Raw genomic sequence first — 70,256 nt, forward strand, 5'->3', positions numbered from 1 at the left:
TTATCCCCTAAATTAATTGGGAGGAGTTGCCATCTTTCCAGAACGTCTCTCTGAAGTTGGTGTCATTATCCTCATTTTACAAAAGAGGAAACGAAGGCTGAGAGAAGGCCCCGGCCTCCCGGAAGTCCCCTCCAAGTTGGTCTGAGATGCAGGTCCACCGCCCCGTTCTGGCGACTCAAATGCTTCTCCCAGCAGCACGCTGAGTGCATTTAAAAATAAGGCATTTGGGGATTTCTTACATTTAGCAAACATTTATGCCGCACCTGCTCCGAGGGTGCCACATGTTGGGGATAAAGATGAATGGGACACAATCTCTGCTCTGAAGGTGCTCCTCGTCTTGGGGGAAGGAGGAGAAATATACAAATAGTTACCATAGGGATTAATTAATTCAAAACCATAGGTTCTGGTGTTGTGTGCTCATCACGGGCCGGGCATGGTTCTAAGCTCTTGGCCTACACCTTCCCATTTTACACTCCAAAGGTTGAGTCACATGCGCGTCCACCCGGGCGACGATGCTGAGGCACAGAGAGGGTAAGGGACTTGCCCAAGAGGCGGAGCTGGGGTGGGAGCCTGACCGCTGGGCCGGGCATGGCCCCTGACGGGGCACCACAGGGATGAGCATGGGCACCTCACAGCCTGGCAGGCTTCCTGGCGGAGGCGAGGTTGACCTCGGTCTTGGAGGATCCCCAGCATGAAGAGGCAGCACCGAGGGGGAGAATGGACTTCCAGGCACAAAGAGCAGCACCTGCAAAGCCTGGGCCACAGGACAGGGGTGCAGGGGGGCCATGAGATCAAAGTCATCCTAAGGGCTCGTCCATGTTGGTTCAGTGAGCACCTACTAGACCGGGTGCTCCCCTCAGCTCGCCCCACGCAGCAGCGGGTTCCATCCTCACCACAAGCCTCTGGCACACGGGTTATCAGCCCCTTTACGGGCAGGGGCCTGAGCCCTGACCACACAGCTGGTGGGCAGCAGGCTGCAGGCAGATGGTGAAACATCTGGAGACCCAAACGGTCTGGACTTAACGCTGTAAAGCTGGAGCGTCATGAAAGGGCTCTGAGCAAGAGTCGTGGTCAGATGTACAACGAACTGAACATGGAGACCATATTCCCCCCATCTCAGCCCTTCGCCGCTGCCATGATCTCACTTAAACACCTTCCCCAACCCGCCGAAGTGGGTGCCATTCTTCCCATTTTACAGGCGAGAAAACTGAGGCTCTGTGGGCACAAGTGACTCTGCCATCACTCGCGGGTGGTGGAGAGAGAATGCAAACTCCAGCGCATCTGCGTGGAAGGCCATCTCCCCGCACCCACACCGCGGGCCGGGCAGGGCCAGGCAGCAGAGACGTGGAGCAGTGGGAGCAGGAGCGTCCCCGGGGTCAGGACACTCACCCACAGGGAGGGCGAAGGTTCCCAGCGAGCCTGTAGGTCACCTCCTGACAATAATTAGAACGGAGAGCTGCAGGGAGATAAAACTTCACAAAGCATTCCTGGCATTCCTGCCCGTGGCGGGAGCAATATTAACTTTCGTTGGGGGGCGTCGCTGGGCAGTTGCATCAGGGTTCCAGGAACCCCTTCCGTCTTCCTTTGGCCCTGGAAAGCCTCTCCCTTCCCGCCCGGGACACTGTGCCGAGAGGCGGCCGGAGCCGGAGCCACGGTGCGTGCGCGGCGCCCATCTGGAACGCATTTGGGCACCAAAGGGCCGTCGTCATCTGTGATCCTGAGAACACGCACCAGAGACGGCTCGCGGGGAACTTTAAAGGGAAACCAGAAAAGACAGGCAGCGCCAACTATGTAAACACGTCCAGTCGCCACGGGGCGGGGCGGGGAGAGCCACTGGCAGAGAAGCTGAAGAGACGACTGGGAAAGAAAGCCAGCCCCGCGGGGGGACACCGTTGACTCCATTTTGCAGATAAGAAGACTGAGGCTCGGGAATGTTGAGGAACTTGCTGGAGACCGCGGGGCGGTTGAGTTTGGATTTGAATCCGTATCTGTTTCACTTCAAACCATGTGCTATTATTACTCCCTAAACGACTCCAAATCTGGAATAACGTGAGGAAGAGATTTGAAAAGTTTTGTTTTTAATTGTAATAAATGTTAGAAAACATCAATACCTATTTGGATATAGAAAGTGCATTCAACTCGATGAGAAAAAGAAAAATCAGACCCTAATACACAGGGTGTCCCCCAAAAATGTATATATACTTTAACAGCTGGTAGCTCGATCTTGGAAATGAAAAAGTATTTTAATAAGCACTGCCTTTATCATTATTCAAAGTGTGTGTACCGGTTCTAGGGACACCCTATCTGAGTGAGCTACAAAACTGCTCCCGTGTGCAATTTAGGGACGATGTGAAAGGCTCAGCGACCGCTGAGAACACTCAAAACACCCCGGGTTTGCTGTTGACTGAAATAAATCCGAGGGACACGTGACGGCATCCAATGCGGGCGTGAGGAGGAACCGGAACGCGCCAGCCCCGCCGGCGGGGCTCTCAGTGGTCGGCCTTGTTGAAAACCCATTTGGCAGCGCCTTCTAAACACCACGCACACTTTCACGGGATGGGCCAAGGAAGGCCAGGCTCGGAGCCAGTATCCCCAGTAAATACTCCACCGTGAAGGCCGCTGTCCTGCCCCGCAGCCACCGTCATGAGAAACTGGAGACCATCAAAACGCTCCACGGTGGAGCCAGTGCTGCTGGTTATGGGATGTCCATTCAAAAGACGTTGACATTGTCTCTTTAAAAAACGTTTTGGAAAACGCTTTTGCTAGGATGTCCATTGAAAAGAGAGTTTACAAAATGGCCTGTAAGCTGTAACTGAGCTGATAAAAAACAGTCTCCTCGTGCAGGACAGACGGGAGAGGGGCTGGGGAGGTGGTGGGACGGGGGCTCATGCTTGAAGTCACTGCAGAGGCAATATTTGTGCAAGGAAGGCCCTTCACGCTCCGAAAAACGACAGCCCTGTGAGTGCCACAGGCACATTCCTCCGGGGCTAAATATAGGCTGGAACTCCTGGAAAACGACATTCACTCTTGAAATCGCCACTGTGGGACCAGTGAATGCTAGAATAATAAGAACAGAAGCGCAAAAACAGAGGCCAGTACGTCACCGCTGCGTCCCAGTTAACTGCCAGGGCACAGCTCAGGCATGGAGACGGCTCGTCCCACAAGCCAAACAGACGCGTCCAGATGCCACGATGGCCACGGCCACGTCTGACGACCACAGAACACCACGTGCAGGTCAGCCGCTCTGCGTTCCACTCTCACCAGGTCTCCCACAGCCAAGCCTGCCCTCCGACGAGGGCACCCCACCTTCTCACATCTGTGGCTGAGGTTCCGCAGCGAACCCTAAAACTTCTAGCTTCGATGCCATGCCTCCGCACTGTTCTCACCGTGCACATCCAGCATGCCATTTCCACGTTGATGAGTGCCCTGGGAGGGGCGGGACACGGCGGGCGGGTTCTGAGAAGAGGTCCTGGGGCCTGACCTCACCGAGGGGGTCAGGAGGGCGTCCCCGGAGGGCTGCCTGGAGGCGAGGATGGGGAGCGTGGGTTCCAGGGAGAATCCCCCGCGCGAAAGCTCTACAGCAGGGAAAGCAGAGCAGAGGGGTCCCCTGATTCTCAGTCCCTGGCGGTAGGAAGGGTAACATCTAAGCACAGCGTTTTCATTGTTAAGTTCTCCAAGAAATGGACTTCTCTTCAGAGCTGAGGCTGCGGCAGGCGCTGGGCCCGGGAGCCCACCAGAGATGCTGACGGGCGAGGCCCTGCACCCTCACACCTTCATTCAGGAAATAGTCGCGTCCTGCATGCCCTGCTTGCCCTTGACCTCCCAGAGGCCCCGAGGGCCCCGGGTGCACCCAGGCCTGGCCGACATCTGGTTTTGCCTCTTCAGACCTTTCAGGGAACCTGGCCAGCAGGTGGGCCGGGCTTGCCTCCTTGGACCAAGGGCTGGAGTTGGGGGATCTGAGCTGCTGCCTCACGGGGGATCCCGGTGATTGAACAACTGGGAGAGGGTGAGGCTGTCACCCCCAGGCAGGCCCTCACCAGGCACCCCCATCAAATTGACCGTCTCCTAGAAATCTATGGGGTGAGCGCTCTTTCTAGTGTTTTTAATTTCCCCATTTTAAACATGCAATTATGTATGTGTCTTATAGGAAAACTAGGAAGTATAGGTTAAACTAAAAGAAATAGAGGGAGGGAGGGAAGGAGGGAGGGAAAGAGGGAAGAAGGAAAGAGGGAAAGAAGAAAGGGAGGGAGAGAAGGAGGGAGGAAGGGAGGGAGGGAGGGAGGGAGGGAGGGAGGGAGGGAGGGAGGGAGGGAGGGAAGAAGGGAAAAAGGGAAGAAAGGAGGGAGGGAGGGAGGGAGGGAAGGAGGGAGGGAGAGGAGAGGGAGGGAGGGGGAGGGAGGGAAAGAAGAAGGGAGGAAGGGAGGGAAGGAGGGAGGGAAGGAAGGAGGGAGGAAGGGAGGGAGAGAGGGAGGAAGGGAGAAAGGGAGGGAAGGAGAGAAGGAAGGAAGGAGGGAGGAAGGGAGGGAAGGAGGGAGGGAGGGCGGACGGGAGGGAGGGAGACACCCTTCGAATTCCCCACCAGCTATCACACTGGCAGGTGTGACCAGGCCTTTCTAAGTGAATGTTGTACACGGGCAGACTGCTGCCTCCCTGAACAGCCACCATGAACAGGCCTCTGAGCAAATGAACACGTGTGTAAATACTGTGTGCGCTGCCTGCAGGGAATGCACCATGACCCGCTGAAGGGCCCCTGCCTAGAGCTGTGGGGCTCCGGCTGAGCTCCCCTACAGCTCACTGCCGCCTGGGGGGGTGGGCGAGAACAACAGTGATGCGTTAGGACGTGGCTCCTGTGAGCCAGTGAACGCTCCTCCTCCCCCTCAGGCTCACGCTCCCCTCCTCAGGGGTGGGCATCGCCCCAGGGGGTGAAGACGGGCTCTTGGAGGCGGGAGATTGAAAAACCTTCCTCTTTGAGTGAATAAAGCCCAAATACACATACAGCACAGAAAACAGACCCAGAGTATGTCTGTGACATTCAAATTGCATGAGGGTGCTGAGGAGGGTTGGAGATCAGAGAGAAAAATATCTAGCCCTAGCTGGTTTGGCTCAGTGGATAGAGCGTTGGCCTGCGGACTGAAGAGCCCTGGGTTCAATTCTGGTCAGGGCACATGCCCGGGTTGCAGGCTCGATCCCCAGTAAGGGGCGTGCAGGAGGCAGCTGGTCAGTGATTCTCTCTCATCATAGATGTTGCTCTCTCTCTCTCTCTCCCTTTCCTTCTCCCTTCCTCTCTGAAATCAATAAATAATACATATATATATATATATATATATATATATATATATATATCTTTAAATAGTTATAAAGAAAAAGGAAAAGTATCTAAATGTCTCCTTAGGGGATGAGAATGAATGGAAGGCTATGTCTGTGGGGTGTGAACTTCACCCCACCAGACCCCGACCCCTGAGTGGCCCTCAGATTTCGGGGGGCCAATGAGTCCCAGCCTCCACGTGCCATGGGGGTGGCGGCACATTCCTGACGAAGGGAAGCGGCGCGTCACTTCTGCCATCACTTAACACGGAAGGACGGAGTGAGGCTACAGACATCACAGTCGAACCCCTTCCCTGAGCAAACCCTGGGGTGCAGGGCCCCGCTCCGGAGCAGCCCTCCCGGCCAGCGCAGGGCTGTGAGCGAGGCCCAGGCACCGGCACCACCCGACACGGCTCCGTGAACACGGACACGGCCTCCTCGGACACGGCTCCGTGAACAAGCCACGGAGGCGGCGTCTACACACGTCACGTCCTCACTCGCCTCTGAGGGATGACGGCGTTGTCCTGTTGGGGGCCCCACAGGTGACCGAAGTCTCAGCGCGCCAGCGGCCGCCTCCGGAGAGACTTCACAAACGGAGCTCAGGAAGCCCGCGACGCCATGGCCCGTCCTGCTACCCCATCGGACAGAAGAGAGACCGAGACGAGCGATGACAGGCTGCGGAGGGCGAGTGACCTTGTCCCTGACCTTGTCCAGCTCACTGACCCTGCCAGGGAGAGGGAGGGGACTGAAATGTGTGAGGCACCTACTACGTGCCGGGCGCTGGCTCGCAGGCACCAAGGCTTCATCTTTTCTCAGCCCAGTTTGGCCTCACAAAACCCTGCGAGTGGCACAAGCGATTCGCCCTGAGTGCCCCCCCCCCGCCTCCCCGCCGAGAGCGGGACTCAGCCCCGGCCTGTCCCCAGGGGCCAGTGGCTCCGTCGCAAGCTGGTGTTTGGAACACACAGTGCCAACTCTCTTTCCCCAAAAGAGGTGGCATGTACTGCCTGTGTCCACGTGGGGCGGGCCACGCGGGGAGGGAGGCAGACGTCCCATCGGCAAGGAGGCTGCCCACTGTGGCTCCGGAAGTGAAGGAGCATCTGTCATCGGGTCTCAGGGAGCTCCGGGAGGGGCAGCAGGAGGAAACCTCCAGCGTCGAGGCGCCGTGTGCCCCTGCTCAGGTGGCAGCGATGCCAGCCCCTTCCTGGGAAGGACTCGCGGTGTTACTTCATCACCGTGAGAGGAGGGTAATGATGACGGTGCTTCTGCGTGACTGTCACTGCTCCCTGCTCCCTGCTCCCTGCGAAAGGCCTCCCCCACCTGCTCACGGGGAAGGGGGGGTCTCACCAGCTGCCCCCGGTGAGCGTGAGCAGCTCCCAGCGCAGGCCGTGCCTCGAGCGCCCATATACACCGATCACCCGCCTCCCCTCGGTTTCCATCCATAGGGTTTTCTATTATGTCTGACTAATTTCACACAAAGTCATTATTGAAAGCAATTTGTCTCCGTGTGAGAGGCAACACCTCCCCTTCCCGAGAGGTGGGCGGGGAGCATGTCATAATCCAGCCGCTTCGGTGTGAGTGATTAAGCGGTCACAGGAGTTCAAAGGAGAGAAATAATGAACAGGTAAGTCATCACATGTAAAAATTCCTCCTCTGTATTATCAAAATACAAATTAATTATAGATAAGATCAAACGAGTTCTCTGTAATGGCTGGCTTTCCCAGAGGAGCTATGGGAGCGCCTGCCTGTGGGAGGGGCGCCGAGGGACAGGGAGAGGGATCTTCAATGAACCACGGTGTGTTTCACCGGAGACACGGGGCCTGTGCGGCCACAGGGCAGGGGCCTCTGGGGGGCTCTGGGACAGGCACGCACACCCACTTTATTGCAGAAGGTGCGACTCCGTGTGAGCTCATCCCCAGAGGGTCCCCCTCGGGGTGACAGCAAAACCACCCGCACGATGACCCCACCTGCCTGTGCCATGACGGGCTGAGAAGGGGCGGTCAACAGTCTCCCGGTTGAGTTCAGCCCAGGCCACAGATCTGCGTTCATGGCCGTCCCAGGGTCCTCATTCTTTGTTTGTGTGGGGTTTTTTTTTAATATATTTGTATTGATTTCAGAGAGGAAGAGAGAGAAACATCAATGATGAGAGTCATTGAGTGGCCGCCTCCTGCACGCCCCCTACTGGGGATCGAGCCCACATCCTAGGCATATGCCCTGACCGGGAAATCGAACCGTGACCTCCTGGTTCATAGGTCGAAACTGAACCACTGAGCCACGCCGGCCGGTCAGCTTGCATTCTTGATCTTCCAAGCAAGGACCAGAGGCGAGGCAAGCCCCTGACCCCTGCCTTGGGCGGAGGGGAAGAGAAGAGAAAAGCAGAGGGGACCTCCTCCCCTCCACCTTCCCGCCCCTCCCAGTTGTATGTAATGCTAATATTCACATGACAGCGAACATTTTCAAAATAATAGTCCTCTAGACTTAAGGTTAATCAGAACGGGCGCCATCCAACTTGCCAAGGTAGCAATTTTCCTTCATTAAAGCCAAATCAAGAAAGAGAACTTCGGGATTCCTTAGGGCTAATTACAAGGTGTTAATAATAACAATATAATGGCAGCAATTTTCCAGCTTTGCTCAGACCCATAATCTGCTTGAGTGCCTTATAGGATTGTCTGTGAGTTTATATAAAGCCGAGTGGTAATCCAAAAATGTTTTCAGTAATTTCATTTTTACATCATGTCTCTCCGAGTGTTTATGATGATGTGGTAATTGTTGGTGAAGACGGTTCTCTTCGGGCGAAGGACGAGTCGTAACTTGACACCTCCCGACCCTCCTTTTGTTTCCAGGGCAGTGCACCCTGGGAGAGGATGCGTCAGCAGCGAGGAACCCTCCCCCCACACCCAGAAACTCCAGGACGCGTGGATGCTGACGTGGCCCTCAGGGTCACCCAGACGGCTCCCCCGCACCATGACCCCGAGAAAGACAAAAGGGCCAACACGACCACTGGAGATGAGTGAGCAGGAGAGATGGGGGGGGGGGGCAGCAGTGGGTGGGCAGGGGACATGCCACGGGGTTTCAAGGTGATGGCGTTTCCTCAGAGCCTGGCTGCCCTGGGAGGGGAAGGGCTGCTCCAGAAAAGATAAGAAATTCTCACCTTTGCTCAGCATAACCACATGCCCCTTTCTTCTCGGGGTCTCAACTCTGCAGACGTGGGACCATTGATCTGAACATTGAGAGAGAGAGAGAGAGAGAGAGAGAGAGAGAGATGAGGAGAGAGAGAGAGAGAGAGGTAATGCTTCCAGACCAACACCAGGAGGTTGCCATGGCAGCCACCCCTCTGGTGGCCAGGTAAGATACAGGACGTGTTAAATCTAAACCTCAGATAAACACTGAGTACTTCTTTACTTGCCCCTCTCAGTACCCTGGGCATGACCGCATCCTCATTTAGAAGCAAAAGGCCTTTCAAGGCCCAGAGACACACATCTCGCTCTTTCTCTCTCTCTTCAGCCGCCCGGGGGGGGTCTACGTTCTGGGCGGGAAAGCACGGCTTCCCTGCTGCGGCCACGTTGTGCTATGAAGCCAGCTCTTTACAATTTCTAACCCTGACCATAAAAGCTGCTGATGGAAACGCTGAGACCATCCGAAGCCCGTGTGGGTTTTGGTTAACTGTTTGAGAATGCCCAGGAGACACACCAAACCAAAGAAATGATAATTTGTCCTAATTGGGTTAGAACCACAGATGAACAGGCACCATCTGGAGTCCTGCTCGCTGGGGAGTCACGAGCAGGGTCCGTGGGACCTACACTATCTTGGAACGCCTGACTTTCTTCTCTCTGGTCGTCCAGGGTGCAGGGCAGAGGTGACGCGGGGCAGACGGGACGCAGGGACAAAGGGAGACACAGGGTGCCCATGTCCTCCTCCGGGAAATGGAGCCTATTAGATGCTGCAGGGTCCTCTGCAGTGCAGTACCATGTGACCCATGAAACACAATGTCCCTTGCCCAGCCGGCGTGGCTCAGTGGTTGAGTGTTGACCAATGAACCAGGAGGTCACGGTTCGATTCCTGGTCAGGGCACTTGCCTGGGTTGTGGGCTCGGTCCCCACTAGGGGGCGTGCAGGAGGCAGCCGATCCATGATTCTCACTTATCACTGATGTTTCTATCTCCCTCTCCCTTCCTCTCTGAAATCAATAAAAATATACAAAAACAAACACAAAAACCACGCAACACCCAGAAAGACCAGAGAGAGCCCCTTGTCTCGCTCGGTCAGCTTGAGCTGGGGCAGCTGGGAAAGCTACGACCCAGAGAGGGAAAGAGACCACTCAAGGTCACAATTCACACGGAGGAAGGGGACAGCACTGTTCGTCTCCATGACTAGAACAGCCTGGTTTGTTTGCGAGGTGGGCGAGGTGCCTGGGAGGGAAGGGTCGGGGATCTGTAGGCAATGGCAGTCTCGGAGAAAAAGACACAGGCCTTTGGAAACGCGTTGTCCAATCCCTGGCAGACACCCGCGGCTCCCTCCCAACAGCCATCCTCTGCCTTCCTGGTTAACAGAACCCTAGTTTTGTTTGAATGGCAATACGTTTATCTCCAGGGGATGTATCACGTATGGTCTAAGCCAACTAGTGACCACAGGTCAAATCTGGCCCATGGCCTGTATTTGCATAACCTGTGAGCTAAAAATGTGTTGTTTTTAAAAATACTTTGAAATGGCTGGAAAATACCAAAAGAAGAATGGTGAAATAAATGTGAAAATAGATGAAATTCACATTGCAAAAGTAGGGTGACCAACTGTCCCTGTCTGCCGGGGACTAGAGTGCCCCCTGCGCTCTGGACACAGTGCTAAAAGCAGGAATGCTTCCAGACCAACACCAGGAGGTTGCCATGGCAGCCACCCCTCTGGTGGCCAGGTAAGATACAGGACGTGTTAAATCTAAACCTCAGATAAACACTGAGTACTTCTTTTCCTATCAGTGTGTCCCAGATATGGCATCAGACGTACTTACACTAAAACAGCCTGTGTTGTTGGTATGGAGTTTACATTCAATGGAGCGTCTGTGTGCCTGTGTGAGAACCTGAGGCGCCACCTCCCGTGTTTGTGTCCTGTGGGCCGTGGCTGCTTTCCTGCTACGACAGCAGACTCGCGCAGCTGCCACACAGACATGTGGCCCTCGGAGCCTAAATACTTACTCTCCGGCCCTTTACAGAGAGCTTTGCCGGCCTCTGCTCTAAGCCAATCACAGCAAGTTAATTCTCCTTTGCCAGGAGTCACATACCAGGGTGACCCTGGGACCAGAGACAACACAGGAGGAAAGCTCTGACCCGGACGCAGGTAGGAGCGGCCCATGGGAGAGTCCTTTACGTCCTAGAAGTCACCTACCACCCCCCCCACCCCCGCTGTACATCTCTCTCCCAGAGCACTTACTCCTCCCACTGTGGTGTAAGACTGTGTTTGACTTTTCTCCTGGACCATGAACCCTTTGGGGGTAGGAATAATGCTTCTCATTCATTCCACAAATCTGTGTCAAGTTACTACAATGTGTAGGCCCAACGATGTGTCTAAATTTTGGTTAATGCCTCAGAAGTGTCAAAAGATCAGAGTTGCCTGGCCGGCATGGCTCAGCGATTGAGCGTCGACCCATGAACCAAGAGGTCAGGGGTTTGATTCCTGGTCAAGGCACATGCCCAGGCTGCAGGCTCGATTCCCAGTAAGGGGAATGCAGGAGGCAGCTGGTCGATGTTTCTCTCTCAGCGATGTTTCTCTCTATTCCTCTCCTTCTAAAAATCAATTTAAAAAATATATTAATCCTTACCCAAGGATATTTTTCACTGATTTTTAGAGAGAGTGGAAGACAAAGGGAAAACCAGAGAGAAATATCGATGTGAGAGAAACACATCAATTGGTTGCCTCCTTCCTGCACGAGCCCCAACCAGGGCCCGGGACAGAGAGGAGCCTGCAAGTGCCCTTGACTGGAATCGAACCCGGGACCCTTCGGTCTGCAGGCCAATGCTCTATCCAATGAGCCAAACCGGCTAGAGCAATAAAAACATATTTTAAGAAAAAAATGATCAGAGTATATAGTAAAACAAAGGGGTCTTTGAAAAGATTAAGTATGTGACTTATGGATCCCTCAGCCATCACAACAGAAGCCAGGAATAAAGATGGAATTATCCAAGAAGAATCACTGGAGGAGTCCCTTCTCCAATGGAGTGAATTCCCATCGCATACATGGGAGACCCACAAGGTTCTTGAAAATTTTCTATCAGCAGAAACACTGTTGGCTCAGAGTGGCAGTCAAGGTTAAAGAAGGCCGTGGGACTAGTGGTATAGAATGGACTCTATCAGAAAAATAGGAGGCTAGTTGCCATTTTAAACAGTGACATGACTAGATTTGGATTCTAGGAAGATCCCTCTAAGAGTGGTGTGGGGACGGACAGAAAGGGGGAGCTGAAGAGGAGCCCCAAGGCAAGACAAAAAGCTACTGCAGTCGTGTAGCTGATGAAAGCAGAACTCTGATGACGGCACCAGAAATGGACAGAAGAGAACTATTACGAAGCCTATTGAGGAGACAGAATAGAAAGGAGAAGTCGGGGCGGGGGGGGGGGGGGGGGGGGGGCGGGGGCTGGTCATGCTTCTCCTCCTGGGAGGTGAGTCCAGGAGGCTAACTCCCTGCTCAGCCCTGTTCTCTACTGCAGCCCCACCCCCAGAAGCAGGCACTCCGTCGGCATTTGTCAGTTTCACGAATGAGTCTGTCCGGGGGCCAGATGGATGGTGGTGGCAGCCATTGAGATGGGGGATGCGGAGACCGAGATGATGAACTCCCAGCGGGCGATGCCCAGGAAGCAGCGGGAGGAGTTAGGAGAGATCCGAGCTGCACGGACATGCCTTTGAACGCCATGGTTGTGGGTGACACGGCCTTTGTTCCTCGTCTCTCTGGACCTCGGGGGCTGCCGGGCAGACATAGGACGAATGCTCCATCTTCTTCCAGAGCCGGTGGAGACGGTGACGGCCCAAGCACTGCCGATGGCGTCAGGATGGAGCTTCCAGGCCAGGGGTCCAGCACAGCAGCGTCTCCCTGGGACCCGGGGGCCCATACATCCTCTACTCCAGCGCACTGGGCTCAACAGCTCTCGCCACTCCTCACAGAACCAGCTCTGAGGGGACTACGCCTGGCCTTGATTGACATCCCCAAAGCCCAGAACTATGTAAGCACAGGAGGAATTGGGAATTGCCCTCGGATCAATCCGCAAACCTTTAATGATCACCTACAACACGTGACCACGGCAGCCGGCCCCAGCCCCGGCCCCAAAGTGGTGCCGGGCGACCGTCCTCCTGGCCCAGAGGGGAACATGGTCATGTCAATGCCCACCTCCCGCCAGCGGTGCCCAGGGCTGGGCGCTCTGTGGGCTTTCTTTTTTTTTAATCTTCACATGAAGATATGTGTCCAGTGATTTTAGAGAGAGTGGGAGAGCGAGGGAAAGACAGAGAAATATCGATGTGAGAGAAACATCCATTGCCTCCTGCACGCGCTCCGACCAGGGCCCGGGTGAGGGAAAAGCCTGCCACCGAGGTACTGTACGTGCCCCTGACCGGAATCAAACCCAGGACCCTTCAGTGTGCAGGCCAACGCTCTATCCACTGAGCCACACCGGCTAGGGCTCCGCAGACTTTCTTAAAGGACAAGAACCCTGCACAATGCCTACCACTCGTGCTTCTAGACACTCCGAGCCCGGGGGGATGCAGAGACGTCCTGAGGGCACAGAGGGAGGAAGCCGCCAGGGCTGAGTCTGGCTGCTTTCCCCAAACCTCAGCCTTCCACCATGCCACCTTCTCCCCGCCGGTTCTTCCCATAGAGCTTCACTGCCTCTGGGGTCTGTGATCTAAGCCGTCCGTTTCCAGACATCATCCCTCCCTCCGGCCTCCCTCCCCTGTTAGACTTGCTATCTCTTTCCTCCCTGTCAGCACGTGGTCCTGCCATTGGTTGATGCTCCCTCCGTGGGGGCAGCTGGCCCGGGACCTAAAAGCCTTCCTTAAACCGCGCCTCCTCCTCACGGGGCTTTGGGAGAAAACTGCGCAGAGGCGGAGCCCCTACCGTCCCAGGCCTGACTGCGACCTGCCCCATCGCTGACGTCAGCGCCACGAGCCTAGGAAGTTAGGAAGTTCCGCGTTCGCACCAGGCCTGGAAATCAAAGGTAGCTATTTTTGGACCCAACTTCAATCATTTTCCCTTGGAATCCCCTCAAGGCCGAGAGAGCAAATAATTCAACATGATTAGATTGAAACAATCCCAGAAAGCGGTCTGTTTATACACCCTGGCACCATTTTTGACAAGGGCATGAGGGGAATCAAAATCCATGGGCTTGGACCAGGGTTGGGAAGGGTCCAGGGGCTGGAGCCTGGAGGCGGGGCCAGGGCCGGGCCCAGGGTTCCTGCTGAGGGGGAACCTCCATGGCAAAGCCACCCCTCTCCTCACCCGCTGGGACCTGACTTGGGTGCGGAGGCCCAGCATCCAGCCCCGCTGCCTCCGCCATCTGGGCAACATGCGCCTCCCACGTGGGAGTGGGTCCTGGCTTTGTTCGGGGGCCTCTCGGGTCTCTGTTAACCTGCTATCCCTTCCCCCCTACCCCCCGCCTCCCTCCCTCGGTGCTCACGGGGTGCATAGGGCCTTGGAAAGGTCCAGAAGAGACCCCTCTTTCCACTCCTCCTTTCCACTTGACTCCTCCCACTTCCGGAGCCCAAACCACTGCCAGGGCTTCCTCCACGTGGCCTGGGCTCTCTCCCTTCCCTGCTGCCTGGAGGGACCCCGTCCTGGTTGGGGCCACGCTCCTTCCTAAAGGATGTGTCTGCTGAAGCGGGAGAGGGATACGGCCTGGCAGGGGGAGGCCTGGGCGGGGCGGGGGGGGGGGGGGGCCTGGGCAGGGGGAGGCCTGGCAGGGGGAGGCCTGGGCAGGGGGGGGGCCTGGGCAGGGGGAGGCCTAAGGCACTGAAGCCGCATGAAGACCACCTGTCCGGCCCGGGGCCACTGGTTCTCCCCCCCCAACCCCCATCAGAACCTGAATTCACACTGAATTCCCTCCTGCAGGCCCCGCTGTGCCACACCTGTGCTCAGGCGGGCCCTGCTCTGCTGGGGAAAGTGTGTACCATACAGTAAATCATACAGAATCACCTGCAACCTCCCCGGCCCACCCGTCACTGCTGGGCCTGCGGCCAGGCCTTCCCGGACAGGATCAGGCGCCACAGACACAACCCGGCTCCACGCAGCACCCACCACCCGCTCCCCCTTCTCCCCGGAAACAGCAGCCCCTGCCCGCCCGCGTGTAAACCGTCCGCACGGAACCCCTCACGCGTCCACAGACACGGGCAGGATGTGTGCGAGGTGTGCTGCGCTGGTCACAGGCCCGCAGGGCGCCATCATGGGAGGCACACAGGTGAGGAGGGAGGTGCGGGTCCCCGCCCAGGCCCCGGCTCCTGCAGCTGCCCCCCGCCCCCCCCCCCCCATGGCGGCCCTCACTCCCCTCTCCCCGCAGCCCCCACGCCCGGACCCCCGCGCGTGTCTGTGCTCGGAGCGGGCAGCCCCTTCCGGACTTCCTCCCGCCCCTTCCGGGACTTCCGGGCGCGCAGGTGCCTACCTTCCGCCTCCCGGGCTGCTCCGGCCCGGCCCGGCCTCTCCTGGCGCCACTGCTCCGACAGCTTCCCAGCCCCCTTCGCCCAGGGATCCCACTTCCTCCGTGAGGCTCCTGGCGGAGGAAGGAAAATGGCGGCTCCCGCCGTGTGGCTCAGGGGCTGAGCCTCGACCTATGAACCGGGAGGTCAGGGTTCATTTCCGGTCAGGGCACATGCCCGGATTGCGTGCTCCATCCCCAGTGCGGGAGGCAGCCCATCAGTGACTCTCTCATCATTGGTGTTTCCATCTCTCTCTCCCTCTCCCCTTCTCTCTGAAATCAATGAAAATATTTTTTTAATGACATCTCATAAAAGAAAATAAAGAAAATGGGGCAAGCGTCACTCACGCGGCTGCCCCGGCGTCTGACCCTCACTGTTGGCTTCCAGAGGCATCAGCTTTGGGGGTCAGTACAGATCCGCTCCCCACGTGGGCCTTGAGAGAGCCGTGGGGTGAGGGCGGGCAGAGGGGCACCCCGAGGTGTGGGCCTATTGGTGGGAAAGCAGCCCAAGTCCAGGTTTTGCGCGTGTTCGGGTCCCAGGCACACTGCCCAGGGGCCCCGAGCCTCCTACAGAGTCCCCGGAGAGCACCCCAACCTCCCGGCCTCAGAGCCATTTACGAAGCGTGAGCCGCAGGGTCCTCTCCGGCCCTCACCCCAGAAGTTAACTCTGGTCAGGGTGCGGAGTCAGCCTTGGGGCCGTCCCTCGAGGAAGGGCCGGGATCTGAGGGTAGCACACCAAGCGACAGGGGAATGGAGTGATTACCGGTGACTGATTAGGGTGGACGGGGGGCGGGATCCGGGAGGGCGGCACAGCCAGCCTGAAAGGACATCACACCTGGACACCTCCCATGTGTGCGGAGGGCCCAGGCGACTCTGTCCCGAGTATGATTTCCCGGCCCACTCACACCGCTGCCATCACCACTGAAAGCCTCCCGTGGCCCGGCCTGGGCAGGGCAGGCAGCCACGCCATTCTCAGTCCCGCACCAGCCACGCGGGCCAGGAGGGCCCAGGCCGGTCTCGGTGAGGAACCCGAGCTAGTGCCCAGCCGCTGAGAGGCAGGTCTGCGTTTTGGTTTGTTTTACATTGTGCATTTTTTTGGTTTGTGTTTGTGTTTTTTTGTTTTGTTTTGTTTTGTTTTGTTTGGGGGGGGGGGGTTACTTTTTGAAAATCAGACATGGACAAGGGTGTGTGTTTTTTACCATAAAACAGTGCAGCCCCTCTCGCTCCTGACTTTCCTTCCAAACACATTCGATGGCGTTCCAGCATTCACAGGTGCCCCCAAAACACGCACACACTCCTCCCAGCTGATCACTCAATGCTCACCCCTTTTCAGGTTGAACTGACTTGAAATAATGGGTGAAGCCAGACTAAGCTTTGAACAACAACAACAACAAAAGTACCCACTAGACTGTTTTATGGGGATACATAAGGGATAAAGGCTACGGTACGAAACTGGCCACAGCTGATACACCCTGTAACATGGTGTGCGCATCCCCACCTTTTCCACAAATGGCAAAAACTCTGCTATCCCTTGCATTTTCAAAAGCAGGCTCTTCTAGAAACTTGCCAAACCCAGATAAAGGTGGGCAGACTAGGACCAGGGGTCCCCAGGTCCTCCGGCAGCTTCCACAAACATCTCGCCAGGCCGGTCTTGCTCCGTCACCTCCCACCTGCCCCGCCCTGCCCTGGACTGTTTGGAAGCAAATATCAAACATATTTCAACAGTAAACAGTTCAAGTTGTATATCTAAAAGATAAAGCTGCTTTGTAAAGTGTGCACATCATGCAATTATCATGCCTTTAAAGAAACAAGCCCTCGTGAGTCTTGCAGGTAAGGCCTCAGCCCCCACACTTTGCATAGCGCTGGCTCCTTCACGTGGAGGCCGGGGGGACCCGTTTCCTGGGGACCAGCATTTAGGTCGTGACTATTAAGGTGAACCGTATGAAATCGTCCATATGTGACCATTTTTGACCACAAAAGAAACCCAAAGCCATTTCATATGGTTCATCAAATGCAGGCCATACTGCAAGGCGCACCAGCGTACACATCTCCGATGGGAATCTGGCGATAGGAGAGAGGCCTCCGAGCAGGAGGTCCTTGCCAGGACCCCACGTCTCCCAACAAGGACTTGGGGAACCCAGGAACACACAACACAAAACGCTCCGTGTTCTCTGCCTGGGCCCCCTCCACCTTCCTGCTTCCACACGCCCTCTGCCCAGGCCATCTGCCTCAGTGGGACCATCTCCACTAGCACATCTAACTGTGTCACTTTTCCTGCTTGGAACCTTCTGTGGCTCCTCTCTGCCCTCGGGATAAAAAACCAAATCTCCTTCACCTCTGAGCACTTTCCCAACCTCGCCCAACCTGTCTTTCTAGCCTCTTTCCGTCACTTCTCTCTATCTCGGCCATGCCAGTTGACTCACCATTACTCAGGCATTCCATCTGCTTGAAATTCCCTTCCTCTAGTCTCTGGCCAGAGAACTCCTATTCATCCTTCAAGACCCAACTCCACTGTGCCCTCCTCTGTGAAACCGGTTCTGAACCTCCCAGGCAGAGTCAGCAGGCACAGCCGTCTCCATGTGTAACTCTATAGTCAAGAGATGGCTCCCATTAAGTTTTAGGTTTGCTGGTCTGTGATATCCAGCAAAGTATTGCTCTCTCTCCTGACCAGAAACCTATACACCCAGTTTCTGCAAACCGACAGATAAAGAATGGCGTGGCTTGGATTCAAACAGCTCCAAAGTCTGGTTGCTTTGTTCAGCAGCTGCACGTTCAAATTCTAATCAAACCCAGAAATCCAAAGGCAGTTGCACAAGGTAGTTGGTAGTAAACATTATTTCAGATGAACAGAGAGTGATTGAGTCTCAGGGTCCGGGAGCTCCTAAGGGGGGAGGGGGGGCCTCCTGTGCTTTGGGATGTAAAAGGGGATAAAGAGAGCCATGAACGGCAGGGAACAGACTGAGATGCCCTCTGCACTGTAATCTCTGATGAGGACATTTCATCAATTAGCGGTGCTGTTGTCAAAACTTGCTTCCCACCGAGCAGGAAAGCGCCCGGGGCACCGGCTGGTCCTGCCCCCCTCCCCGCCTGGGATTCACCCGGCAAGAAACATCACGTTTCCCTCCCAGGCGATGTTCCTGCAGCCCAGATGCAAAACCAGAGGCCTCTTATCTGGCGTTACTTATCTCTGTGCTAATAAAATGTCAGTCCCCAAGGGAAAACTGAAAAGAACCCTGCCTTCTCCTCTGCCCCCCTCCACCCCTCCAGCCCCCCAACCTCTCCTTCCCCGTCTCCTCTGCTCCCCCTGAGGGTGGGCACCTCCTCTCCTCACTCCACTCTGCTGGCCAGGCAGGGACTTCAGGCGCCTCTGCAGTGGGCAAGGCCAAGCCATCTTTCCCTCTGAGGGGGGCCCTCTGGGGTTCGGAGGGGGAAGGAGCGGGGGTTGGTAGTTCTGCAACAGCTAGGACACTTTCCCCACCGCTGGGGAGCCCCAGTCCTCCTGGGGTCCAGGCAGGGCCTGTCCGCGCACCCATTTCAACGATGAAGAAACTGGGGCCCCAAGACTGGCTGAGCTTCGTGAACTCCTGCTCAGTTAGACAGCGTCCCTCCCATTCATCTCACCCAGGCCCTCGGAGGAAACATGGTCACTGCCCACGGGGAACGGCCGAGCAGGCGACGCCGGCCCCTGTTCTTGGCAACCGTGTCCTCAACGTGTCTAAGCAGAGCCGGAGGAGACACGCTGCATTCTGATGCCCCTTGTTTTGTGATTTAAAAAAAAAAAAAAATCAGATAAAGAAACGAATGTATACATCCTCCAGCGCAGAGGCACAGCAGGGAGAGGTGAAGATCCTGAAGTGATGCCCATTTCAGATCGGCACCTGCCTTGGCGGGGCCAGCAAATAACCATCCTCCTGCGTATCAGGTTCTTTTAAAAATATGTTTTTATTGATATTTAGAGAGAATGAAGGGAGAGGGGAGGAGAGAGAGACAGAGAAACATCCATCTGTTGCCTCCCGGGGACTGAGCCCACAACCCGGGCATGTGCCCTGACCAGGAATCGAACCGGAGACCTTTCAGTGCCTGGGACGACGCTCAACCATTGAGCCACACGGGCCAGGGCCTGCCTCCCCTGCTCTGTGTGACAGTAAGTAGTCCAGGCGGGTAAAATGAAACCATGGTCAGAACAGCTAATTATCATAATAAAAATAAGACAGGGACTCAACACCAGTCCCAAAAATATATACATTATCGTAAGAGATGAAATAATAAACAGTAATAAAATAAAAATAACAAACAGGATGAGGGGAACAAAAACAATCATTAAAAGCAGCCTGAAACCAGCCGTGACTCTGGGCCAGGCTCTCTCCCAAGCACTCTGCCCTCGTTCCTCCCTCACTTCTTACCGCAGCTCCACGAGGCCGAGGTCGGAAGCACTGCAAAGCCCACCGTACGGACAGGGAAACTGAGGCATCAGGACACCAGGGTCAGTCTGTGGGCAGGACACACTGGTTTCTCAGGCCGGAAGAAGTCCTGAGTCCCTGCAGTGTGGCCGGGGCCTGGGGCTGGGGGTGCTCTGGGGGCAACTAGAAAGCACAGGAGGCCCTGACCCCACATCAGCCAGCACCTCCGTGGGCTCTTAGATGCTCATGAGCCAAGTCCAGTCACTGCCCAGGGGGCTGAGACCGTGTCCAGCAGACACGGAGGGACCCATCCGATGGCTGCCCTGGCCCGGGCCCAGCCCGGGGAGCCTGAGGGAGGGGCTGTCCTCCGAGTCCTGGAGGAGCCGCGGCCTCCACGCAGACCCTGCAGAGGCTGGGAGGGGTGTGGAGAAGGGAGAGCCTGCACCCCCCCATCCCCCTCTTCCCGCCCTCTCCTACACCCCCCACCCCCATTTATAAGCTCTGGCCCATCTCCTTTTCCATGGCCTGCTCTGAGCTCGGTGCTGGCCACAGTGCCGGGGCAGGACAGGAGGCAGCCCTGCTCCCTCTGCAGGAATTCCTCCCCTGGAGGGAGGGGCCGTGGTCTTGGAGGCCCTGCCTGGAGCTCTCCACCAGGGTCAGAGTCGTGCCCCCCCGCCAGACCCTCCCCCGCCCCCCGCCCCCGGCACTGCAGGCTGGTTCCCTGGCATCCCACTGAGCTGTGCAGCCACGCGGCCGGCCTCTGCTCACCGGCTCCCTCCAATGACACTGAGAGGAGGGAGGGTCCGTGCACAGGGGGCGGAACGGCCCAGCGCTCCGTGATAACGTGGGAAACGGTGACTGCGGAGGTCACATCCCAAGGGCATGTAACTCACTCAGGTTCGATTCTAACCGGAGAGATTGAAACAGGGTGTGCCTTCCTCTGCCCGGCCTGTTCGCTTAGCATCCTGCGCTCCAGGCCCATCCACGCTGCCTCAGAGGCAAGAGTACCTGCTTTTTTATGGCCGAGTAATACTCCACGGTGTGATGTCCCACCGCCTCTTTACCCACTCGGCTATGGTAAATGACGCTGCAGTGAACACAGGGCGCATATATGCTTCTGAATTTGTGTTTCAGGTTTCTTCGGCTGTATTCCCAGGAGCGGAAATACCACATGATCTCACTCATCTGTGGAATCTACCTTGGTAATGAACAAAATAAAATGACAAACAAAATAGAAACAGACCCATAGATACAGAGAGACGCCTGGCAGCTGTCAGAGGTGGGGGCTGAGGGGGGAGTGGAAAAGGTGAAGGGATTGAGCGAAGAGAAAAACAACAGCTCATGGTCAGACAGCAGTAAGGTGATTGCCAGAGGGAGGGGGGTGGGGGAGGTGGAAGAGGGTAAAGCGGGGACAAATGGTGATGGAAGGAGACATGGCTTGGGGTGGTGGCCCTACTATCTTCGGGGCAGGCTGCAGGGGTGGCCTGGAGGGGGTCAATGGGGGGGGGAGGAGGACATATGTAATACTTTCAACAATAATTACTTTAACCCTTTGCACTCGCTTGCTTTTTTCTCGATTCCTGCTACCGATGCTAACCGTGTCGAGTCACACTCGACATCCAAGTGCAAAAGGTTAAAAATACTATATACAGATGATGTATTATAGAATTGTACCCCTGACACATACATAATTTTGTTAACCAATGTCACCCCAACTGATCCAATCAAAATTTTTAAAAGAACTGCACATGCATCACAGAGTCCCTTGCCATTTGGTGAATCGGACCTGATCCCAATAGATAGCTAACCCACAGGTAAGATAGCCTCCTGGGGCAGGAGCCGGCTTCTGGGGTGCAGGGAGCTGAAGCGCAGCCTCTCACTCCCAGCCACGCCCCCCGATGCCCGCAGCGGCAGGAGACTGACCCTGTGCCGGGCACCCCTGCTTTCATTCAGCCGAGCGAGTTCTCCACGATAAACACACAGGCCCCACGCCCAGGGCTGTGTGCGTGAGCTCAGGGCTTGTCCATGGTCATTGTGACACCACGTGGTTCCACCTTCCTGCTAATGCGTGTGCATGCTGTTACACACACACTCCCCACACGTGTGTTCACGCACACACACATACACACACACACACAGGCATCCAGATTTGCCTTTATGATTGGCATTTGCAGATGAGGTATGACGTGCCCCTTAATTACTTCACAAAATGTACATCAAATAAAAAGCCGTGTACAGCTCCCTATAAACCCAGGAATGCCATCGAGCCGATCCCTGGCTGATGGATTAAAGGTTAGCGTGTTTGCAACCACATGTTGGCCTCGGCGTAGATGCTGGGCTCAGCAGTCATAAAGGAAATAAGATGATTCTCCCATTAGAGGAAGGGCTGTGTTCTCTCTAAAGCGCTCCTCGGGCCCTAATGAGGTCAGCCGGTCACCTCCCTTGGGGCCCAGGACGCCGCCCGGCCTGCACCGGGAGGAAACTGAGTCACGGAGTTGAAGGAACATTGCCGGAGGCTCGCTGAGAGCCCTGTGCGCCATCCCACCATCTCTGCGGAGGTCCCAGGCCTTTGGCCAAACGGAGGAGACAGGCTTCAGAAATTGCTAGAAACACGGAGAAGGATTTTGAGACGAGGATGGAACAAGACGTGTTCCTGGGACCGGATCTTGGCACTTCTCGGAGCCAGGGCTTCTGGACAAACGGCCTCCACGGGAAGGCATGGTCCCGACCTTTATTTCCCCCGGAGCACGAAGCTCCCAGTCCCGGGGCGGCACGCCGCGGGCTTCGGCCTGGAGACAGAAGGAGAAGCCAGAAGAACATGCCTGCGGACTGGCTCCCCGAGGGCCCTCCCCTTTGTGGGTGACTTTGAAAGGGCGGCGAGGGACACTGACTAATGACACGTGACCTCTGGATTCTCCACGAGGCAGCAGGCGTGGGCCCGGGCCCAGCGGGGACCCCCTCGGCCAGTTCGGGGTCACTCTCTCCATTCAATGCTTCATTAGCTGGGCCCGGGCTCAGGGCAGAGCCCCGCTGCTCGCCAGGCTCGGGGCTTTGATGGAGGAGAGCCATTCAGGCCCCGAGAGGCTGTTTGTTTTCAGGACGAAGCCCTGGGAGCTGCCCCTCCCCCCCGAGTCCCCAGAGCGGCTGGAGAGATAAAAGCCACCCCTCCTCTGACCCTCATTGGACAGGAGGCCCTGCTCAGCGGGCAGCAATAAAGGCACATCATGCTGCATACATTACCTGCATACATTACCCGGTGATGAACGAACGCCTTGCTCCCAGCTCCCCGAGGGGGGGGGGGGGGGGGGCGGGGAAGCGTGAGGAGGAGCTCAGCGCTAGTGAAGCACCTACTATGTGCTGGGTGCTGGGGGGACGTGCCCCTGACGCATTTCACTCCTACAAATGGTCCCAGCGGGTCCGTGTTCTTGGTCCCTGGGACGTGAATAATGACCCGCAGGAAGGCACCCTCTTCCTTTGCAGGAATATTTTCACGAAGGCTCAAAAGGCAGCTTTTTAAAAACTGCCCAGTGACAAGTGGTCATCTTCACAGGCCCCTGCTCCAGACTGACCCCGGGGGGGGGGAGGAGGCAGGAGAGGAGCAGGTGCAGGACCAGGAGGGCACAAGGCCGCCCAGCCCAGGCGCCCGGCCCACACCTGTGTATCCGGTGGTGCTCGCCGGAAGCTGTGACGGGCCAGCGGCGTCGGGTGTGAGGGAAGCACTGTGCACCCTGACGTGTGCACGACGCAGGCTGGTGGGAGACGGCAGGAAGCACGTAGGTCGGGACACACATTCTGGATGATGGTAAGACCTTTAAGGCAGAGAAAGCAGGACGGCAAGAGAGAACGTGTTCGGGTAGGGGCAAGGGTGCAGCTCTGGAGGGTGGTCAGGGCACCCGAGGGGGGCCAGGGGACCCTCCCCTCCCAGGAGGTGACATTTCTCCCGAACGCTGAGAATGAGGGGAGCGTGGGGGAGCTGGCGGGGGGGGTGAGGGGCCAGGAGCCCAGCACATTCTCCAAGGCTGGATTTCACCCTTGGAGCAATGAGAAGCTCCTGGACGATGTTCACGGAGTGAGCGCAGTGAAGCAGGAAGCAGGGGTGGGACCAGGGAGACCTGAGCTGTCTGTGGCTCCCGGGTGACCTGCCTGCGACCTCTCCCCGGGGCGTGGCCCACGCTGCGTGTCCTTAGGTGCTGCGGCTGGGACCGGCTCAGGGAACCACTACTCTCTGTTAAGTTTGTGCCCCCCAAGCAGCCCCCCACCTGGGCATCAGCACCCCAGATGCCTTGGGAGTCCCAGGGGAATGAGCACCCCCAGCAGGGTGCCCGGGTGCTGTGGCAGGCCGGAGAGTGGCACTTGTCGACAGCGGTGGCCGCCGCTTAACTCCAGCCACTGGGCCCGGGAGGAGGGGAGGCCCAGAAGGCCAGGCCTCTGATTCTAGAGTAGAAGCCAGAAGCCCAGAAGGGCTGAAAAGCCTTGGTTTTTAAACGCCGCTGACATCAGATCGGAATGGGAAGAACCTTTCCTGAGCTCTCTCCATGAGCCCGGAGCCTAAAGGACTGGGAGCCTCCAGGCCAGTCTCCTGCCTCCGAGAAAGAAGCAGCACAGACCAGGAGGCGAAGGCAGCCAGGGCACGGCCGGCCCCTTCAGGAGCTCTCACCCGCCCCTGTGCCCTGGGCCCTGCTGGTGGCTGCCCAGGCCTGTGGACTTCTCAGAATAATGTTTTTAAAGGCATGAAATCCATTAACAAAAGCACCCAATTATATTTAAATACCATCGTCAAAACAGCTGCATCTTTGTGAAGGAAGGGGTGGAAGGAGTGAGGGGCAGAAACATCTGTCAGGACCGCACCCCCACCCCTCCAGCTTGGCGGAGCCCCTAGATCAGTGATGGCGAACCTATGACACGCGTGTCAGCACTGACACGCGTAGCCATTTCTGATGACACGCGGCCGCATGCCGAGGATGAAACATTTGCTGCTCCTGAGGATGAAACATTTGTGAAATAATGTTTTTTCCTCAAAGTGACACACTACCCGAGTTATGCTCAGTTTTTTGGCGAAGTTTGACACACCGAGCTCAAAAGGTTGCCCATCACTGGCCTAGATCATCCCCCTCCCTCTCCAAGCTGAGCGCTCACTGGAAATGAAACACAGACCTGTTGCTGTCTCGCTCCTACTTAAACACACACACACACACACACACACACACACACACACACACACCCGTGGTTCCCACCCCCTAGAAATGACGCCCTAGCTCTTAGCTCGGCCTTCAAGGCCCCGAGGGCCCGGGCCTCCCCTTGCTGCCTCCAGGCCGCCGCACAGCTGCCTCCCAGCACTCACTCCTTCCGAGCCTGGGCACCAAGGACACGGGACGGTCAGGAGCGCCCGCCTGGTGCCGGGCAGGAGCAGGTTCCCGTCTCAAATCTGCAACTTATTAGCAGGGCCACTTACCCTTTCAGCCTCAATTTCCCCAGCACCCACCTGCTAGGATCAGAAGGATTTGATGAAGGAGCATGTGAACATTCTGGGCGGGTTTTACAGCCTCGAGAAATACAAGTTGCCTCTGGGTGATGGCTGCACTAGGACTTCTCGCTTCCCACGAAAGCAGGGCAGCTCGCGCTCGTTCCTCCACAGAAACCTCTCTCCACGCACTCTGTCCAGATCTCCACTCAGACCGGTCATCCTGAGCATGTATGTGAGCTGCCACCTCTCTGTTGCCTTGTGCTGCTTTAGGTGTCTTCTTTGCATGGAGTGCCATCTGCTAGAGGACGTGCTTACCTGTTTGTCTATACTCTGTTCCACCCACACTGGAAAGAAGATAAGCCCGTGACCGCGAGAATTGTCTTTAAAAAAAAAAAAAAGAATTGTCTTTTGTTCACAGGTGGATTCCCTGTGCCTAGACCTGTACCAGAGCCACAGCAGGCTCTGCAAACATTTGTTGGATGGATGGATGGATGGATGGATGGATGGATGGATGGATGGATGGATGGGTGGATGGATGGGTGGATGGATGGATGGGTGGGTGGATGGATGGGTGGGTGGATGGATGGGTGGATGGATGGATGGGTGGATGGATGGATGGATGGATGGGTGGGTGGATGGATGGGTGGGTGGATGGATGGGTGGATGGATGGATGGAAAGCCTTTGCCAATATTTCCCTGAGGGGTACGAGAAGAATTCGGCAAGATAGCATAGCTACGGCACTGGACACTGGCTCGGTGTCTGCCATAGCGATGCTCGTTCCTCATCCTCTTTCTTAACCTCTCTGAGCCTCGGTTGGCTGCCATGCGAAGAAGACTGCTGCTGCTACTGTCCATCATAGTAACAACGCCAGGCCTGCTTGCCCCTGGAGCGGTGTGACGTCCAAAGCCAGACAGCCCTGTGAGCTGGCATCATTACACAGACGTTGTTGCTGTTGCCTTTTAAGAACGCAGGCCAGTTCCTTCCTCCTCTCTGGGCCTCCCCTCTTCATCTATAACAGGGCTAGTTCCCTCTGTGCTCCCTCCCCGGGAGGTCCTGGGGGATGGATAAGATGGTGCATGCTATTGCTTTGTGAGCGGGAGTCCTGAGCAGAGGCACGGAAAACCTATCTGACGGGGCACGGAACCCCTATCTGACGGCCACGGAACCCGTATCTGACAGGCACGGAACCCCTATCTGACAGCCACGGAACCCCTATCTGACGGCCACGGAACCCCTATCTGACGGCCACGGAACCCCTAGCTGATGGCCACGGGACCCCTATCTGATGGCCACGGAACCCCTATCTGATGGCCACGGAACCCCTATCTGACGGCCACGGGACCCCTATCTGACGGGCACGGGACCCCTATCTGACGGCCACGGGACCCCTATCTGACGGGCACGGATCCCCTATCTGACGGGCACAGACGCTGGAAATGACGGGGCTGGGATGGCACCCCCGCCCCATTTCTTCCATCAGGAGCGAGACGGGCTTTCCTTCAGAGGGGCTGGCACTTGCTGCTGCCATTTCTGCGAACTGCCAGGGACCCCCTTTTCCTATTTGCCGGAGATGAGGGCTCTCTCACGTGTTTCAGGCGCGCGGAAAGCAAACACGAATGTCCTTTTGGCGCTTATGTTGCCAGTTGTCTGCAGTGTGGTTTGATTTTTTTAACGTAACTTTCCCGGTAGATGTGACAGGTTCTCAGGCTTTTCCATTATGGCCTCTGGTGTGGGTGGTTGGGAAAAGGCCTCCCTCGCCCTTCATTTGAATCACTTCTGCGGCTGTTTAGATGGCCAGCCCCCCGCGGGGAGAGGCAGCAGCAGGGGGTGCCGGGGTGCAGGAGGGGCCAGAGCAGGGCGCCGCCTGGAGGAAGGGGCAGGTGCACGCGGAGAGCTGAGCCCAGGCCGCTGCACAGGGGTGCGGGGGGTGCGGGGATGCAGGGAGATGCCGGTCCTCCTCAGAGCCCCGGAGAGCCCTTGACGGGTTGAGAGGGGAGCGACCAGACCCGATCGGCATTCTTAATGACCTCCTAACCCCCTGGCAGAGGAGAGCCGGGTTTGCCTCCCAACGTCCTCTCTGGAGAGCCAGCCCTTTTCTACGCAGTTCCTCCAACTCCGCGCGCACCGTCCCTGCCCCACACACGCCCAGGGCACAGGGCGGCCCACACGACCTTTAAAAATATGGAAGTCAGCGTCTCTCTCTTCCTGCCGGAAACATGTCAATCACGTCGCCACCCCACTTGGAATGAAGCCCCCAGCCCTGCCCCTGAGCGCAGGCCCTGGGCCACCTGGGCGGCCACCTCTCTTGCGATGCTCGGCCCTGCGCCGTCTGCTCCAAACACTGGGTGTCTCAGCACCACGGCCAGCCCGCTGCAGGGCCCCCTACGACTCCCTAGATCCACAATGAGGGCCCCCAGCTTTCCTCCTTGCCAAAGCCTGCTGAGCGGATGTGGCCCCGCCGGGGTGCCTCCTGGCCACCAGCATCTAATCGCTGCTCCCTCTTGCTCCTGGACCCCTCTCCTTCCCCAGCAGCCCTCGCCACAGGCGGTCACATCTCCGTCTGCCCCAGGGCCAGCCCTCAGCAGAGAACAAGCGCCCCGGGCCCGGGCCTCAGGCTTGCTGAGTGCGGGTCGCACCCCCACGCCCACGGTGCAACCCCAACTGCACACGCGTGTCCCCCTGCAGCTTGAACACACCGAGCGCTCAGCGACCTCACGCCCCGCCAGGCAGACCCCACTCTCACTCTCGTTTTTGAGAGGAGGAAACTGAGGCACAGCGAGGCGCTGGGCGCAGGTGCCCAGCTGGAAAGCGGCTGAGCTGGGGCTGGGGCTGGGCCCAGGCCGGGTGGTGGGTGGGCCAGGGCCTAGGCCGGTGATTGCAGAGTCCGGGCCACGGCCTCACAGCTCCTCCAGCTGCCCTTCTGCACAAGCTCAGCAGCAGGACCCCCCCCCCCCCCCCCAGGCCCCCGCACAGGCCAGGCCAGAGCCAGGAGTCCCTCTCACCCTCTCTCCCTGCCTGCCTTCCCCTCCCCTGGTCTTTCTCCAACCCTGACTCGCAGGCCCCCTCCACCTGCTCATCCCTGAGTCCTCCCTCCCTTGCCCCTCTCCCCAGCAGGTCATGTCCAGTCCTCCCTTAAACCACCTCGGATCCACACCCTTCCCTCCATCTCTGACCGGCCCACCAACCCACATCCGGGCAACTGCATCTGCCTGCTGCATGGGTCCTGCTTCCACGGCCGCCCCCCCCCCCCCCACCACCACCACCACCACCACTATCCTCCTCACAGAGGCCCGAGCTCTTCCAGAAAGTTCCACCATTTCCTGTTCCGCGGAGCACCCTCCCCGTGCACCGAGGAGAAAAGCTCGGATCCCTCTTCCAGACCTGCCTGTGCCCCAGCGGGTGTCGAGCATCATCTCCCAGCACCCACATGCCATGGAGGCGGAATCGGCCTGGCCCTGTGGCCTGCGCGCATGCTCCCTCTCCCTGACGGCTCTTCCCCGGACTTGGCATGAGGCTCCCGTCGGCCTCCAAGTCTTGGCCTAAGTGTGGGCTCCTTGGGGGGCCCTTCCAGGCAGAGCCCACACCCCTCACTGCTTCTCCTCTACTCCTACACTCGGGGGGAATGAGGGCTTCCCGCCTGGCAACACGCGGGGTTTGTTTGAGGCCAGACCCCGCGGGAGCCTCGCCCCGTGGATCCTCTGGCCTCCACTGAGTCCCCAGAGCCCAGGGCAGTGGCACATAGTAGGCACTCAGGAAAGACTTGCTGAGGGAGGGTGACCAGCGCCTGCGGGCAGAGCCTCTGTCGCTGTGCCCCCAGCTATGTGGCTGGAGGAGGTGAAAAACACAGAACAAACCGAAGAGGAAACCCCGTGGGGGCGGAACCCACAGTTTCCAACAGTAAATTCTTGACCTTTCTGCTTCCCTCTCCACGATCGTCTGTAAAAAAGCAAAGAGGGTTTTTTTAAAAAAAATCCCCACCAATTACCTCCGAGATGAGACTTAATATACCAAGTTTTTGCCTGGAGCGCATTTTTACAACCGAGTCATAAACCCCAGAAAAACATGCCTTCCCACAGACCCCGGCCGCCGTCCAGCAGGGCCGCGCGGCTGCGGGATGGGGCCTTCTTGTCAGGGGAAGCAAGAGAGCAGGGAGGAGACGGGGAGGAGGTAAATATTTATGGGAAGAAGCAGTGTTGCTGATAATCAGGAATGCTGGCTTTCCCTCCCAAACCAGGTCTCTATTTGTTTTCTATTCAAATCACTTTGATGGCGCTTGGGTTTTCTGCACAATGAAGTGGCTGGGAGGGGGAAGGGGAGGGGAGGGAGAGGGAGAGGAGGAGGGGAGGGGAGGGGAGGGGGGAGGGGAAAGGAGAGGGAGGGAAGGGGGAGGGGGAGAGGGAGGAGAGGGAGGGAAGGGGGAGGGGGAGAGGGAGGAGAGGGAGGGAAGGGGGAGGGGGAGAGGGAGGAGAGGGAGGGAAGGGGGAGGGAAGGGGGAGGGGGAGGGAGAGGGACAGAGGCTCCCTTCTGCCGTCTGGACCCTCGCGTTGCCAGAGACGCCGGGAGGAGTGACTCAGGAAAGGGCATTGTTTCCGTGACCAGAGAACAGGACTGCACTGAGGACACCGTGACTCGCAGCCGGCTCACCCCGCTAACGGCCGGGAAGCCCCGGGCAGGCGGCACCCCTCCAGCCTCAGGGTCCCCTCCTGCAAGCAGGAGGCGAAGGTCGAGGCCGCGAGGGTGCCCCGTGGCCTCCGCACCTTACTCTCGGGCGGTCAGGAACCCGGAGCGAAACGGCACCCAGATCCTAACCAGGCCGGCTGGTGCAGAGAGACGCACAGCAGGTGTGGGGGAAACGGAGGGATGACAGCAAAGCCCCTGCTGCCCTTTCCTGAGCGAAGGTGAGGCCGGGCCCGGGATCCCCACCAGCAGAGTCAGTCAGTTCCAGCCAAATGCAACTTGGAGTCGATTTTTGAAACCTTGTTTTAAAAAATTATTATTGTAAAAGTCAAGGAACATTCAAGAAGATTTGGAAAACAAACTCACAGAATATCCCACGACCCCGGCACCCCTAATTATCCTCCGTCTGCATATTTCTTCCTGCCCATGTGTGGCCTGCATTCCCCCTGGTAATGGGAAACACTCATGGAAAGCGGGAGGTCAGCCCCAAACACGGAGCCGCTGCCCTGCGTTCACGGATTCATTACCACGTTCCTCACCAGGCCCGGGAGCGGCCTTCCCCTCCACACCAACTGGCTTTTGTTCTCTAGTTGTTTTTAAAAAATATTTTTGTGGATTTCAGAGAGGAAGGGGGAGGGAGAGAGAGAGAGAGAGAGAGAAACATCAATGATGAGAGAGAATCATGGATCAGCTGCCTCTTGCACGCCCCCCACTGGGATGGAGCCCACAACCCTGGCAGGTGCCCTGACGGGGAATGGAACCGTGACCTCCTGGTTCCTAGGTCGATGCTCAACCACGGAGCCACAATGGCGGGGCTAAATGTATTTTTAATCTAAGAAAAAGGATTTCTGTTTTAAAGTGACACCATTGGTGAGAGCTCCCTGGCACCATGGAAGTGAAACTCCCCACGCAACAGCCCCTGACCCGCCCGGGGCTGACGCTAGGGCCTCAGCATCCTGCCTGGGTAGCTCTTTCTGCGCTGCGCATGCGCTGGGGCCTCTAGAGGGGAGGGGGGAGAGGGGGGCTGGCTTCCGCAGGTGGCATCACCTAGGTAACCAATAGCCAATCGCAGAACCGAAGTGGGGTGGGAGCAGGAAAATAGTTCTCATTACCCCTCCTCCTCTTCAGAGTCCGCTGGTCTATGTGAGTCCCTCGACTGATGGTTTTCAAACACTGTCACCTCCATGTATTATTCTGTGCCAAGAACTGTGACAGGGGCTTGCTGTCCGTCCTCACTGGTCCTCCCAACAACTCTCCGAGGTCAGTGTTAATGCCACCCCATTCTACAGATGAGGAAACTGAGGTTCAGAGCGGCTAAGCGACTTGCCCAAGGTCACAGAGCCCATTTCTGTCTGAAAACCTATACTCTTCCCCTGCCTGCCCCCACCCCCTCCGTGCACCCACGTCCGGCACAGAGCTGAGGACCCCCTTCTTGCCAGAGAAAACTGGGTGTCCACGCCGGAACGGGTAACCAATTTCCATTTTGCCCCTCACATTTGACGCCACACCCAGGATTGCTCAACACTTCAATTCGATGCCCTCGAGGTTGGACATCCACGTGATGGCTCAAAAGTCCCTTAGGAGGCCAGGTAAAGGTCAAAATCTCAGCGACCGGCCGAGCTGGCCCACAGTGTGCTCCGTGGAGAGCGGGGCTGGTTATGAAGTCAGGTGGGCCCCGTGTGGACAGAAACGGACCACACTCTTGGCCATTTAAGGGCTCAGCAAACACGCCGGCTGGCTGGGCCATCCTGTACTGATGGCAATCTGGCTTTCTCCTGGGCCTTGGAGTGCCGCCGCGCTGGCCGCGGGGTTGGGGAAACCCTCGGAACAAGGTGACCCCGTCCGGGGACACTAGGGTTGCCCAGGGGCCTGACAGGTAAGAAAAGAAGCGCGCTGTGCGGTCCCAGGGTTGGGGAGGAACAGGGAGCACGACAGAGCAAGGAGAGGGGCAAGGGAGCCGGCGCCAACTCCCAAGGGCGTCCCAAGAGCCCTAGCAAGCACCCTGCCGCGGGCTCAGCAGCCCGGGCCTGCCTAGCCCTTGTCTAGAAAGCCCAGCCCTTGCTTGGAGACACCTGTTGCCAGGTGCTGTGTAGGTTAAAGAGCGAGTCAGTGAGGGTCCGGGGAGACAGCGCTGCCCATTGTGCTCACACTGTGAAGTCCCGGTGATTCCATGGCGAGGCTGAGGCGGCTCCGCGGCTTGCCCTGCCCACAGCGGCCTGGACCCTCCTGGCCCCGCTCTCAGCTCCCGGCCTTTGGCCCAGGGCTCCAGACATGCCAGGCTGTGGCACTCGAGCTTGGAGGGCAGGAGGCGTGGGTGTCTGTCACCAAGGAGCATGAGCAACAGCAGGGGGAGGCGGCCTGAGCTGCCCGCAGGACCTGCCTCTGGCCCAGGATGCGTTCCCAGCACCTCGCCTTCTCCCGGACCTGCCTCTCCAGCCCCCCACCCTCCACTCCCAGCGCCGCCCCTCCCTCCACAGAGCCTCCCAGCAGCCTCCTCACCGTCCTTTGCTTCTAGAATCCCACCTGCTCCCCACTTTCCAGCACGCCTCCGCAGGGAGCGTCCCAGAGAGTACAGAACGCTATTGCTCCCCTGCTCAAAACACTGTCCCTGGCAGAAAGGCAAGCAGAGTCAGGCTCTCTGCGTCTGGCAGAGCCGGGGGTGGGGGGGGGGGATAAGGGGGGTGGAGGATGAGGTGGGTGCTGCTGCTGCAGGGCTACTGGGACAGGGTTTTGCACAAGAACCAGCAATGTCGGTTCAGAGAAAAATACGCTCGCTTGTCTCCAGCAATCTGAGTTTTGGGAAAGAAACCTAAAAATAAGAGGGCGGAGACGATGCCCTTCAGTAAGGAAAGCGCTCACCGAGTTGTAAGCATCCCTGCTGTGGAAGTAAGGCGCCTGGGTGAGACTTACATCCAGTGACTCGATGAGACGACCACGATGTGGACGAGGCAGACACTGAGCAGCCCACAGCTGCGCGGGGAAAGGGGGAGACATGGAGAAAGGCAAAGGGGGAGGCGGGAGGAACTTGCCTTCCACACCGATGGGAGATCCATACAGTCACACACAGACACCATCAATGTCCGCTCTCCTGCACTTACACTGAGTGGCCAGATTATTATGATCTCTGAACGCATAATAATCTGGCCACTCAGTGTATGTATATCCTATATAATAAAAGGCTAATATGCAAATTGTCCCCTTGACCAGGAGTTTGACCAGCAGGCAGACCGGCCAACCGTCCATGTCCCCTCCCCCTGGCCAGGCTGGCCAGACCTCACCCATGCACGAATTCATGTACCGGGCCTCTAATACACACACACACACACACACACACACACACACACACACACACTGAGTGGCCATATTATTATGCGTTCAGAGATCATAATAATCTGGCCACTCAGTGTACACAACAGCTACTCGGTGTTTGTGTATAATGAGAGCACCTAAGGATACACAAGAGAGTTCATCCCAAAGATGTTTGTGAATCCTAGCTATGTGGATGGCAAAACAGCACAAGAAGCGGGGAGATTATGAATTGCTTGCACGTCTGTGATTTGGTTTATTGGTTATGGTGACTATTTATTGCATTTGAAACTCCCAAAGGATAATTTCATAGAAGACACGTAGGCCACTCTGAGGACTGACCCAGTGAAGCCGGAATCCCAGCTTTCAATGGAAAGTCTCCTGATCTTTTAAAAATATGTTTTTTATTATTGATTTCAGAGAGAAAGGGAGAGGGAGAGAGAGATAGAAACATCAGTGACAAGAGGGAATCAATCACTGATCAGCTGCCTCCTGCAGGCCCCACACTGAGGATAGAGCCTGAAACCTAAGCATGTGCCCTGACCGGGAATCGAACCTCGACCCCCTGGTTCATAGGTCGACACTCAACCACTGAGCCACGCCGGCCGGGCAAGTCTCCTGATTTTCAAATATTGGAAACTGACTCCGATGCATCATATACTGTCTTCAGCCCAACACTGCGGGTATGAGAGAGGGTAATTCTGCAGGAGGATCCGGCTTGGACAGCGCCTGTGCCGGCTGCTGGAGTAACTGGGCACGTGCAGGGCCACCCTCCCACTAGAGCGATGACTTGAGGGCACGTGCTCCGGGTAGACAGTGACCAGCCCACAGCTGTCCGGGGAAAAGCGGGAGCATTGGGGGAAAAGGCGGAGAAATGGGGAAAGGCGAAGAGGGAGGCGAGTGGAAGAAGAAAAGGACAGATGATGCTACACGTTTGATCCTTTGGAAGAGGACAGAGGAAACCACTTTCTGCTCACTTGCAGCTCACGGGTGCTGATTTCGCCCACAGAGCCTAGGATGTGCCGGGGGTCTCCCGGGCCCTCCAGGGAGGGGCACGTGCATGTCAGACACATGTTAGACACCGGAGGCGAGCTCTTCAACAAGGGACGGATTTCCGAACAACGCAGTTTCCAGAGCGCTGGTCCCCTCTTGCAGTGACTGCTGAGCTGGCCGGTGGCCAGGTCCAGGGAACAGCTGCTGCCCTGACCGAGCGCTCCACCGCTTGTCCATTACCGACACCCACCGCGCCCACCCCGGGCGGGGCCCTCTACTCTCACAGCGCAGTCCTGCCAACCCAGGAGGCTGGCAGGGTCCCTGCCCCGCAGCTTGACAGATAAGGGGTCCAAGGCCCAGTGAGGGGCAGCGACCTGCCTGAGGCAGCCCAGCACGGAGGCGGCGGCGAGCGGATTCCAGGCGGAGCCTGCGCTGCTGGAAGCGCCGTGTTCCCTCGGTCACTGGGCTCCCGAATCCCGGGCGCCCGCCCACACCATTGTCCTCTTGCGGAGGAACAACCCTCAGGATCGCTGGCCTTATCCTAGCAACGCCGGTGGTATTAATAACTAATGTGCAACTTCAAAGAAACCCTCGCTTTAAAACAAAGCTCACGTCACAGCGTTCTTTACCGAGCGGAGGGGTGACCTCTGAGAGTCGGTGGCATGACGCCGGGGCAGGGTGATCTGCTGGTGGACGCTGCTGCCCGCGAAGCCTGCCCGGTGCGTGGCCCACGGGTCAGCCATCCTCGCCCGGCGCTGACGTCGTACCCAGACAGGCTCTTGAGTATAACGGGAGGGTTCACAGATGGCGGACACGATAGCTTCCTGGTCACGTGCCTCAGTGTGACTTCGCGCCCAGGCCAGTCGCTCCCCTGGTCTCAGCAGGAAGGCCGGTGCCACCTCCCGGGAAGCGCCCCGGTGCTGCCCAGAGGCGCCCAGGATCTTAGCAAGCAGATTTCCATAAGCCTCTCTGCAGGGTCCGCCCAGCAGTGTTCATGCTAATTGTCTCATTAACAATTACCCCCAGGTGCCTCCAGGCCTGCACCTGCTGAGTCAGCCTCCTCTCTGCCACTGGAGGCCGCACCGGGCCAGGCGGGCACTCACGACTCAGCACATTCTACATCCACAATCTCCCTTAATCCCACTCTCAGGTGGGAGAAGGAGGCGCTGCTCGGGGAAGTGGGAGCGCGCCCCGGGATGCACACCTGGCCCAGGATGAGACTGGGGTGCTCACCAGCGCCCCCCCCCTTCCTGTGACCCGTGAGCCCGTTGCCTTCCTGGAGACCTCGGTGAGAGGTGGGCAAAAGTGAGAGCAGCCTGAAGTTTTCACCCACCCACCCACTCACTCACTCACCCACTTCACTTACCCACCCACTCACTCACCCACTCACTCACTCACCCACTTACCCACCCACTCACTCACCCACTCACTCACTCACCCACCCACCCACCCACCTACTCACTCACCCACCCACCCACCCACCTACTCACCCACTCACCCACTCACTCACTCACCCACCCACCCACTCACCCATTCACCCACTCACTCACTCACTCACTCACCCACCCACCCACCCACCTACTCACCCACTCACTCACTCACCCACCCACCCACTCACCCATTCACCCACTCACTCACTCACTCACTCACCCACCCACCCACCCACCTACTCACTCACCCACCCACCCACCCACCCACTCACCCACTCACTCACTCACCCACCCACCCACCCACCCATTCACCCACCCACTCACTTACTCACCCACTCACCCTTCTTCATGGATCCACAGAAGTAAGAGAGACATGAATGCAAGGACACCCCCCCCCCCCCCCCCGATTTGGCCAGTGAGGGAAAGAAGGGACGCTGAGAGGGGAAGGGCCTGCTTGGGGTCCCCCAGCGAGCGAGCGAGTGACACGTGGGGTCAGGCCCTGCTGCTCAGCTGTGGTCCAGGTCCTTTCTCCCCACTCCCCACAGAGACCGCGGAGCCCTCTGCAGGAAGTCTGAGCTGTGGGGAGGGGGGAGCACGAGGAGGGCCTGTGTCGTCACAGCCGTGGTCACACGGCTGCCCGCAGGGACAGTGCTGCCACTCTGAGGAGGGCAGGCCCGACTCGCGGGTCTAATTCGTCCTCCATCTCCGGATGGAGGGCGGGAGGGGGCAGGGATGGCCTCTGCACACGCAATAAAAAGAGAAATGCGATTTCCGGGTGTCCCATGTCTGAGTCAGACCCCTGCAGGGCGTGGGTAATAAGAGCACCACCAAGCGGGGGGGTTGGGGGGGGGGGTGAGGGTTCAATGCCAGCACCTGCCATGGACCAGGACAAGGCCTGCGAGCAGCAGGCACCCAGGGCTGTTAGGAACGAGGATCTGTTTATATTTTCTGAACACATTTAGCTCAGTTTTTCTATCCCATAAACACAGGACACCTGGGAGGTGCAGCAAAACCAAGACGTTCCTGAGTGAGGGGAGCAGGTAAGCGTGAAGCGGGTGAAGAGGAGAGAGGACCCTCAGGCCAGGATGGCGGAACGCGGGGGGGCGGGGGGGGGGTCATGCTGGCAAACCCGCTGGGGTTGGAGTCAGCCCCCAGGGGTCAAATGCCAACTGGGTCACTTAGATGCTGCATGACCTTGGGCAGGCGACACCGCCCCCCACTCTCTCTCCCTCTGTGCAGTGAGTCATTATTGTGGGGGAGCAGGAAGATTGATTGAAAGCCCAGTAGGTAAGAGTTTGGGGCAACATGAGCGCGGTTCTTCCTTGTGGACAAACTTAGAAACCTGGCCCTGCCCGAGAGAATCCAGCCTGACTGTTAGACCGGAGACCACGCCTCACAGGTCAGGGTGCACCGGGTCCCCGGGGAGGCAGCCTTCGGTGGGTGGCCCCGAGTCCCTTCTCCATCCCCGACGCATCCATTTACTCAGCCAGTGTTTGCTGAGCCCCTCACTGGGCCAGGGCTCTTCTAGACACCGTTCTGTGGACACAGGACAAATCTCAGAGACCCCGAAGTCAGCCCTCAGTGGGGGGTGAGGGGGCGGCCAGGTCTCCACACCAGAGGGTCCCCGAGCTGGAAGGAGCAGGGTGTCTGAGCCCTCACAGACTGACTCCCTCTGCGACTTCGTGCAAACGGCCCCCCTCTCTGAGCTGAAGTTACCTCCTGGGGGAAATGGGATGGTGGACAGGGGTAGCAGCAGGGGGTAGGGGAGAGCGGGTACCCCCCGGCCCCGTGTGAGGCTGTGCAGGCCTGCAGCCCTAGTGGCGCAGTATTGGGGTCACTGCGGGGTGGGTCTTCCTGCCCTTGGGGACCCCAGCCCCCTCCTAGGGCTAGCAGGAGCCTGCCCCCCCACTCCGTCCCCCAACCCCCCCCTCCAGTGCCCCAACCCCTCCCCTAGAAACAATTAACAAAATTCAGAATAATTGCTTCTAATTGTCTTCATCCTCCAGGTAAGCAAACCTGGCCCCTCCCTCACAGGCCTGGGGGCGGGGCCACTGGAAGAGTCTGTCTTCCTTAATTAAAAACATAATCACGTCCCTTAGGTAGTAGCTCTCCAAGTTTCCTTTCTCCCTCTGCCCCCCACCCCCCAGTGGGCTGCATTTTGAAGATGAGACCATTTGGATGCCACCAAATAAGAGAGATTCCAGATTCCTGCCCAACTGCAGGGCCTCCACTATCCAGGGGCCTGGCTGTGACCGGGCGGCTGGGCCCCACAGCCCAGCTGGGAGTTGGGAGAAGTGGAGAGGGTAGCGCCTCTGGCTGTGAGCGGATCCAGATCCCCGTCCACCTGCACAACTGTGCCCTTGGGCAAAATACGTACATTTTAGAATCGGCCAAACCTTGATTGGAATTTCTGCCAGGTATTTACTAGTTGTGATAACTCTTATCAAGTCTGAAGCTTCAACTTTCTCCTCAGGAGAAACAGGCCCTCAGTCCCAGGGCTGCTTGAGGAATGACAGGGAGCTGACAGTTACTGACCCTGATGCAAACCTCCTCCCCCACACCCCCTGAGGCCCAGCCCAGCCCAGCCCAGCCCAGCCCAGTGCGGGAGGTTTTCCTGGTTCTACAGGGGGACAGACTGACCAGGGCTGAGGGTCAGTATCGGGGGAGGGGGGGGGGACCGGTGACAGGCAGGGCGCGGGCCCCTGGCTGGCTGCAGCCACCAGCCTCCTGGACACACTGTCTCAGGGCCCGTTGGTTCTCTGCACAAATCAGAGCCGGCCCTGCTTATGGGAACCCCTCTCCAGGGGGCAGGGCCCGGAGCAGCCAGCAAGCTGTGCCCAGGGCTGGGATCAGCAGGTACTTCCTGCTGTCCGTCTACACCAGTGGTCAGCAAACTCCTTAGTCCACAGAGCCAAATATCAACAGGACAACGATTGAAATTTCTTTGGAGAGCCAAATTTTTTAAACTTCTTCTAACACCACTTCTTCAAAATAGGCTCGCCCAGGCCGTGGTATTTTGTGGAAGAGCCACACTCAAGGGGCCAAAGAGCCGCATGTGGCTCGCGAGCCGCAGTTTGCCGACCACGGGTCTACACCATCTACTCTCCCCTCACTGGACAGAGCTGTCCATCTGCTTCCTTCTCGAGAGCTGGGTCGTTACTCCCCCTCTACTGAGTTAAAAAACAAAAGCCCATGGAAAGTCACAGTCTCAGTGAAACCCTGTCCAACATTGGGTCATCGGACCCCAGAAATCAGAAATGAGTGGTGCCAGGCGGACCTACTGAAAGGGAGGGAAAGTAATATCAATGATGGTTTAAGAAATGATAACGCGGGGGGGGGGGGGGGAGGGGGTTGATGACAAATATGTGATACCTTAATCAATAAAGTAATTAAAAAAAAAGAAATGATAACGCTAGGAAACATGGACTGGACGCCAGGCACGCCCGTCCTCAGGTAAGGAAACGCGTGCGGACAGCCAGTGACGGCCCGCCCGAGCCCCACAGGAAGGAAGGGCCTCAGCCGGGGCTCGGGCCTGCACGGCTGCAGGGGCAGGACCGCGACGGCCACCCCGGGGTGGGCTGCTGTGCCACACGGGCCACTCATCGTGTTCAGTAGTGCTCACCAGCCACGCCGTAGACCGGGCATGACCAGGCCTGTTTTCTGAGAAGGGTCAGTAACCGCCCCCCACCCCCCACCCCAAGTGCAGGGACGGTGGCAAATGGTAGGGAGTGGGCTGGACTTGAATACAGAGCAGCAGGAGGAGAACTCGGGCCTGCCCGCCTGCGCCCTCCGCCTGCCGTGGCCAAGGACACGGGGGCACCTCCCCTCCGGCTTCAGACTGGCACCGCGCCCACCATTTCTTCTCCCTCGTCCCCCTCCCTCCCCAGGAAGTCCTGGTCCCGGGCTTCTCCCAGGGGACCATGCCCCCAGGGGACCACGCCGGGAGGCTCGCCCCACCGCAGCTCCCAGGCAGCCTCTCTCTAGACCAGCTCATCCGTAGAATGGGAGCCAGTGAAGGCCCAGGCGTTGGCCCCCTGTAACCTGGCGCTGTGGCAAAGGCCCTGGTCTGCAGTCCCCACCTCAGCGGGCGGGCGGGGCCTAAAACACCTTTTGATCGTCCAGAACTTCCCAAGCAAGGGGAGCACCCCCAAAGAACCTCAGGCAGGGCCCTGCTGCCTGTTTCCCCCCTTCAGCGCCCTAACTCAGAAGGTGACCTCTCCAACGCCGCAAACAGGCCCGCCCCGCCGGGGTCTGCCCTGCCCAGGCCCGGTCTCCACACACACACACACACACACACACACACACACACACACACGTAAGAAAAATGAGCTCAGAGAGGGGCAGCCTTTCGCCCGAGGTCACACAGCGAAGGGATGGGTTTGGGGGCGGGGGTCGCTGTGTCGTGGAATTCCAGGCAGACGTTGGCGCCCGCTAGTCTGCCCGCCTCTGATACCCGGGTTCGAGAGGATAGGCCGCTAACGAGCGGCCCATTAGGAGGAATTGTCACTCCTCTGGGACCGAGGTTGTCCCATTAGGGCGAATTGTCATTCCTCCCGGAGCGAGGTTGTCCCGGCTCCGTGCAGGCTGAGTGCCGGGGCCGAGAGCAATTAACGCGGCTCCGGAGCGGGCAGCCGCCTCTGCCCGGGGCAGCCGGGGCGGGGCGGGGCGGGGGCGGGGCGCCCGGCGCGGCTGGAGCCGGTCACCCGGCGCAGCCCCTTCCCCGGAGCCCGCCTTTCATCTCCCCGCGCCTGGCGCCTGCCCGCAGCCCAGGCCCGTCTACGGCCCCCTCCCTCGCCCCTCCCCCGCCTCCTCCCAGCCGCGGGGACCCAGCGCTCTGTCCCGGCGTGGCTAACGCTGCGGTCCGCCTGCGCCCTCCCCGGTCCCCGGTTTGCAGGCGAGTTTTCGCCCGGGACTTGCGGTGCGCGTGCCCGCTGCTCCACACCGGGCCCCAGCGCGTGCCAGCTGCCCGGGGGAGCGGAACGGGAGGCTGCGGAGGTGCGCGCAGGGGCCTGGGCCGCGCCCGTTCCCCCCCCCCCCCCCCGCCCCCGGACCCCCCACTTCTTACCTGCGTGACCTGGGGCTGCATACTCAGTGCATCTTAACCTTGGGCTTTTCACCTGGGAAATGGAGACTCTAATCTCCCCGAACGGTGTGTTAGAACAGGGGAGACGCGGGGGCCAGGGCCAGGCACTAAGGCATCCTGTAGCGCCGAGGCTTGGTGTGACCGAGTTCCCACTGGAAGCCACTTTCCTGCCTACGGGGATGTCACCTTAGGGAATGCCCCGTGAGTGCCCAAGCCAGCCCTCCGCTGAGGCTGCACCCACTCCGCTGAGCCCCGAGTTCTCCGCCGGGGCCGGGAGGTTTGACAAAGAAGCCACAGTGAACCGCACGCAGGCGGGCGGTGCGCCTCGCTTTCTGGAGAGCTGGCCGAGAGAAAGCAGTGGATAAACTGTTACTGCTTTTGATAGACAATGTTTTCTACTGATTCCCCTACATCTTTATGTAGCCTATTGAATGCAATCACCATCAGAACCCTCTCAGGTAAGGGTTCTCTCTGACTTCAGGGACCAAGAAGCAGGCTGCGGGGGGGCGGGGGGGGGCGTGCAAAGTGAGGTCCCCAAGGTCCGGGCCAGGAATGCAGGACCCGGCTCTCCAGAAAGGGTTCCCGCTGTGCTGAGGTCCCACCCTTTTCCCAGCAGAAGTGAGTCCCCTTCCTGAACGTCCCCACCCCAGCAGGGCGCTGGGAGGGAGCTGCCGGGAGAGGAGTCGGGCAGGCTAGTTGCCCCCTGGGCATCTCTCCTGTTCACGGGCAGAGCTTGGCACCCCGGCTCCCAGCACCAGGAGTTTGCTTGTTTGCTTGCTTGCTTGTTTTTTTGTTTTCATCTCTACCATTTTCCTATTTCTGGCCTCATGCGTTTCTTTTCCCGTGTGGACACCAGGAGGAGAACTTGGCTCCCCCCTTTCCCTGAAAAGTTCATCCATCAAAATAAAAGGACCCCAGCCGTGTGGCTTTTTATTTTAATTTCCCAGGAATGAGCCTGGGAAATGGATAGATGGGAACAAGGCGTTTGCAGAGCCATAAAGCCGTGGCTGGGCACAGCCCAACGGGCAGCCCAGCCGAAGCCTTTTGCACACCGTGGCACCTGGGGGCTCAACGAATTTCAGGTTCGCTTCCAAGACAGGCAGCCTGCGCCGGGCTGGGCACCGCTCTCGGAGGCACAGGTCACAATCTGGCTTTACCTGTCCGGTATCTGAGATGCCTATCAAGCCAACCATCACCAGAGGTGACTCAGGGGAAAACGCACACGTCTCCAGATAGCTCTCATAGTTGCTGTTGTTTAACTTTCTCTGATTTTCCACTTTGTTGAAGGAAAAAAAAGAAAAGAATGTGCTTGTTCCTCGTGGAGGGAGAGGGACTGGGGGGCGGGGGGTGAGAAGGCCGTGGTTAGGACTTCTTTACTCTTTAACTTTCCAGGACAGTTTATAATCGCACTGAATTAGCCGGCCATGCAGGCTGTTTTTATCCTCGGAGATTCAGATAATGCCTGTTTGCCTACCCTGACCCAGCAGTTTCACTCCAGGCAGAGGTGGGGGGGGGGGGGGGAGGAGGAAGCAGGGCATCAGAGAGGTGCTCTGGCAGTGGGTCTGGGGTCAAGTTTCTAACTAGGAGCCTCCAAGCCTTGGCCACTTCAGTACCTTCCTTAAGAGGCTCTGGTAACTGTTGAGCGAGCGTGTGCTGTGTGCACGGCCCTGGGCTGGGGGACTTCTATTTACCTGCTCACTTGCAGAAAAAATGGTTCCGATCCACGGACCAGCAGCTGCCACCCAGGAGTCATTGGAATCTTGGCCCAGCGGCCTGCAGACACCCCAGGCCTCTGTGCACATGAAGCTCGCTCTCCCCTTCCCTGGGCCGAGAATCAGAGGCAGTCGTCAATAAGGTTTGAGATGAATTACCCAGGTACGATTGGGAGTGGGGTGAGATCTCTCTCTCTCTCTCTCTCTCTCTCTCTCTCTCTCTCTCTCTCTCTCTCCTTCCTTCCTTCCTTCCTTCCTTTTTAAACCAGGTGTAATGTATGAAAATGTGCTTCCCCAAAAGGTCCAGAGGCCTGGGGTGTGCAAACTCGGAACCCTGTATTTCTGAGACTTGCAAGAGAGAGGAAGGCATTCGATATTATCGTGGCTTTTCTTCCCTTGTCCTCCTCCAAGGCAAACACTGGCACCCAAACGCACACGACAAACATAGGCCCAGACAAACGCAGGAACGCAGAAAGCGCCTGGGCTGGAGGAAAAGGCCCGGCAGGAGCCTCCAGAAAGGAGGTTCAGGGGAAAGGAACCGGCCGGACTCCAAGAGGGCACTGGTTTCCTTTTCGCGTGGGAGATTGGGGACCACTGGCTTCATTTGTCCAGTCGGGACTGTTTGGGAGCCGGCAGCCCCTGACCCCCTCTGGGGCTCTGGGTGGCCTCTCCTCTGCCAGGGGACTTAGGTAACAGCGGGCGCCCATGGGCACTCACTCAGAGCTAAATACTCCTCTACGCGCCCCGCACTGCTATTCCCTCTCCTAGGGAGGCTGGCCCGGGTTCAGTGCGGACCCCTAAAGTTGCAAAAGTAGCCCAGCGTTGGCGCATAGTAGGCGCTTCCTACATGTTTTTTGCAATATTAGCTGCAGACTTTAAACGCGTTCCTGCGGTGTGGGGAGGAGTGTGATACAGACCCGGGGTGCCTTTTCAAAAGAGGGGTCCAAAGAGAGAAGAAATGGGACTCGGAGAACTTCCTCTTTAAATAATCGGCCTTAATTACGCCTTGGACTTTTTAGTTTTGGCGTGATTATAACCCTTGAGGGATCGCCTAATAACAACTCTGCTGACTGCTCCTGTAATTAACTCCTAATTTATTTCAAACAGGGGGGAGGGTAGAAAGGACCGGCCTCTGCCGCAGGAGCCAATGGGAGGCGAGCGTTCGTGACGTCAACGCCAGGGCCGGCGCGGATTGGCGGGGCCGAGTCTCCCACTTCCCCTTGGAGCAAAGGCTCGGCTCCCGGCGCGCCCCTCCCGTCTCCCCCCCAAAAAGTTTGAGTCGCCGCTGCCGGGCTGCCAGCCGAGTCGCGCGCCGGGACCTACGTGGGGCAGAGAAGTCATGGCTTCTCCGTCCAAAGGCAAGGACCTGTTTTCGTCGGATGAGGAGGGCCCGGCGCTGGTGGCCGGGCCGGGCCCGGGGCCCGGGGGCGCCGAGGGGGCCGCGGAGGAGCGCCGCGTCAAGGTCTCCAGCCTGCCCTTCAGCGTGGAGGCGCTCATGTCGGACAAGAAGCCGCCCAAGGAGGCGTCCCCGCGGCCAGCCGAGAGCGCCTCCGCCGCGGCCACCCTGCGGCCGCTGCTGCTGCCGGGACACGGCGCCCGGGAAGCGCACAGCCCCGGGTCGCTGGCCAAGCCCTTCGAGACCGCCTCGGTCAAGTCGGAAAACTCCGAGGATGGAGCGGCGTGGATGCAGGAGCCCGGCAGATACTCGCCGCCGCCGAGTGAGTGCGCGCCCGGGCGGGGACGCAGGCTGCTGGAGGGAGCCGGGGGCGGGTTTCCAGGCCGGGGGCTCGGGGATCCCTCTGCCCCGTGCGCCCCGGAAAGCAGGCACAGCTGGTTTGGGCCCCTGGTTAGCCCCAGAGTCCCGCGCGCCGGCGGCATCCTGCACACCCCGTGGGCGCGGGCGCAGCGCGTGACCCGGGTCCCCTCGCGGTGCAGAGTGTCGCTCGCAGTTGCGGACTCGCTGGTCCGTGGAGGGCGAGCCCTCGCTGGGTTTGCGGGTCGCTTCCCTTGGGTTTCTCCAGCCCCCCGGCCCTGCGCTTCGGCCACTTCGCTTATTTTTGTTTCGCTGCCCGCCAGGGTCTGGGGAGGGAAGGGGGCGTGAAGTTCACAGCCCCGCGAGGTGTGCCCTCCTTTTGACGGTGAGCTGGCTGAATCTAGCCCGATATCGGGTGGAAATCCTGACCTCCCCTGGGCCCCGCGGGCGTCGAAGCAGGACCCCGCGAAGGGAAGGCGGCAGAGGCTGGCGCGGGGGGGAGATGTCCCCGCAGCCCGCACCTCGCCCACGAAGGCCCGAGCTTCGCTGGGAGCGGGCCGGGGCTGCAGCGCGGGGTGCCCCGCTTGGCTCAGTGATAATTAAAGGCTTCCCTGGGCGCCCAGCTCAGCAGACCCCAGTCATCGCTGGAGCCCCGAGGTGCAGGCAGAGGCGGGGACCTGGGGTTGCCCCCCCCCCAACCCCCTTTCTCAGACACCCAGACTTTGTTTTAAGAAGACTGACTTGACTGGCAGTGGCCGAATTGGGCCGGGCCCTGGTGTCCTAGCCAGGCTGCTCTGGGGTGCCCTGGCCCCAGACCTTGCATCCTTCTCCCCAGAGGGACCCAGCAGAGGTCCTCACACCTGCACCCCGCTTCCTGCAATGGGGCGGGCAGGCGGGCGGGCGGGGAGTCGGCCCAGGGGAGGGGTGGCTCCTTGGGCTTCAGCATCCGTGTTGGGGCCCTGGGGCCTTCTGCAGGTTGGAAGTCATTCCCCACAACGTTTACGTCTCTCTCCCCCCGGGCCTTGAAGAGTTCTCCACCCGCTGCACCGCTGGGGGGAGGTGGGCAAGAGGGGGCTTGTGGAGGGACGTTGTATGCAAAGTCAGGAGACGCATCTCTCTCCACTTCCACCCGTCAGCCCTCGAGGCTGGAGAGGCACAGGATTTTGTGAACAAAACTAGGCCGGCTGCCCCGGCGTCGGAGGCTGTCCCCTCTGGCGTCTCTCTCCACCCTGACAGAAACTCCCAAAGATTCAAAGGGCGTGGAGATTAAGGACTCAAAGAATTTAAATACAAGTTTGCCCAGTGCTTTATGGCACTTCTGACCGTGTTATCTTATCTGATCGGTGCGGCCGCGGCCGGCCTCCTGGGAGCAGATGGGGACTTCTCAGCAGAGTCCAGCGGCTTCCGCACACCCGGCTGGGGCTTCACAGCGAGGAAACGGGGCGCCCCGGAGTGACAGGGCTCCGCTGGGCCTTCTAAAACGTCTTACTCCGAACCTCACCGCGTGGCCAGGATTGCTTACCCATTTTATTGACGGGGAAATAGAGGCTCAGACACTTTAAGGGACTCAAATATTGAGAGCCCCACGGGTTCCTAGGCCTGGGCCGGTGCCCCGCGGCACACGGAGCTTTCGGGCCTTCCCGGGAGACGTGTCCAGAGGTCAGAAGTCCCACTTCCTCAGGCCTCCAGGTTCTGGGACGGCCATTCCCCGCTGAACTCTGTAAACAGCCCCACCGCAAAGCGCAACCCAGCTTCCCTGCTGAGTAAGGCCGCCCTGGGCCCCGGAGCTGACCTTCCCATCAGAAAAGCTGGAGATTCCGAGAAAGGACTTCATTTTAAAACAAAAAAGTGGGTTATTGGTGCTCGGGGCCTGCAGAGGCCCAGGGAGTGCGGGGGTGGGAGCCTGGTCCCGGGAGCTCCTGGGGCGGGAGCCTGGGGCGGCCCGCCTGGGCCTGGTTTTGTTATTCAGAGGAAGTAGGATAAATGCTGTTTTGCTTTGTATAATCGCATCCTTCCTCCGCCTGGTTTAAAATGGGGGGTGGTGGGGGGCGGAGTGGTGGGCCGAGAGGAAGCCTCCCAACTTTTCAGCTTTGATGCACGTGTGCGATCCCCGTCTCCCGGATTTCATAATTCACACGCAGCCCCCAGGAGGGACCGTGCCGGCAATGGGAGTTGCTTTCCCACTTAGCGCAGGCTCCCGCGTAGACGCCGGAGCTGGGGACCTGAGCCCCACCGCCAGGTCCTCCTGAGCCCGGCGACCGAGAGGCTGAGGGACATCCCGGGTCCTGGAGGCGCAGATGGTGTGGTTGAGTTTATTTGTAAATTAAGGAGCGGGTGCCCTGGTTTACTTAGGGATTAGCATTTGCAGAAGGTACGCTTCTGCGGTCCTCCTCGCCCACCCCTCCCAGAACGCTGGCTTTCTGGTTGATTGCCGGACCCACTGCCTCTTTCTTTTCAGTCCCTTAACGTGATGATGGTTAGTCACCTCACCCAGGACAGGCCCACTGCTTGCTGGAAGCGGCGGCCGGGCTGGGACTTGTGCTGTGTCACCCTCCCGTCTGAAGTGTAAACTCTTGGGCCACCAAAGTAACAAAACGAGAAATGCGACATTCTCCCCTCGAGTCCTTTGGAGTTACTGGAACCGCGGCTCCACTTGGAAAATTAGCATAGCTCGTAAACGCCAAATGCAGCGAGTTAATTGTTTAGCAACCTGCCCCCCAGCGCCTCCCGCCTCCCCTCCCCTCCAGGAAAGAAGCCCTCAGTGCGCCAATGCCCTGGGCCCGCCAGGTGCCCGGTCCTGTGGCTTCTGTCACCGAGTCCAGTGAGACACGGAGTCTGATGCTGCTGGCGTCCCTTTATTTGGCTCGTGACCGCCTCGCTCTAAACCCTGGCGACACGCGAAGCATTGACACGGTGGCTCCCCACCACAGAACCATGGGCCGGGATGACTAAATGTCAGCACATGCTCTCCGTCCGGAGGCGGCGCGATTTCCCCCGACACTGACGTTTACGGGCGAGCTAATTCTTCTCTCCTCCTCGGTGAAGTTTATATTCCAGAGCACCCGGCCTAACAGCTTAGCCCCCATCTGTGAAGTGATGTTCACGTTTTATCATCTGTAGACGGATGGAATGGCAGCTGCGGCGGTTTCCTGCGGGGGGGCTGCTCCCCCCTCGCAAGATGCTAGTAATTCGCCACAGACCCCGGCTGCAGGGTTACCCGCCGCCAGGGCGTGGAGGCAGTCCAACGCACGCGTCCCGGTGCAGAGAGGGAGCCGGCCCGCTGTTATGAGACCCTTTTCATTTTCTTTCTCAGATGTGATATGTCAGCATCCACCGGAAGTGAGGGTTATTCTGAATCCATCCCCCCATGTTATTGATTTTTGGTTTTCGAGCAAGAGAAGAAGAGGGAGGGAGGGGGAGAGAGAGAAACATCCATGTGTTGTTCCACTTGTTTATGCATTCATTGGTTGATTCTTGTATGTGCCCTGACCAGGGACCCAACCCAAACCTTGGCTTTCCAGGAAGATGCTCTAACCAACTGAGCTACCTGCCTCTCCTCCCCGCACCCCCCTATTTTAATGACGATAAATTCTGCGCAGAAGAGATGGGGTGGTGTTCTTAGGAACCACTTGACTTAGGAGGAGTCTGTTCTTAGGAGTTCTATTTCCATCGCTCTAAGGCTGTTTGATTCCCATAAAGTTCTGTTACACCATTACATTCCCAAACGTTTCATTAAAAGCCTCAATTTTTTTAAATGAAGTAATTTATCTATTTAAATATGGTCCTCCATCCTACTCCCCCCCGCCCCCCCCCCCCGCCCAAAAGAAACCACACACACCTGGTTTTGACAAAGGAATCTCTGAAAGATGAAGGGGGGGCTGGCGCGGGACACCCCTGGGAGAGCGCCGCTGGCCGTGCTAACCGCTCCCTCTCTGTCCCCCAGGACACCTGAGCCCCACCACCTGCACCCTGCGCAAGCACAAGACCAACCGGAAGCCGCGCACGCCCTTCACCACGTCCCAGCTGCTGGCGCTGGAGCGCAAGTTCAGGCAGAAGCAGTACCTCTCCATCGCCGAGCGCGCCGAGTTCTCCAGCTCGCTGAACCTCACAGAGACCCAGGTCAAAATCTGGTTCCAGAACCGGAGGGCCAAGGCGAAAAGACTGCAGGAGGCCGAACTGGAAAAGCTGAAGATGGCCGCGAAGCCCATGCTGCCCTCCGGCTTCAGCCTCCCTTTCCCCATCAACTCGCCCCTGCAAGCGGCCTCCCTTTACGGAGCGTCCTACCCCTTCCACAGACCCGTGCTCCCCATCCCGCCCGTGGGACTCTACGCGACTCCTGTGGGATATGGCATGTACCATCTCTCCTAAGGAAGACTGCGCCACGGACTCCCGGACGAGGCCCTCGCCAGGAAGCAGCGCGCCAGCACCCCGCTCTGCAAACCTCACACGCACCGCCCCGAGCAGCCAGGCTGGCCGGCCGCAGCCCAGTTCGTCCTGGAGGCTGCGGGCTCCAAGCTCCGTTTTCTTGGCGTCGTTTCCCAGGCACCCCTCTCCTCCCACAAAGATGGGCTCTGACGGTTTTATATATAAATATATATAATAAAACGGAACACATTTTTATACAGCAGACGTCAAAATTCAAGTTATTTTGAAAGGCGAAATTTATATATATACTTTTTTATATATATCACCCTAAAGGACTGCTGAAGTTCATTTGTGTGGGGTTTTTATTTTTCTTCTAGGGGGAGACAAATTAAAATGGCTGAAATTTAGTGATTTGGGTGGGATGATTGGCTTTTGCTTAAGGAAAACATATTAGAATTAGACACAGAGTACATAGACCATAGATAGGGACTGAGATTCCTCCCAGGCACAGGCCTCGGTACAGTCTTCCATGCATTAGACTAATTAGAGGCTACCAAATCCGGCCCTGCCCACCCCCTGCACATTGCTACATTGTTACCCAGTTAAAGTTTTACTTTATTTTTTTGTAAGATCAATAAAAGGGGGCTGAGAAGACTGAGCCAGCCTCGGGGTACGGTGGGAAATGGGAGTACTTCCTAATTCCTCTCCAGGCTGTTGCTTACCTCCATTTCAGATCACTGTCGGAGGAATTGATGGTTTCTGTGAAATGCTGGGTCTGGGTACGTCAGCCAGTCCTCACACATTGCAAAAGTGATGGGTGGGGGGGGGGGGTATAGTTAATTCTCTGCTTAAATAAATGTCTTGTAACCATTACCTATATGCTACGTATTCTTGGACAATGAGTAGATCCAGAAAGAAAGAAAAGCCGTGCTTTCTCCATGTGTGTACCTCTTGTATGTGCTAAACGTATTAGGGAAATTTATATACTTTTTTAACGTGTTGGGGGCAGAGGGTGAAGCCATGTTTTGACTTGCTAAGAACCCGGGTGTCTCAGCCCATTTAGCTCCCTTCCCATCCATCTCCCCATCCCTCTCCCCTCCCCACCTTCCCCCGACCAGTATACGTCCTCCCTTTGAAAGGGTGTCTTGTATAATTTTATATATTTTATTGAAGAGTTATTTCTTATCTCTTATTCCGAATTAAATTAAACATTTGTTTTATTGCAGTAAAGTTTGTCCCAATTTAATTCTTTCAAGAGGCAGTCTCTCTCTGTGCTTCGTTGGGCTTTGCTCAAAAAAATGCCACCCAAATTGGGGAGCGGGGAGCGGGGGAGGCTGCTGATTTTTATTATTTTAATGCGAATCAATCAAGTGTTTTGGCCAGATTCAGCAGGGGCGGGGGGGGGGGGGGCGTCCATTGAAAATAGCAAAATACTTTGAAATACTTCCTCTGCAGCTTGGGTTCCTCTTGGAAAAGAAGTGGGGTTTTTGAAACTCCAGTGAAAGAGGAGCTTAGGAGAAAGAAGCGGGGCTGAGGGGCGGCCAGCATCTGAGATGGTCAAGTGGAAATCTTGAACTTGAAATTTACCGTCTATCAAAACAACAACAAACTGACGCTGAGGGAAGAGCCCCTGGCTCCTGGCCAATGGGGGTGCTGACTGGGAGCTCGCTCTGGAGGGTGTCACTGAGGCCTCTTCCCCATTGCAGCCTCTTCCCGGAGGGCCCGGACTAACCCTCTTCCCCGTGGTTGAGGGCGACTGTGGTTCATTCGAGTCCCCTTTGCTTTGCAGCCTCCGCTGGATACAGAAAGGGGGTCAGGCCTGGCCGTGAGGCATCCCTACTGAACAAGTGGCTAATGGGCAGGGGGCTGAGAGCACCTTCAAGGCCACTTTGTGATGCACAAGTGAGTGAGGAGAGGATGCTGGTGCCTCACCGCCCCCCCCCCCCCCCCCCCGTTCTGACCAGAAGCTCCTGCGGCCCTGGACATGGTCGAAGGGACGCCCCCCCCCCCCCCCCCGCCCCCGAAGGTGGGAGGCTGGGACCAGCGCTTTGGCCCACATTTTCTTGCGGATGGCCCCAATCCTCGGGCCTCACAGCCCCGCACAGAGCGCCCAAACCCGCTCCCACTCCGTTCCTGGCGGAGCCCCCGGAAGTGCCCAGACCTTCCCAACTGTGCGGCCTGGCCCTCTGGGGGGCCGCCCCAGCCCCAGCTCCCAGCCCCGGCCCTCGTCCGCCTTCCCCGTTTAAGGACACGCTTGCCCAAGCCCTTCCGGTGCCGCCATCAGCCGCCTCCTTGGGTCCCCAGTTAGCCCGTCTCCCAAGCTCCCTTCCCGGCACTGGGACCCCGAAGCCTCGGGGAGGGGAGTCCGGAGACCGGGCTGCCCGGGAGGAGGGGTCCTTCACCCCAGTGCGGCCTGGCCTGCGGGGTGGACCGAGACCGCCTGGGCGACTTCTCCTTACAACAGAAGTCCCAAGTCCCAAAGGCAAGCGGCCTGGGGAGGGAGAGGAACTAACTGCTCAGCTCAGACAGCGCACCCGCTCCGCTGGGTGGAGGGGGCGCTGAGCTGAGGGCTGAGCCAGGTTGTGGGGGACCCCGCCTGGCTCTGGAGTCCTCTGAGCCTCCCAGGGAGCTGGTTCAGCCGTGCTGGGGTCCCCGCTTAGGGAGGGCCCCTTATGCCTTCAGAGAGCAGACCAGCAACCTTCGGGCAGAGGCCCCTGACTCCCCAGGCGCCCAGCCCGGCCCTGGGCCTCCGCACGGGCTGCCGGAGGCCTGCACACAGACCCTCCCCCTCCCGCCTTCACCGCTCTCACCCACAGCTTCCCGGAAAGAGCTCTGCTTTCCGAAAAGGGGAGAAAGGAGGGAACCACGTTCTGGGCGCCCAAGTGTGGAACTGGCGTTCTCTCGCCCACCGCATTTGCTTACTGCACACCCGCGGGAGGTGTGACCCCGGCCGGGCAGCCCAGGAACCCCAGGCCGAGCGGTGGCTCCCGGAGCACAGGGCCAGCGCGCGGTGGGCTGCGGGGCGCCAAGGCGGCCACGCAGGAGCCTCAGACCCGATGCGGGGCCTGCACCGCCGTCCCCATCCCACAGCCCTGAGGGCCCAGGTCTGGGCCTCTCTCTGCATCCCCTCCCCCCCCACCCCACAACTGCCGGGGGTTCCCACCCAGGACCACACTTCCCTCTCTCCTGGGACCCGGGCTCAGCCCTAGGAGGGGGTGCGGGCAGGGCCTGCAGGTAGGCGAGAAGGCCTGGCTGGGAGAGGCTCAGGCACAACGCAAACCGCCTGGCGCGCCTGAAAAGAGGGCCCTGCCTTTGAGGGGACTCGCCCGCCCGAATGGAACTCCCACGGCCATTCTTTGCCATAAAAGCCGCTCATTTGCCACGGGTTGGCGAGGCCATTCCCCACCCCCACTCCCTCTCCACTGCCGGGTTTGGAATAAACATAACCTCCCGTATAAAAGAACCCACTCCTCTCTCTCTCTCTCTCTCTCTCTCTCTCTCTCTCTCTCTCTCTCTCTCTCACACACACACACACACACACACACACACACACACATCACCCTCTGAAATCACGGGGCCCGGGGAGCGAAGTTGATTAAGCCCGGTTCCCCTTCAACCTTCAGTAAAACAACTTTTCCCACTTGGCGATGCTGCGGGCATCTTGATGAAGCTGGTCGGAGGGCTGGGAGGAGAAGTCGGCTGTCAAGTCCTGGACCCCTCTCCCCGTCTCCCACCCCCCAGCCCCTCTCCCCCCCCCCCCCCCCCCCTCCCTGCTAGGAACTAAATAAAAAGCAGGAAAATTACTTTCCAAAATAGCCCCGCTTCAAAGCAGAACCAGGGCGCGGGCCGCGGGGATCCTGAACCCGGCCCCGATAAGGCTCCTAATAATCAAATCCAAACCTCATCCACCTCCTCCGCCTCCCGCCACCCTCCTCCGGACCCTCTGCATTTGTTGATGAAAACACTTTGATGTCCCAAACAATTATTATTATAATTTTAAACAACCTGGTATTTTCCATTACTAACGGCTCGGGCTTTGAAGTTACACCTCATAATTTCCTAAATTAAATAAATCATTTTAAGTTTGCACTGGGAGGCTTTTAATAGCAGAGAAAGGAATATCATTATCTTATTGAGACCCAATTGCGGCGGCTCCAGCCTGGCTGTAGCTGGGGGCAAAGCAGGCTCCCTCCAACAGACACACTTTATTAACCTCCCATAACTCTTGAAAGAACATTTTTATATTTTCTTTGATTTCCCCCCTCCCTCTCTTGTTTTAAAGCTGTCCCAACCTTTAATTAGTGCCTAATATGAAAAGCATTATTTTTTTAATGCTATGTAATTTACCAGCGGCAACAGGCCAACCGAACAATTGTTTCTTAGACTCGGCTTTTCACACAGGGCAAAGAATGCCGCTCCAAACCCAACTTTTCACGGGTGGTTGCACTAATTAATACAGTGTCTGAGGCTCCTGGGGGTTTAATATTGAAGCCTACGGGGCGGAAGGGGTTTAGAAGTCCGGCTCCTGCCGACGTCGCCCTCGGATTTCTTTCTTTCACGCTGTTTGACCCTGTCTGTGGAGTCAGCACAGGCACAAACTGTTCGCTGGCCCCGCACCCCGGAACCCCCCCGTGCCTCCAACTTGGGATTCAAGGCTTGGAGGGGGGGGGCAGGCTTGGGGTGCAGGGAGCCCCCTGCTCACTCTGGGTTTGGGGGAGGGATGCCCCTCTGGCAGCCTGGAGGGGAAGAAACCCGCTGGGCCGGGCCGGGCTGGAGTCAGGCTGTTAGGGGCAAATGCCAGCTCTCCCGGGCACCGGGCTCTGGGCACGGAATCGCCCGGACGGGCAGGGCTGGCAGGGGGACTGGGAAAGGGACCCAGGGACCCAGGCCAGCTCCTCTCTCCCGTTTCCACACTCTGGTCTCCCACTTCCCATGCTCATCTCCTGCCCCAACCCCCTGGCCCGTTCTCATCCTTTTCTTCTTTCCCCTCCTTCCTTCTTCGCCGCGTCTGTCCCATTTTATATGTTTTCACACTTTTCCTCTTCCACCTTCTTACTGTCTAGACGAATCCTTCCCAAGCCCTTATTCTTCATTTCTCTCCCCCTCTTTTCTTCTCTTGTTTTCCTGTCACTTGGCGCTTCCTTCGCGTCTCTTAATCTTGTTCGGTTTTCTATGTATTCTCGTTCCCACTGTCACCTCCTCCTCCCCCACCCCCCTCCTCCGTCTCTGTTTCCATTCTTTCTTCCCCGGTTCCAGCGATTTCGTGCCGGATTCTGGAGCCCAGCCCTGCTCGCTCCTCCCCGCGCTGCGCTGCGCCCGGGCGCGGGGGGCTCCTGGCCACCTCGTCCCTTCGGCGCCTGCCCTCCCCGCTGCACCTGGCGGGCCCGCCCGGGGACCCCTGAGCAGGAGGAGGGCAGGTCCCTGGGTTTCTCCCCGGGGCCGTGGGCGTCGCGGCGAGAAGGGCCACGCCAGGCCGGGAAGGGCCGAGTCCCCGCGCGCGGCCCCCGGCCCCGCCCGCCGCCGGCAGCCCGTTTGATGTCGCGGGCCCGGCAGGAATGCGGCCGGGTTATCAATCACGCAGCTGGATCTCGAAGGTCTCGGCCTAATCACATTTAATTGCTCGTGGAGGCCCACTCTCGCCCCGGGCCGGCCGCCGCGCTCAATTACTCCCCAAATACCAGCCGTCAGCGAGCGCGCGCTGACACCGCGGCCCGCGCGCCGCCCGGCTCTCCGCCGCCCCGGCGCCCCGGCCCCCGCCCCGGCCCCCGCCCCGCCCCCCGTCGTTAAACTCACACCTCGTCCCCGAGGAGCAAGCCAGGCAGATAATAACAGTCCCCTTTTATGGGGCGCTTCCCCAGGCCAGACTCTGCTCGGCGATTTACACCTCTCAGCGCCCCGGAGCCTCCCCACCGGCCGGAGACGGGCCCGGCTCCATCTGCGCCAAGGGAACCGACCGCGGTTCCGGCGAGAACGCGTCCGCGGCGGCGAAGGCCGGCAGCGCCCCGCCGGGCAGGGACCTGGCGACCCGGCGGTTCCGCAGGCCGAGGGTGCGCGCACAGGGCAACGGCGCCTCCCAGAGGCGGGAGCGCACCTGGCCCGCACCTCCCGCAGGTACCTCCATAGCAGCTCCTCTGGGGCGCCAAGCCCGGGGAGTATCCCCATCTGCCCCTCTCCAGGGGAGGACACTGGGGTCCGAGCCCGCAGGTGAACTGGGGGAGGGGGGGGAGGGGAGCTCGCTCTCACACTGACACCCTGGCCTGTCTCCTGCCTGAAGGCCAGGAGCTGGGGGTGCGCTCACACCGGCAGAGCAGGAGCGTGAACCTCAGACACAGACTGCCCGGAGGGCCCAGCAGGTGGACATCACAGCTGCCGACTGGGCCCAGAGCGCCTGTCCGCGCAGCGTGGCCGCTGCACTCGCCGGCTCCTGCCGGGAGCCGCTGCTTCAGGAAGAACGCGGGTGTCTGCCACGCGTGGGGAGGGAGTCATTCCACATCCGGACACCGACATGGAGGGGCCGCAGGGCTTAGGCGGTCTGCAATACGGTGGACACGAGCTGTGAAGCGGCAAAGCCAGGTACAGCACACACACCTATCGCAGTCAGTCCGCTATGTTGACTCTACATCATGTACCCCGTCTCGTCCAAGATACCATCCGTTATAACGTGCATTTTACATTCCACTGAAAAGAAAACATGGCCAATTGTGATGTAATATTTCATTCCCTAGAATTTTGTTATACTTATTATCAGCTCTTATTAGGAAGAGCTCTTCTAAATAAATAAATAAAAAAGATAAAATGGATGAGTGTCATCTAAAGCCAGTCTTTGATTGCCTTTATTCTATCCCCTTTCTTTTAAAAAATGTATTCTCCAAAATACTCTCATCTGGCCCTCAAGGCAATATGTGGGCATAGTAATTTCCCCATGTCATGGGAAATGAAAGGTGACTTCCCCAAGGTCACGGGGAGGCAGCGCCAGGGGGCGGTTAAGTCCCCGCTGGATTAGAGCGCGCTCTCTCTCTCTCGCTCTCTCTCTCTCTCTCTCTCTCTCTCTCTCCCCCCACCCCCACCGGACTCAAGAAAGCCTACAGGTCTCTAAAAGGGGTTCCTGGGTTGCAGGGCCTGATATAAAAAAGGCTATTTTGGTAGCAAAGCTCGGCCTATTTTTATTTCAGCGCAGAGAATGCTTGATGATGGAAAAACTGACTTTGTAAAGAAACGCTGTACAAGACGCTAAGTGCCTCCTGAAATCCCATCACAGAAAATCACCTGAAAGGCGGTGGTGATGGATGAGGCACTTATTGATGTGAAATTGGCCAATTTAGGGAAAGTCTGAGGGCTGCGAAGTATTCACCTCCTCCTCCTTCCCACCACATTAGCCGCTCGCCCCGTCTAGTCTTTCCGGTTGGATTTCCCTTTGTTTAGCGATGGGAACAGAGAGGAGCCAAAAAGCGTAAAAAAGCCCGGGGGGTGGGGGTGGGGGGGGTAGGGGTGGGGGGAATATGATCTGGGATTTGAGGATTCCCGGAATGCAACTGTGCGGTGAAGTCATCCCACTGGTGGGGGCGGGGCTTCGTGCGGGACGTCATTGCCCTCCTCCCTCCCCCCGCCGACCCCCTCCCCCATGGGCTGCGGGCACAGGGCCTTGGGCGGTGGCCCCGCCTTTGGGGAAAGACCTGCAGATCTCAGTTACTCCTAGGGTTAGGGACATCTCTGCCCGCCCGCGAGACCACGGAGCCACGGCCCGGCCCGGCCCGGCCCGGTGAGAAGGGACTGGTCTTTCCCTTGCAAGAAGCGGGCCAGTGCGGAGGAAATTAGGTCTTAGGAGGAAAGAAGCGATTAGAGGGAAGGCACATGGTTTCCCTGAGTCTGGGACTGATGAAAGCTGAGCGGGACTCAAATGTCTCTTTCAGGGGCAGCAATGCCCACGTTTTCCTCCCCAGGCCACCATCCCTGGCCCAGTCTGGGGCTAGAAAGCAGAAACCGCGTGCTTTTCAGAACAAGGAAAATAAAATGAATGAGCGGCGGCTCTGGCTCTAAATTACAACACTGAACATGGATCGTGTCATGGCCCAGGATGCTTCTGGAATCCTCCGAGCAGAATTATTCACACTCTCTGCGGCCAGAAGAAAAGGAGGGTGCTGTCCATCCCTCTGGACAATGCCTGAAGGACATGAGCACTTCCCACCGTCCAGGCCGTGGGTCAGTCCCTTACCGAACTTCATTTCAATCCCAGGAGCAGCACAGTCCTGTTCGATCCCCACGGTATCGATAAGGAAACCGGGGCCCCGAGAGTCCGTGTAACTGGCGGGTCTCACAGTTGGTGAATGGCAGAGCTGGGATGGGGACAGTTGGACCCCAGGGAGCAGTCACTGTTTCGTGAAGGATTTTGGGATCGTGTCAGCCGCAGGAGTGGGAACCGGGATGAAAGAGGTGGTTCTTGGGCCCACTGGGTTTCTGAACTGATTTAAAGTAAGAACTTGTCACCTGAGGCAAAAATGACGTTCCAGGCTAATATCTCGGGCCGGGGCTGGAATCACGCTGAAGGACCACAGAGTGGGATCTCACGGTAAAGGGTGTGATCGTATCGATCACACAAAAGGTTCAGAGTGGACGTGACTCGCCCAAAGTCACACAGCTGCGGTGTGGAACATAATATATTTTGTAAAGTTACATCTGTAGTTCAGTGAGGCTGAGCTGAGCTCAGCGAGGCCTTGGGAACTCGATTTCTTTTCTTTTTTTTTTTTAATTTCTTTATTGATTAAGGTGTCACATATTTGTCCTCATCCCCCCATTCCCATCCCACACCCCTCCCCATGGATGCCCCAACCCTCTGTTGAACTTAAGCATTGGTTAGGCTCATATGCATGCACACAAGACCTTTGGTTGATCTCTCCCCCCTCCCCCCACCCTCCCCTATCCTCCCTCTGAGGCCCGATAGTCCGATCGATGCCTCCTTGTTTCTGGTTCTGTTCTTGTTCATCAGTCTATGTTGTTCATCATTTCCCCTAGATGAGCGAAATCATGTGTCACTAGAGATATACTTATAAGAATTGAATGTGCGACGAGCAATAATAGTTATGCTGACAGGCAAATGAATCAGTCTGTAGTGAGTTTCTTTCTGGTCCAACAGTTCTTTTGAGACCCAATATCAATGTCCACCAGGGAACTCGATTTCTGAGCAACGTGAAAGCCGGGTGTCCTGTACCTTAGAGGGTGGTAGCTCACTAAGAGAGGCCACTGTCAAGGACACTAGGATCGGGGAGGGTGCTGGTCCCGTGATATACATCCATCTCCATCTCCCACAGCCACTCCAAATTAAAGACATATGTGCATTGTATTTGATCTGATCAAATAATATTTTCCCAAGCTTAGAGAAAGTGCAAGCAAAAGGTCTTTTTTTTTTTTTAAGAAAACTTTGCTATTTTTATTCATCTTGTCACATACCATCGTGGTAAAAATAGCAGGCTTGTTGGGCACCCAGGCAAGTCTCCAACTCCATCACACTCTCTTCCAGATAAACTGCTCTGGTTATGCCCTCCTTTTATTGATATTTTGGTTCTTCCGCCAAAGACCAGCAAATGAGAAACCCACGTTACCCAGTCTAAGTCCAATCTAGCCACTGTGGCTCCCTGCAGACCAAGGCAGGGATGGGCAGTGGGCAAGAGAGAGGACGCTGTGAGGGCCAAGTTTTCTTCGATGGTTCTGAACTGTATCTCGAGCGCTTAGAATGGCACATGCTCAGCAAGCAAGCACAGTGTTTATTGAATGAATGAAGGCGAAGGTTTGACCAAATGACAGTACAGTTCCGGGAACATTTGGGAGCTCTGGGTTTTGCTGATTTTTAAAGCTTTCTAAAATGGATGGGTTTGCCGTGAGTTCAGACTTTGAAAAAGTTGGTTCAGTTCCCAAGATAATAAAAACGATTTGCACTTGGCAAGATGGGCCAGGTTGTGCTATCAAGACAGTTATAAAAACCCCGTGGTTCCGTCACGCCTCTGACGGCTGGGCACAGCTGAGTATTAAAGCAACTTTCACGACCCTGACTGGTGCCTTAGCCAGACTCCGCAGAGCAATTCTACTTGTCCTTACATTTCATGGGCAAAAAACGTTGAAAACATCGCATTAAACGAAACCCTCCTGAGTTATAAAATTGTCTAGTTGGACCTGGGACACGTCTTTAGAGATTGCTTTACAGTGTGGTCCAGAGGTTGATTAATGGGCTCAGGGACCTGCGTGCGAGGGGTGGAGTCTAGGAACGCGAGGGGCGGAGTCTAGGAGCATGAGGGGTGGAGTCTAGGAGCACGAGGGGCGGAGTCTAGGAGCATGAGGGGTGGAGTCTAGGAGTGTAAGGGGCGGAGCCCGGTGCTGCTGCTTTGGAAGGAGAGGCTCTGGAAAAATGTCTTTTATTGTCATTAGAACCTCAGTTTTCTCTTCTGTGGTCTCTGCTGCTGTGGCCCTCACATGTATTTTTTAAAAATATGTATATTTTATTGATTTTTTTACAGAGAGGAAGGGAGAGGGATAGAGAGTTAGAAACATCGATGAGAGAGAAACATTGATCATCTGCCTCCTGCACACTCCCCACTGGGGATGTGCCTGCAACCAAGGTACATACACTTGACCAGAATCGAACCTGGGACCCTTCAGTCCGCAGGCCGACGCTCTATCCACTGAGCCAAACCGGTTAGGGCCCTCACATGTGTTTTTTCAGAGGCATAATGAAGGCATCATTAACACTTTGCAGCTTCTTGAGACCAGTGATAGGGTTTTAAAGCAAACCAGCACTTCTAGGAATCGGGTGGGAAATGAGAAGGTAGTAATTTCAGAGTAAAAAGTCTCATCCTTACTGACTCTCCTGCTCAACTCAAAGTCGCTGTAGGGCTCAGGGCCCATGACGTTCTCCAGGGCGCAATAACGCAGGCCACGGGGCCCACCGCTGGGGGTGCAGACAGAGTTCCTTAAATTCATCTTGATTTTCGGGGTTGTTATTAAGAAACCTGACCACTTCACGCATTACTGATTCATAGATTGTAAAACGCTTCCCCGAAGTCTGACAGTCTCCCCGCACTTCTCCGAGCCCAGATTTCTAAGCTCCGGGCCTGAATGAGGTTTCACGTTACTAGGACCTCATCACTTTTCACAAATACACGGCAGCCCATTTGCTGGTGGGTTATGAAATATGATCATAAATTAAAACATAATGACTCACGTGAAATTAGTGGACAAAGAGCACTTTGTGACATCGAGGGCCCCGTCGGATTGTGTTGGTTCATTTATTGGGGTATTTAGAGGATTTCAGGGAGCCAGGTAACCCCACCCAGGCTGAACAGACGGCAGGCCCGGGGCGGCGCTCCTGTTTCTGCGAAGCTGTCTGGAGCCCCTTTCAGACCCAGCGGGTCAGAAGCGACATTCAGGCACTGCTTCACAGGGCGCGAAGGCCAGTCACGTCCCCTGCACGTCCCTCCCAGGCAGGTAGCGTTACCTGGGCGAGGAGGAGAGGCTTGCAGACGGCGAAGGGGTCTCTGGGTTCTCAGAAGAGTTGAGACTTTTGCCCCAAACAGAAAATTACAGCGAAAAGACACAGGATTCATCTCTCAAAGGAGTTAGGGGCTGAGCGAGACCCTCTCCTGGGAGATCGGTGGGGGAGCAGATAATGTGGTAATATTTGTGCAGCCTTTAGTGGTTAATCCTGGCAGGTGGCTGGTGCTGGGCGCTTGCTACAATGGCGACTCTGCCAGCAAGGTTGGCTTCCTGTAGGCCTGCTTCATCCATAAGCCCCCGGACAAAGCACACAGAGCCGATAAAGTGGGGTCACACTCCCACACTTGGGGGCTGCCCGTAGCTCCTCTGAGATTTCTTTTCCATCCCACCTGACTTAGAACAAGCGTTTTTTACTCTTAGTCTTTCTTACAGACCTCAGTTCTTTTCCTTATGATCTCTCTCGTTTTTGTTTTTATTGTAGTTAAATACACCTAACATAGAACTTACCATTTTAACCATTTTAAGGGTACAATTTACTGGCATTAAGTACACTCATAATGCTGTGCAGCCATCACTACCATCCATCCCTAGAACTTTGTTCTTCTTCTCAGACTAAGCTCTGTACCTATTAAACACTAGCTCCCCCCACCTCCCCCAGCCCCTGGCACCCCCCTCTGCCTTCTGTCTCCATACACTTGACTGTTCCATGGACCTTGGATAAGTGGAAACATGCATTATCTGTTCTTTTGTGACCGGCTTATTTCACTTAGCACAGTGTCCTCAAGTGTATCCATGTTGTAGCGCAAGCATGTCAAACTCGTGGCCTGCGGGCCGCATGCAGCCCACAATGAATATTTTTGCAGCCCAGCCAATATAACCGTATGTAAGAAATGTTTTAATGAAAATTTCGTAACCTAATTTTTACAATATCCTGTTATATAATTATTAATAACAAACTACAACGTTGGCAAATGACTGATGACTATAATCGTGTTGCATTCATTTCCCTTAAGCGCCTTACGGGCAGGCGCACCATCTCTCCACTAATACCAGCAGCGAATATTTTAGCAGCCAATGGCCACGTCATTAGACTTGTTTGGTGTGCGCAACAGGAACTATTTCGCTTTCGGAGAACAAGAAAAATAGGTTTATTTGTGTTACGTTTATTAATCTGTGCAGTTAGTCAGTGTCTGGTAAGTTAGTGTTCAAGAAAAAAATATTAATTTTTATTAAAATATTCTATTATTTTATGTTAAAGATGACTCATTTATTTTGGCCCTTTGTATTTTTGTATTCGGCATGTCTCTATAGAAATAAACCTACGTTTCTATGGAAATTGAAGTTTTTTTGCGGCCCACATACACTTCAACCTTGTTTATTTGGCCCGTGTTCGCCTTTGAGTTTGACACGCTCGCTGTAGGTGTGTCAGAACGTCCTTTCTTTTCACGGCGGGATCATAGTCCATTGTCTGGAGAGACCACATTTGTTTATCCGTCCGCCTGCTGATGGACACTTGGGCGGCTTCGGCCTTTTGCCTCTTGTGACTTCGACTGTTATGCACATTGGTGTGACAATATCTGAGCTTCTGCTTCTCCCTTTTCAGGTATATTTTTATTTGGGGGATTCATGTCTGTGTCATCCCCAGGCTATGCAAGCTCTTTGGGGCCTTGTGTTCTAGAAGCTTCCAGTGTGGCTGGGGGAGAGCCAGGGAGTTGCACAACTACTGCCCAGAGGTGCGTGCCAGCCACCCGGGAGCCTCAGGGGCCGAGAGAAACGAGAAACTGGGATGCCAGGGCTGGAGCGGGCGAACCTCCAACCACGTCTGGAAGGTTCACATCGCTTTCCGGAGAGAGGGAGAGCAGGAGACGAATGGAATAGGCTGGACAGGGCCGGGCAGGCGACCGGATGCCCAGGAGGAGCACCTGGGCTCAAGAGGGGCATCGAGAAGTCCGTGGCCTCGGGGTCAGCGCTCCTGGGGCAAATCCTTGCCCCGCCCACCATGGGAGAGACACTGAACCGGCTGTGACTTGATTTCTTCAGGTGCCACATGCGGATGACGGCAGCACGCACGGATGGTGGGAGGATGAGAGGAGAGGACATACAAAACGCCACCCAGGACGCCGCCGGGCAGGAGCCCTCGGGGGCTGGTGGAGAACCCTGTACCTCACGGTGAGGTTTCTGGTCCTCCTCTCGGGCGCCGAGAACCGCTGCAGGTTCCAGGCAGGCGGCGGCGGGCTGGTGGGCCGCCTGCCCGAGGAGCCTGGGGTGCAGACCGAGGACCCCCCTCGCTGTGTCCCTGGTGCCGTTTGGACGACGTGGGAGATAAACGGAAACCTCTCGCGCTGAGGCCGGTGGGTGTGACTGGGCCCGACTCCCAAATGTTGTTGTTGTTATTTTGTTTTTGGTTAATCCTCACACAAGGATATTTTCCCATGGATTTTTGTTTAGAGAGAGTGGAAGGGAGGGGGAGAGACAGAGAGAGAAACATCTATGGGAGAGACACATCCATTGGTTGCCTCCCACATGCACCCCGACGGGGGCCAGGGATCTAGCCTGCAACTGAGGTACATGCCCTTGACGTACTTGAACCCAGCACCCTTCAGTCTGCTGGCCGACGCTCTAACCACCGAGAAAAACCAGCTAGGGTGAGTCACAGTTTTAATAATTTAGCTGGCACTGTCCCTCCTCCCTCGCAGCCCAGAACAGTGACGGCCACATGGAAGCCCTGAATAACCATCACCCGGATGAGAAGACTCATCTACCTTTTCCCCCACAGCCTCCCTCCCTCCCCCTGAAACATGGCCTGCTCTTTCCCCACAGCCTCCCTCCCTCCCTCCCCCTGCAACATGGTCTGCTCTTTCCTCCCTCCCTCCCCCTGCAACATGGTCTGCTCTTTCCTCCCTCCCTCCCTCCCTCCCCCTGCAACATGGCCTGCTCTTTCCTCCCTCCCTCCCTCCCTCCCTCCCTCCCTCCCTCCCTCCCTCCCTCCCTCCCCCTGCAACATGGCCTGCTCTTTCCTCCCTCCCTCCCTCCCTCCCTCCCTCCCTCCCTCCCTCCCTCCCTCCCTCCCCCTGCAACATGGTCTGCTCTTTCCCCCACAGCCTCCCTCCCTCCCCTTGCAACATGGTCTGCTCTTTCCCCCCTCCCTCCCTCCCTCCCCCTGCAACATGGCCTGCTCTTTCCCCCCTCCCTCCCTCCCTCCCTCCCCCTGTAACATGGCCTGCTCTTTCCCCTTGGCCGGTGACAGGGGTCTGATGACAGCCCGGAGGATGCGAGGCGGGAGGCCATTGAAACGGCGGGGGAAGTGCCTGCACCGGGACCAAGGCCCTGGGCTCTGGGAGCCTCGGAGAGGCCAGCGTGGCTCCCGATCAACGACTGCCCCGTGGGCCCTCGGCTTTGGAAAGCGTTTCCAACGTGCATTTAAAATTGTCCGTCCAAGAGGAACTAAGTCACGGCCATTCGCTCCCCCGACCCACCCCGCTGCAGGGAACCCCTGTGTTAGCCGAGGACCAGTGCGCCTCCACTCCCCGGCTGGCCGCTGGTGCCTCCTCCCCTGCCTCCGAGGGCTCAGTGCGCTATGAGTCCTCCCAGCACTGCCCCGGGGGGAGGGGGGCCTGCACCCAGGGGCCCGCAGGAGATTTCCGCACCCTCCATGCATCCCGCGTCCTCTCTCCCGCCACGGTGTTTGCTCCTGGACTTCTTTCAATCACCCCTAATTCCAGGAGCCACGCGGAGGCAATCGGCCTTTGCAGTTGACCGATGCAGGACCCAGGTAATTTGTAAGAGGCCTCTCTGAGGGTCAGACAGGAGCCTCCAGTGCTCGATGGGGGCCCATCCCGACACGCCTGCTCCCTGGGTGGGACCGCGGATCTCAGTGCAGAAAGAAAGGGTGCCCGGCGGGCAGTAGCCTTTGGGACGTCTGTCTAGTCCGGGGCTCTTGGTTGGAATATGGAGAAACAGAGGGGAGGGCCTTTAGGGAGCTGGCGCTGAGGAGGGGCTTATTGCACTAAGGGGCCCTAGTTATCCAGTTTAACCTGTCAACCTGCTGCCCCTGGCTATGCCTTCAGCAGACGCCCCAGCCCCGGTCACTCTCTACAGTATGGTTTTATTTTCAACTAGAGGTCCGGTGCACAAAAATTTGTGCACTTGGGGGTGGAGTCCCTCAGCCTGGCCTGCGCCCTCTCACAGTCCGGGACCCCTCAGGGGATGTCCACCTGCCGACTTAGGCCTGCTCCCTCTGGGCCTAAGCTGGCAGTCAGACATCCCTCTGGCAGCCCGGGAGCCCTCGGGTGATGTCTGACTAACAGCTTAGGCCCGCGAAGCCATCAGTGGGACATTCTTAGGACTGCCAGCGAGGCAGGAGAGGCTCCCGCCACCGCTGCTGCACTTGCAGCCTTCAGCCTGGCTTGTGGCTGAGCGGAGCTCCCCCTGTGGGAGCACACCGATCACCAGGGGGCAGCTCCTGCGTTGAGCGTCTGCCCCCTGGTGGTCAGTGCGCATCATAGCGACCAGTCATTCTGCCGGTAGGGTCAATTTGCATATTACCCTTTTATTACATAGGATTGTATAGGATGGCTTTAATGAGGGGAAAGGCTCTGATATGGGGATTAAGGGCTTGGTTCAGGGGTCAGATGTGTGTGCTCTCGGGGGTAACAGAGCTCACCTCCCGGGTCGTCTGAGACATTAAGTGAGTCCTTTGGGGTAAAGTGCTTGCCGGTGTCCAGCCTAAGGAACGCGAGCTGTGACTGCCACCCTCCCCTCTCCCGCTCTGTTTCTGTCACACAGAAGAGCTACAGAAGGACAACCACTCTGTGCCTACAAAAGCCAGACCGGGGCAGCTCATTTCAGCTTCCCGTACCCGGCTGAGACGCCCCAACCAAAAAAGGGCAGCCTCGGAGACATTGGAGTGTGAGTCCTCACCCCGCCGCTAACCGGCCATGTGACCGCGGGCAAGGCCCTCAGCTCTGTCTGCCTCAGAGTTCTCACCTGTGAAATGGGAACAGTCCTGACTCTGCATGAGGGGCAGTGACTGAATGAGGATTACAGATGGCTCCCTCGGTGCCAGGCACAGGGACGGGCACTCGGGATGAGCAGTGAATAAGACGACGTCCCTGCCTCTGTGCAGCTCACGTCCTAGCAGATAAAACGGGCCGTGAGTGAGCACAATCACTTCCTCTCGTTCCATGGAATCAGCCACGGGGTGCGTGGGAAGAGTGGGCACCGGAACCCTGGACAAGAGTTCCCTGACTCCCTCAGATCTGTTCTCACTGGCAGAAGCCGACATCAGCAAGGTTTTTCCTTTTTATTATAGACATTCTCACACACGTACAAGAGAGTTTGAAGGACTGCACTTGCCGTCACGTGCTTCACCGATGATCAGCTTTGTTACATCAAACGCCTCCCGCCCACTTCTCCCCTTTCTATTTCGAAGCAAATCTCAGGCGTTATATTATTTAATCCATAAACATTTTACCGTCATCTCTAAAAGATAAAAAAATTATTTAAATACACCCATAAGCACAATGTCACTATCCTATCTAAAAATTGACCATAATTCCTTAATATCATTAAATACCCTGGCAATGTTTCCATCTCCTTGTCTCATAATTTCTAAAAATTACAACCGATTAAAATTAATATGGAAATAAGGTCTGCACATTGCAGTCTGTTGATATGTCTCTCCAAGTGTTTTTTTTTTTAAGTAAAGCCATTATTTCATTTTTATTATATATACTAGAGGCCCGGTGCATGAAATTCATGCACAGGTAGGGTCCCTAGGCCTGGCTGGTGATCAGGGCCGATCGGGGCCTTCCGGCTGCCAGCTGGGGCCTTCCTTCATTCCACACCATGCCCTGGTGGTCAGCGCACATCATAGGGAGCGATCAGTCTCCCGTTCAAACTCCCGTGGGGACAATTTGCATAATAGGCTTTTATATACATAGATAGTTTATTTACTACAGAGAGGAAGGGAGAGGGAGAGAGAAACATCAATGATGAGAGAGAATGATTGATCAGCTGCCTCCTGCACACTCCCTACTGGGGATCAAGCCCAAAACTGGGGCATGTGCCCTGATTAGGAATCGAACAGTGACCTCCTGGTTCATAGATAAAAGCTCAACCACTGATCCACACTGGCTGGGCTCTCCAAGTTTCTTTTAATGTACAGGCTTCCCTCTCTTCTTCTCTCCTTTTTTCTTCCAATATTTTTGGTGGAAATCAGGCCTTTTGTCTGTATGTTTTCTCACCATCTGCATCTCTACAGTATCATTGATCAGCTTCCTCTGTCCCCTGTCATTCTTACAAATTGTTAGTTAGATCTCTGGGCTTAATCTGATTACATTCTACGTTTGGAAAAGATGTTACAGGCGGCATGATGTTCTTCCCCCATGGGCACTTCATGGCTGCTGGTCTCTCTCCTGGTGATATTTAAAGTTGATGGTCAATTGCTAGCTCCATTCCTTCATCTTGGGTTGTGTAATAGTGGCATTCTAATTCTATCATTCCATACTCATTTATTAGCCATATCAATCCTATCTAATAATAGAGTAACATGTAAATTACCATCACTCCGCTACACCCACAATTGGGTGGCGGGAGGCTGGGGGGCAGGACTCGGGGTGGCCTATCTGGCCATTGAGAGGCACGGATCCGCTGCCACTGAGGGGGGCTACCCTGCTGTTGAGAGGCGCAGGGGGCGGGACTCCCGCCCCCTGCGCCTCTCAACGGCCAGATCCGCGGCCACTGAGGGGGCCTGCCATGGACACCCAGCTGCGCCTCTCAACAGCAGGGTAGCCAGGTGTCCGTGGCAGCCCCCCTCAGTGGCCGTTGAGAGGCGCAGGGGGCAGGAGTCCCGCCCCCTGCGCCTCTCAACAGCAGGGTAGCCCCCCTCAGCGGCCGCGGACCATCAAAAGTGGGGGAGCTGGGTGCCTGTCTGCTCCGGCACCAGGCCTTTCAGAAGCCTCCGCTGAGCCGGAGGCTTCTGAAAGGCCTGGTGCACCAGCGGACAGGCACCCAGCTCCACCGTGAAAAGCGAAAGCGTGTAGGGGACCCTACACGTGCATGATTCAATCATGCACTGGGCCTCTAGTATATATATAAAAGCCTAATATGCAAAGTATCCCCTTGGGAGTTTGATCACTCACTATGACATGCACTGACCACCAGGGGGCGGCACAGAACCAAGGGAGGCCCCAGCCAGCAGCCAGCAGCCAGCAGCCAGCAGCCAGCAGCCAGCAGCCACTAGGGACCCTACCCATGCACGAATTTCGTGCACTAGGCCTCTAGTACTTCCATAAGAGAAACTTCTCTCCATCAACTAACTTCTCTCCCGAGGCACCGTCACTAAGTAAAGGCAGGAGGCCTGTTGCAGCCTCTCTCTCTAGTTACCATTTCTCAGAAGAACGAGTTGGTCATCTAGCCTTCTCCAAAGTCAGTGGGATCAGGGCTTCAAATATATCTCATGTGTTTCGAGCTATTCCAGCTTTTCCTTGGTGCACATAAGGTCTTTGAAAGTCCCCCTGCCTTCTGGTAAAAGATGATCAGGCTCATTTTGTACATTTTCTGCCTCAGACCTGAGATCAGCCATTTCTCCAGAAGAGTGCCCGTCGCTTTTAGTGGGGGATGGAATTCCCGGAGGCGCTCCTGGCTGGGGACTGAGCTCAAGGCGGCCTGAGCAAGGTGCCTGTCTCCATGGCTCCCCGATCAGACTTGGAAGACCGGAGTGGAGCAGATAATTAGAGAGGGGGTGAGTGCTAGGAGGGGCCGGGCCGGGTGCCATGTCAGTGCCATATTGGTGCCATGGCAGGAGCTAGCCCAGGACGAGGGCTCAGGAGAGACTCGGGAGAGGACGGGACCGGAGGAGAAATGCTGCCTAGGTTGCCTGTACCAGAGGCGGAGTCCTCGGAGGGAGGGTTAAGTGAGGCAGCAGTGAAACTGACATGTAAAATGCATCAGCCAGACAGAAAAATCTCCAGCTGCGGAATTCCACAAAACCCGGGGCCTGTGGGGCAGGGACTGAAGAGTGGGCCAGAAAGGACACCTTTCCAATCCCGGTGGGCGGCTTTGTTCCCAGATCGCAATCGCCAATTACATTGTCTTCCCAGCTTCACAGCAACCCCTTGAGGCAGGAACTACTGTTGTGCCCACTGAAGAGGCGAAGAGGCTTCCATGAGGTCAGGAACTCGCTCAAGGTGACCCACTCAGTAATCAGTGGCGACGGGATTTGAACCCAGCACTTCTGATGCCCGGGTCTGATGCCCGGGATAAGCCTCCTCACCACTCCACCGCGCTCTGCCACCCACAGTGTGCTCATCTATAGGTTGTAAGGCCCCTTTAAAAAGGGTTATGGCCTCTCCCTCTTGGCCTCCACCCTGGGTCCCTGCACCATGGCCCTTAAAACCACTGCAGACACAGAGCAAACGCCTTCACCCCCTTGTTTCTCCCGGAGCCTCAGTTTCCTTACCTGTGGAAGGGGGATAATGATAGCCACTGAGGACGGAATGACGGGAGGCAGAGAAAGCATGGAACACAGAGTGCATGCCCAACAAACAGCGTGAAAAACAATGAACCGAGAGCTCACGTATTCCGTCACTTGATGGTCATTACAACTGGAAACCTGCATACATCTCCATCCCCATTTTACGGGGGAGGAAACTGAGGCACAGTTTGTGTCTTAGGCCACAAGGTAAGTAGTGGCACCAACATCGGACCCCGACGGAGCCGGTGGGCTAATGAAGCACGGGGGTGTGCTCAGCCCCCGAAGGAGGAGTGTGCCCAGCAGCGCCCTCCACGGCAGCCCTGGGGCCTGTCAGCCGCCCGAGAGGGAAGCACCTGCTTTGAGAGGCCTGCTGCCCCTGCAGGCGGGTGTGGGGAACCACCTCCCCAGCCCCACGGAGGAAACCTCAGCAGGCCCTGCTCCCCGTGCAGAGTTCCTGCAGTAAGGACCGGTCTAACACGCATCTCCAAAGGGGAACACTGGGAACCCTGCAGGCTGAAAGAGGGGTTTTGTTTTTAAAAAAATATATTTTTATTGATTTCAGAGAGGAGGGGAGAGGGAGAGAGAGAGAGAGAGAGAGAAACTTCAACGATGAGAGAGAATCATTGATCGGCTGCTTCTGCACGCCCCACACCCGGGATCAAGCCCACCACCCGGGCATGTGCCCTGCCCCGGAATCGAACCAGGGACCTTCTGGTTCATAGGTCAATCAGAGCTCAGCCTCTGAGCCACACCTGCCACCGGACTAGGCTGAAGGACGGTTTTAAGGGATTAACTTTGTATTCAAAACCGGGTGTTAAGCCACACACCTTAACCCCACCAGGAGAGAGATGGGGGGACAAGGGGCTGAGGGGCAGTGTTGGTTCACCCCCAAGCCGCCCAATAAGCCCCCCCGCCCCCCACTTTCCTGGTGTTCCCAGAGCCCCATCTCCCCACCGCCTTCAGGATGAACTTGGGCTCGCATCTGCAGGAACATATGCTCTGGCCCCTTCGGGAGCTTCTCTGAAGGGGAGTGCTCTCAGGCGGCCTCGCCGGGTAAATGACACAACATGCTTTCGCGCATGAATCATCCGGGGGGAGAGGGACAAAAGGGAGCCTGCAAACTAGGCACGGCCAACACACCGGCAGGCCGGGCGCTCGGGCCAGATTCCAGATTTCATCTCCTTATTTTAGACCCCAAATAAAATAGAATAAATAATTAAGGTTTCGTCTCCTGGTGACAATTCCCATGGAGGAAGGAGGGCTGGAGTGTTCTGTCTGCATCCTTCCTGCCCCGCCCACGCCCTGGGGATCACAGACTCGCCACGAGGAGGGATGGAGCAGCGGGGAGGGGCGGGCTGGCCCCCGGGCCGCCTCCCCCCCCCCCCCAGGCCGGTCCCCCGCCGCGAGCTCGAGGGGCGGAGGGGCGGGCCGGGCTTTTATGGGCAACATATGCGGGGGCCCCCACGCACCCCGGCGGCCCGGCCGCTCCCAGCCCAAATGGATGGCTCCGGGGCCGGGTGACAGAGGCGCAGGCGCCCGCTCTCAGGTGGACAGGCGCTCCGCGGCGGGCGGGCTCGGTTCCCAGGCCGGCGGCGGGCGTTCCTGTAGTTCCCACTGTAAGGGAGTCCCGGCCGCCCCGCGCACAAAGGCTCCATCCATCCTGAGCCGCAGCCCGGCCCGTGAAAGGGGCCGCGAGGGGACCCCATTCTCTCCTTTCAGCGGCGCAGACTGTGAAATCCTCTCTTCACGGGGCGCGGGAGGGGGCCGCGGCCGCGCGCCGGGAGCCGGGCGCAGGGAGGGCGAGTTCACCCCGGGGACAGGGGCGCGGCCGGCGGCCCGGCGGGCGCTTTCCCATCCTCGGGGCCCCTGCAGCCCCGCGCCCGCTCCCGCTCCCGCTGCCTCTCACGGCGCCTTTTGTGCGGTCGGTCGCCCCGGCCGGGGGGGCTGGGGCCCTGGGTGCGGGCCTGGCAGGTGCCCAGACCCCGCTCCAGCCCCAGGAGCACAGGCCGTGCGCGCAGCTGTCCGGGCTGGGGCGGGGCACCTGGCCGGACCTGCCCCCCCCCCCCCCCCCCATAATGAAAACAGCGGGAGGAATGCCGAGACCCAGGGTAATCGACTCACTGCGTTTGAAATATTGGCGTTGACAACTTGTTTTT

At 57.4% G+C, this 70,256-nt stretch overlaps 1 protein-coding gene across 2 annotated transcripts; it reads left to right on the forward strand.

Moving 5' to 3' along the window:
* The first annotated feature begins 42,027 nt into the window (after positions 1 to 42,027).
* On the forward strand, positions 42,028 to 49,337 carry MSX2 (msh homeobox 2). 2 transcript variants are annotated; one of them, XM_079773032.1, is made up of 3 exons: positions 42,028 to 42,188; positions 43,133 to 43,743; positions 47,722 to 49,337. In XM_079773032.1, exons 2-3 carry the CDS (start codon positions 43,365 to 43,367, stop codon positions 48,144 to 48,146), a joined length of 804 nt encoding a protein of 267 aa, XP_079629158.1. In that variant the 5' UTR covers positions 42,028 to 42,188; positions 43,133 to 43,364; the 3' UTR covers positions 48,147 to 49,337. The 2 variants fall into 2 exon arrangements, with proteins under 2 accessions (XP_079629158.1, XP_079629159.1); XM_079773033.1 differs by having other exon boundaries at positions 42,028 to 42,168.
* Positions 49,338 to 70,256: the final 20,919 nt, after the last annotated feature.

Source organism: Cnephaeus nilssonii (assembly GCF_951640355.1).
Source record: "Cnephaeus nilssonii genome assembly, chromosome: 5".
NCBI classification, from domain to species: domain Eukaryota; kingdom Metazoa; phylum Chordata; class Mammalia; order Chiroptera; family Vespertilionidae; genus Cnephaeus; species Cnephaeus nilssonii.

Bases quoted from the DNA above. Each gene is read 5' to 3' on its own strand.
- MSX2 (XM_079773032.1), top strand. From the start codon at position 43,365: ATGGCTTCTCCGTCCAAAGGCAAGGACCTGTTTTCGTCGGATGAGGAG. The intron at 43,744-47,721 runs GTGAGTGCGCGC...TCTGTCCCCCAG, and splicing joins CAGATACTCGCCGCCGCCGA to GACACCTGAGCCCCACCACC.